Source organism: Sciurus carolinensis, chromosome 5 (genome assembly GCF_902686445.1).
Source record: "Sciurus carolinensis chromosome 5, mSciCar1.2, whole genome shotgun sequence".
In the NCBI taxonomy this organism is placed as follows: domain Eukaryota; kingdom Metazoa; phylum Chordata; class Mammalia; order Rodentia; family Sciuridae; genus Sciurus; species Sciurus carolinensis.
In genome coordinates, this window is record NC_062217.1 from 130,875,545 (window position 1) to 130,936,555 (window position 61,011).

At 41.1% G+C, this 61,011-nt stretch overlaps 2 protein-coding genes across 2 annotated transcripts; one reads left to right on the plus strand and one right to left on the minus strand.

Moving 5' to 3' along the window:
- Window positions 1–7,084: 7,084 nt before the first annotated feature.
- Window positions 7,085–22,432, minus strand: Dydc1 (DPY30 domain containing 1). Its single transcript, XM_047551888.1, has 6 exons — window positions 22,286–22,432; window positions 21,423–21,524; window positions 13,175–13,267; window positions 10,193–10,249; window positions 9,656–9,760; window positions 7,085–7,130 (listed from the first exon to the last, which is right to left on the minus strand). The coding sequence occupies exons 1-6, from the start codon at window positions 22,430–22,432 to the stop codon at window positions 7,101–7,103; spliced, it is 534 nt and encodes a 177-aa protein (XP_047407844.1). The 3' UTR covers window positions 7,085–7,100.
- Window positions 22,433–26,508: 4,076 nt separating this feature from the next.
- Window positions 26,509–36,945, plus strand: Dydc2 (DPY30 domain containing 2). Its single transcript, XM_047553680.1, has 6 exons — window positions 26,509–26,636; window positions 30,349–30,951; window positions 31,258–31,294; window positions 31,414–31,569; window positions 31,879–32,001; window positions 35,650–36,945. Exons 4-6 carry the CDS (start codon window positions 31,423–31,425, stop codon window positions 35,836–35,838), a joined length of 459 nt encoding a protein of 152 aa, XP_047409636.1. The 5' UTR covers window positions 26,509–26,636; window positions 30,349–30,951; window positions 31,258–31,294; window positions 31,414–31,422; the 3' UTR covers window positions 35,839–36,945.
- Window positions 36,946–61,011: the final 24,066 nt, after the last annotated feature.

Genomic DNA, 61,011 nt, shown 5'->3' on the forward strand with positions numbered 1-61,011 from the left:
TTAATTCCTTTCTGTGCGGGCACTGGCCTGGGGTGGGGGGAGGTGGGTGGGACCCTAATGAATGGATTGTTGACTCTCACAGGGCGAGTTGTCACTCTCACCATGAGAGCAGGCTGAGATCAAGCAAGTCTCTCTTCCTTAAACGCCTATTGCCCCTCCTGCTTCTGCCATCAGTTGAAGCAGTAAGAGGCCTAAACCAGAGTCAAGCAGATGCTAGTGCCATGCTCTTGAACTTCCAAGCCACTAGAACCATGAGCCAAGAAAACCTCTCTCCTTTGTAATTTACCCAAGTCTTAGGTATTTGGTGACAGCAACAGAAAATGGATTCAGACAGAAAATGAAGTCAACTCTGCTTAAAACATGCCTACTTTTTAATGCTCTGGGCATATCCAAACACATTTAGTAGTTAGATGTCAAACATACTGGGTAACAAGGCCAGTTTCCACGTTCAGTAGCCATATGACTCTCAACATTCCTTTCTGAGACTTCATTTTCCCTTACTTTCAAACACAAACTCATCCAACAACTCCATGAACTCCCAGTAAGGCCCTTGGAGTTCATAAGAGCTCAATACTTCCTTCTCCTTCACCAAATTCAGCCTGATTCCTTCCCTTCCCACCACAAGCCCTCTCCTATCTCACCCAGTCCTTATATTTTGTGTCTAGGCTGGACAGTGGGCCTTGACCAATTCCTAATTCATATCAAGCTTCCTGGCAGGGCCACAGTCTTTTCTCAACACTGACTGTTTGGCTGGGCCCAATCCTTGCAAAATCTTCTCCCAAGAGCTTTCACTTTATTTGTCTCCTCTCCTACCTGGCCCTCCCCATTGACACATCACTGCTCAGTACCTGGCCAGGAACCTGCTTTGAATCAGGCTACCCACCTTGCCATCAGCCACTGTACAGTCACTCACCATAGAGTGAGCATGGGAGACACACATCCTAGGGCCACTCCCAATGGACTCTAGACTCCCTGGTCTCTGACAGTCACCCAATTCTCTGTTCTAGGGCACCTCCATTTCCTACTGACTCTCTCTACTTCTGTGTTTAGTACAAGCTGTTGGAGAAGAAGAGGTGGTCCCTAAATACCTAGCACATAATTGCATCAGCAACAACTTCGCTATCACTACTTGAGTGCTTACCAGTGCCAGTCCTCCTTATAAAAGCGTTAAAAGAATTAATCCATTTAACTCTCATCACAACCATAGAAGGAACAACTATTAACTTCACTTAGTATACAGATGAGGAAACAGAGGCAGAGAAGGCTTTCATAAAATGGTTTTTTGAATGAATGAGCTTTACATGGATCTACAGAGTAGTAGATCTATTTATCCATTTCCCCAGAAAATATTTGAAAATTCATCCTTACCCAAGTACCTGCCTGCCTCTGCCCTTTTCTTCTTCTTAACCAAGAGGATCAGAAGTACAGACTGTAAACTCTCTGCAATGTACCACACTATCCCCTCCTAAATATTCATCCTTTTCACCTCAAAATGTTTGCGTTTATATTATTCCCCTCCTGGGAGGGCTGAAAAATTGATTTCCAAAGTGTTTTCCTATCTCTGAGTTTGTACCTCCTGCCTCAAATTCTTCTGGAAGCCTGCTCTGCCTCCCCTGAGCTACATCTCCTGCCTCTACTTCTCGTCTTGCCTGCCTTCTTATTACCAGAACACAAACACAACATTTCTCCCCACAAGGAGAATCCCTTCTCACCCTGCTACAGCCTCAAGCCACTCACTCTTCATCACCAAGCTTCTCCGCAGAGCAGATTTGCCACCTCTTTCCCTTCTTTCAGAATTTATGCCCTTAACCACACGATGTGAATTTCACCCCCTTAATGAAAATACTGAAAGTCCCCAACAGACATCAGGGGTCTCCGCACACATCCCTCCCATCTTCTTCCCCTCGATGACATGTGTCACTCTCATCGACATTCACCCTTTGTGGGGAGGATGGGAGTCTTCTTCCGTCCATCCACTTGAGCTTTCTCTTCCACTAACTCCCCGTTAACCTGTTTGTTGCTCCACTGCATCCGCCTTACCCTTCCAAATTCAAATAGGCATCATTCCCTGCAGGGATCTGTGTCAGTTGCTCCTAAACCATTATACTCATTCTCAACTTTCTCCTGAGTTACCTTCTGCCTTTCTAACAGGCTGGTAAATGATATATACATATCAAGATGACTCATTAAACTTAGTAAATCTAAACTGAAACTTTGACCCCAATATCCCATTTTCCCATAACAATTCTAATCCAAAGTGGATTTTTCCAACTGGTCTCTTTCAGTACACTGCTTCATTCCCCTCTACATCTTTGCCAAAAGAAAATTTGATTCCCATACTCCAAGTCACCAGAGTTTCTGTGAGAGTCAGCAGTGATGGCTTTCTCTGGCTGCCTCCGTGAGTCCTCAGTTTCTGACTATTCATCCTGTATAGGACAACTGGCATTGGACACTTCCTCTCCATTTGCACTGCCGCATCAAAAATCATTTATCGAACAAGGGAAGATTCTGTCCTAAGTCTCTCATCCATCTGATTCACTTCCTAAGAATTTGGTTTTCCTATAAAACCAGTTTGATCCCGAGGACTTGCCTTCACTCAAGCCCAGACCTTTGGAGCTTGAGTCCTGATGCACCATGATCTGTCCCTAACAGCCTCTCCGACCCCCCTTTGCCACTCTCCTTCTCATCCCCATAGGTTTCATAGGTAAAGATGCTGAAACCATGTCTAAAGAAATAAAGCAAAGTATATTGCTGATGTGTTATCAGGAGGAAAATGTCAACAAAGGGAATCATAGAAAGGAAACAAATCAAAATCCTAGAACTGAAAAATTTACAAGTGGAACTCAACAGCTGGTCTGAGTTGATGAAGTATCAATCAGTGACTTCAAAGACAGGTCAAATGAGATTATCCTTCTAAGAACAAGCATAAAATAAAATAAAAATTATAAAGAGTTTTTTTAAACGAACAGCATCTCAGAGTGGGACACTATCAATGATAACAACATATGCATAATATAGTTACAGAAGGAGAGAGAAAGGAGCAAAAAGAACATTTGAGAATATCTAAAACATCCTCAATTTGATGAAAAACATTAATCTGCACATACAAGAAACTCAATTAACTATCCCAACTGCATGATGAGGCAGATGTTCAGTCTGCCAGAAGACAAAAACCAAGACTAAATCTGATGAAGTAAAGAAGAGAGAAGACTCAAATTACTAATGAAAGAAATGGACATTACTACTGGCCTTACAGAAATACAAAGGATTATAAAGGAACATTATGAGCATTGCATGCTAATAAATTAGGTATCCTAGATCAAATGGACAAACTGCTAAATACAAACTACCAATTAATTTTTAAAAAACCCTTAAAGTAAAGAAAATTAGTAATCAAATATCTTCCAAAGAAGAAAAACCCAAGCCCATATGGCATCACAAGTGAAATCTACCAAATATTTAAAGAACAACTAGCATTGATCCTTCACAACCTGCTCCAAAAGTAAAAGAAGGAACACCTCCCACTTATTATATAAAACCAGTATTACTACTGTGATACCAAAGCCAGACAAAAGCATCACAAGAAAACAACTCCAACATGTTTTGAATATAGATGCAAAAATTCTCAACGAACCACTATTAAACTGACTTAAACAATATATATAAAAGGATCATATGTGAAGAACAAACAGAACTTACCCCAAGAAATCAAGTTTTGTTCAAGAAATAGAAATCAATGCAATACATCAAGCCAATAGAATAAAGGACAAAAATAAATTATCATCTCAGGGTTGGGGATATGTCTCAGTGGTAGAGTGCTTTCCTGGCAGGTATGAGACCCTGGGGGTGATCTGTAGCACCACATACACCAATAAAAATGATCACCTAAGTAGATACAGAAAACAGATTTTGTCAAAACCCAACATCTAGACTGGAGATGGAGCTCAGTGGTAGAGTGCATGCCTAGCAAGTGTGAAGCCCTGGGTTCCATTCCCAGTGTGTGTGCACACACACCCAAATAAAAATGAATTGTGTATGCAAACCAACTACTTCAATTTGCTTAAGAGCATCTATAAAAATACCCACAGTAACATCACACAAAATGGTCAAAGACTGAAAGTTTTTTTCTGTTAAATCCCTTAAATCAGGAACAAAACAAGGATGTGCACGTTCAATACTTCTATTCAATATCATACTTGAAGTTCTCACCAGATCAATTAGGAAAAACTGTATATAGAGAGGGGAGGCAAGTCATTCACAGTGGAAAAGAATCAGTAATATATAAATATAAAGAATAAAAATAAAATTAATCACATACATTACATATATTTAATATTTATAGATGACATGATCTTCAATATGGAGACTCCTAAGGAATACACACACACACACACACACACACACACAATTAGATCTAATAAATAAATTCAGCAAAGTTGCAGGATACAAAACTAGTTTTATTTCAACACACTAACAATGAATGATCTGAAAAGGAAATTAACAAAACAGTTTCATTTATAAAAGTGTCAAAAAATCTAAACAATTTAGAAATAAATTTAATCAAGGAGGTGCCAAAACTTGTACACTAAAAACTGAAAACATTGCTGACAGAAATGAAAAAAAAAAAAAAAAAAACCTAAATAAATGGAAAAACATCCTATGTTCATGGATTGGAAAACTTACTATTGGGAAACTACCCACTACTCAAAGCAATTTAGAGATTCTAAGCCCCATCAAAATCCCAATCACTTTTTTTAAAGACATGAAACAACAATAAAAAAAAAATTCTAAGATTCATCTGTAATTGCAAGAGAGCCCCAATAACTAAAACAACTTTCTATTGTTGGGAGAACAAAGTTGGAGGACTCCACAGTTCTCAATTTCCAAATTAACTGCAAAGTTACAGTACTTAAATTGTGTGGTGCTGGCATAGGAATAAACATACAGATCAATGAAATGGAACTGAGAGTCCTGAAATAAATTCCTTTGTCTATGGTCAAATGGTTTTCAGTAAGAATGTCAAGTTTATTCAATGGAGGAAGGACAGTCTTTTCCAACAAATGATGCTGGAAAAACTGGATAGTCATTTGATCACCTCACATCATATATACAATTAATTTCTACCATAGATGGAAATTAACTTAAAAGTAGATCCTAGAACTGAATAAAAGAGCTAAGATGTATAAAACACTTAAAAGAAACCATAAGTATGTATCTTCAGGATTTTGGATTTGGCAATACTTTCTGAAAGATAATATCAAAAACATAAGCAGCAAAAGAAAAAAAGTAGATAAATTGGAATTAATCAAAATGAAAAATATTTGTGCATGAAAGATCACTATCCAGAGTTTGAAATGACAGACCATAGAATGGGAAAAAATATTTGTAAATCATATAACTGATGAAGGTCTCATATCAGAATGTATAAGTCAACAACTCTTATAATTCAACAACAAAAAGAGAAACAAATTAAAAAATAAACAATGAACTTACTCTCCAAAGATATACAAATGGCCACAAGGTACATGAAAATATGCTTAGCCAAATGCAAATCAAAACCACAAAGAGATACCACTTAACAGAAAGTCTGTCAGAATAAAATCTATGTCCCTCTGTACCTTTGGGTGAGTTCAAAATGAGTCTTCCTGACATCAGCAATAAATCCTACGATCCTGAAAGACAGCTCAGGGTAGCCAATCTAACTGCGAATCATCTCCTTTTGAGACAGGAGTCTCTTCCACCTTTTGCCTCTTGTGCCCGGGTCTGACCAGGATTGCTTTTTAAATAAGACAATACCCAAACCAATGCTCAGATTCTCTTGCTGCCACATCCCAGACCCTCACCTGTACCCTAAGGACCCCCACCAAGCCTGCCTCCCATCCCAGCCTTCCATGATGGGCCCCTTCTAGGCTGAGACTGAGGTCTGGAAGGAAAAGATGCTCCTGTCCAGTAAGACTCTTGTGCCTGTGCAGCTATGAATGTAGGTCATCCGTGGGCCACAGTGCCTGACAGTCAGCCTGTCATAGAAGTCATCTCTCCAGGGCCCTGGGATTTTTTCTGAAAAATGTACATAGAACTGGTACAGGATAACATTTATTTTTAATGAGAGTAATATTTCTCCTATTTTTCTCTTTTTCTTCCCTTTTCAGCAATTGGGCTGTTTAGTTGTCATTGCCTCAGGAAAAGCAAATTATAAGCAAAAGCATACTTTAAAAAAACAGAGTCTCTGAAATGAGTGTTTTCACATACTCATACCACAGACTTGGATTTGGAAGAATTTTGTAAAGGAAGTAAAGTTTCCCAGAGTCTCAAGCTAGGCCTGAACTTGAAGGAGCTAAAAGCACAGTGCATAGTCTGAGCCCAGTGAGACCTGCCCTTCAGCCATTGTCCCTGTACCTGCGCCCATGGGTGGATCCAGAAGCAATGACACCTTTCAGCACCCCAAGACTTTGCCTGGACCCCACTCAATTCTTTCCATGTGGACCTTCCATATGGAATGTCCCTGGACTTCACAAACCCTAAAGAAGAAGGAGGACTAGTGAAGTAGGAAGGAGAAGTTCCCACACATGTTCTTGAGTGGGACTGAGCAAGCTAAGCTTGAGAAAACTCCCCCAGCAACACAGTAGAGAACACTCCTTCCCCAGACCAGTCACAACATGGAAGTGTGGATTCAGAGTTCCCAAGAAGCATCAGCTCCTGGCAAACTGGAGAATGCCCTGCAGCTCCCTCCCAGGAGGAAAGCCACAGCTAAGGCATGCTGAATGGCGCTGAGCCCTCCGCAGCGGCTTCCTCCTTTATTCCCTGCAGACAGCATTTCCCTCTCAAGCTATCTTGTTCTCATGTAGACCTGTGCCTTCTTTTAGTTCATCTCTTGCCTGCTTTGGGTTGCTTTGGTTGCTTCAGCACACTCCATCCCTCCTGTTCTCTCAAGGGAATCACACAAATAACCAAACAATATTTCAAGGTGCCCCGTGAAGCCCATTTATAAAGTTGTCTTTAGAGGGGGAAAAAAAAAAAAGTAGAGCTCAGAGTGTAAAAAATTACAAGTTGAGAACTCGTAGTTTAGAACTTGAAATTTATTGCTCTTAGATTGGTTGATCCTACAAATCTTGATCAATGTTTAGGGCAACCTAGAAGCAAAAGAAAAGCAGATAGACTTTAATACAATGAGAACTGTGAAAAGGTACAAGACAAGGAAAATGGGGCTTAAGTAATTGCTATGTAAATGAAGCTTCTTGAGAATTTCAGATGATTTAGAAGAGTATCCAAATAGAACATGATAATGAATTATGTTCCCCAGATTGCCATCATCCCATCCTTTCTTCAGTTTCTCTTGCTTCCTTTCTCACTCTTCTTAGGGGTCCTCTTTCTGTGGCCCACCCCTTAGATGCTGGAATTTCCCGTGCTTTTCCCCTGAGCCCACAGGCCTTCACACTCTGCACTCTCTCCCAGCGGCCTTGCTCACTCTCCTTGCTCACTTGGCACCTCTGCCCATGACTGCTGATGCGAGTCTCCTGCCTGGACTCTTCCCTGTTCTCCAGACTCACACCATATATCACAATAAGTGGCCATCTTCACCTGCACATCTCAGAGCTGCCAGAAGGTCAACCTCTCCACACTGAAGCCATTTTGTTCAAAAATCTACCTCCTTTTTTTACATTCCTCAACTCATCAGATGATAACACTCAGCTCAGTTGCCTGAGGACAGAGCTCTTGGGCTTTCTTCTGACTCCCTCTCTCCCTTTTCCACTCAGTCAATCTCAAATTCTCTCAGGCCTCATCTCTACCTAACCCTCGTTGTACCACATCTGGATAACTGTGCTAGCTTCCTAAATGGTCTCCCTTATCCACTCCTGCCCATTCCAAACCTCTCTCCAGCTTATAAAAAGACCAATCTAATCCTTAAATCCTTTTAATAACTCCCACTGCAGAACCCAGGATCATCTGACCTCTGCCACCTCTTCAGCTTTAAATATGCCCATTCTCCTAGCTTCATGCAGCTCAGCCACAGTGCTAGACTGTTTCAGTCTGTTCTCAACATCTTATTCTCTCCTCTCTTTCTCTCTTTCTCCATTCTCTGGGCTCATCCCAGGCTGAGTCCTTGATCTTCACTTCCTCAAGAAGACTCATCCAGCCAGATCTGGTGGCACATGCCTGTAATTCCAGTAACTTGGGGACCCAAGGCAGGAAGACTGCAAGTTTGAGGCCAGCCTCAGCAACTTAGTAAGACCCTATCTCAAAAATAAAAAAATAAATAAATAAAAAGAGCTGGGGATGTATCTCAGTGGCAAAGCGTCCCAGGGTTCAATCCCCAGTACCAAACATTAAAAATTTAAAAAAAATTAAAAACCTCTGCTTTGTCTCTCCAAGTACCTTACTCACTGACCCATGACCCACAAAGGGCAGGTACATTGTTTATTGGTGTTTTCTAGCTCCCTGCATAGTGTCAAATAATAGTGGATATCTAATAAAAACATATCCATGAACTGACAAGCACTGAGTCCTTCTGGCCTCACTTTTTGAACAGCTCTTGAAAACAACATTCACATCAAGCCATGGCTGCCTGTCTCTAGACTACTTGCAAAGTTCCTCACTGCTCTCACATTTCCCAGTTCTCTTCCCCACATGATAGCCAGCCTGGTCTTTCTGAAATGCGGTTCTGGATGTATTAGCCTCTACTTCCTGTAAGATAAATCTGAGTCTCAGGGCAGTTATTATAGCCCTTTCAGGGTCTGGCCCCTGCTTTATCCCTTGCTTCATCCCTCACCCCACACCCCACTTCCACTCCATACTCTCTCTTGCCTGGATCTTCACACTTTCTGTGCTTTCTAGAACACTTCCGCAGCCTCCACCTCACCACTGAGTAACAAGTCTGTGACTTTCTTCTGCCACCTTCCCTGACCAAGGTTCCCAAACTGTGCTGGTGGTTCCATCTCATCAGACTGAAGTTGTCCAATGTGTCCTTCTGCTAGTACCGTCCTGGTCCACACCTGCTGATCTAGCTCATTTATAGAGAGCTGCTCTTTTCATTCTCAAAAGCTTACTGGTTTGAACGATAAATTACCTGGTCATTCCCCCAAATTCTGGCCTATTTCCCCTCTAGACAGTAACCTTGTGGACAAGGTCAAAACTCTGTCTTATTCTCAAGTGCATTTGGCACAGAGCCTGGCACATAGGAGACATAATATGTTTGCTAAATAAACAAATGTATTTATGTACTCTGATTAGGATGCACTCTCATTAGGATGTTTATGTGGTTCCAGGGCTTGTTAAAGAGAAGCAAAATGGTATGCCTCTTCAAATTTAAAGATTATGTATCATTCACGTGCACACACACACACACACACACACACACATACACACACATTTTGAAGAGATTTTGTTATTTTTAAAGTCTAATTCCAAAATAGACAGATATAGATGACATAGATAGATACAGATATAGGCATAGACAGATACAGATATAAATATGGATTTTCCAGTGACACATTTCATTAAATGACAGTGCCAATTATGAATATGGTCAGCAACCTGGGAACTGATTATGAATCAAAAAACTATTTGCCAACCAACTCTGGCCTCATATGCAGTAGGCTTTATCAAAGTAAAGAAAAATGAAATAATCTGTTTTTTAAAAAAATATTTTGATACTTACGTCAGATAATATTGTTTCATCAAGTTCTTCTACTCTGCTCAAGTTAGGCGCTCCATATCTATCACTAATTTCAGCTAGTGTTTTGCTTGTGTCTAGCAATGTTTCCTATAATCAAAAAGTTCATTTTTACTTTTAAATGACTTGAAATCAATATTCCTTTTCTTTCAGTTTTGAAATTTCTCAATTACATCATAAAAGTTCACCATTGTTAATTAGTGGAATTAATATCTGCTGGTGACTAGAAAAACTACATTCAGAAACTTAAAATATATAATTTGCAAATAATTCTATGGTCAATATTTTAAGATATTCTAGCTTTTAAATACATAAACACACCCTGGATGCCCAATTTCTGTTCACTTTGAGATTTTGCTTCAAAGCACATCAAGCTTGTGACCTATCACAAGCACATATATTTGGACGATTAGTTTTGATAATACCCTTATTAAAACTTTAGCTACTGATGCATCAAAATTAAGCTTTACATTCTAGGATAGTCATTCATTTCACATAACATAGATAACTTTTTCTCCTCACCTCTGGATAAAAAGTATCTTCACTCTTAGGTGTACTTTCCACACTTGTTCTCATCTCCTAGAATATATAAAAGTTAATAAAATACAGTCCATTTTGATTTCATGTTTATTTTTCAAGCATTTTTATTTTTACATAATGCTCTAAACAACCTAACAGCAAAACCACTATCACTCTTAAAGGAGTGATCTGTTCATACTTCACACACAACTGCAGGTCACAGTCTCATTGAAATACTAGAGGAAGACAACTATGCTTTATTTATAATTAAGTGAAACATTTTTAAAAATAAATGGCTGAAACATTAAAACTGAAGTCAAATTATTAGCAAATGTGAAGAGTGACAAAATAAAAGTTCTAATAAAATCTTCAGAAATTTCAAAGAGAACTTGCAGGTAAGTAGAGTTTTGCACATAAGAAAGAAAGAAGTGTTTGTGAAGTGTTTGTGTTTTGCTCAAATTCCTATCTGATGCAACGGTCCTCTTCATAGGATGTAGGTCATGCTCTCCATAAGGCTGCAGTAGAAATGTACTGCTCAACACAGGAGGCCTTCTCCTAAATGAGAAAGTGTTCCCCCAACCAAGCCAAACCTTGCTTGTCATCTACTTTTTCATTCTAAAGCAGCAGGGTGATCTGACAGATCATTTGCTATTGGAAGACAATGACCTTGTACTCATACGTATGGTCACCCTAATTATAGGAACATACGTGATACTATTTTCCAAAGACAACTCTATTTTCCTATATTCTTATAGGACCAGGACCCCCAACCACAGGAATAGATATTTGACACAAACTAAGCCAGTCAGGTTCTTTCCCTCAAACTCTTTCCTTAACTAAAACCAAAAGAGAAATCTATTCCTTACCAGTGGCACAAGCCATACATGAAACTCAGGAATCATTAAAGGCCACATTTCTCACTCAAGTGCTGCAAACAAGACCATCATGAGAGAGACTGGAACTAGCAACCAGAGAACAGCAGAGGTGAGAGTCCTGGCAGCATTTGGTTCTCTTGCTCTCAAGAGTCTAAAGGCTCAAATGTACCAGAGTTCTTTACAGCTGGAGAGTTCAACCCTTTCTCCAACTGAGGATCCATCCTAAAAACTTCCTTTTGAGAATGAGAATTCAAATTCTGTGGGTCTGCAGTTACAATAAGGCCAGGATAAAGAACATGAATGGACTGGTCTCTGAGCAATGGGCATGGCAGGGGCACTTTGCAGGGTAGAGATGAAGGATGATATGCCAGAGAGAATATGAATTATTAAATTATGATGACTTTGGTCTCACAGTCTGCTAATACCTGGACACAGTGAAATAACATGGGCAGGACCCTCTGGAATCACAAAATGTTCCCTCCTATAGACTATTAGGCACTCGAACAGAGTCATCAATTCACCTCAATTAAAAAAAAAAAAAAAAAACTTTAAAATCCCTGATTTTGGTTGTTGTCTTCTTGATGTGGTCCTGCTTTTGTCCTTTCATCCTGGGTCACTTACTCCGCTGAAGAGAAAGGGGGCTCTTGCATGTATGTGTACCTATGTGCATATCCAGGTGCTCCTCCTACACAGGCTAACTTAACATTGCATCTGTATTTTATAACACTAGGTAGAGGGGTTTAAATGTACACTTCAAAATCTCATCTTTTTGCTTCAATTCATTCTTGACACTTTTAAAGAGTAATGCTCTCATCTGAGCCATTAATAAACATAGTGGACTCATTCTACAAAATCTGCTTCTGACCTCAGTTTTAATTATGGAATCAACATGGGAGTAATGTGTGAGTAAGAGATAGTAGCCATAAATTCAGTCAGTCAGAAGTTTGGTCCATATGATGCATACTTTTCCGGTACCAGGAAATATTGGTCACACTGGACATTTCACTTTGTATAGATACAAATCAATGAAGACAGGCTTTCAAAAACTAAGTTGTGCTCAATTTATTTTAATAAAAGACATGAAAATCCATATAAACCTATTTTGAAATGCAAATTATTGTTAATTCATTTAACATGAAAAAAACAGACATATTGCTCTCTGAGGATCAGAATATCTTCAATGTTTCAACAAACTTAACTTCCAGTATCAGCTATCACAATCAGAAATGGTTAGTTCTTTTTTTTTTTTTTTCCTACATTTAGTATTGGGGGGGGTTAGGGCATTGTAATTATGCACAGTATTTGGGTTCCTTTTGACAAAATTATACATAGGAGGAATTTGATTTCGATACCCATCCCTCCTTTTCTCCCTTCTTCCTCCTCGTCTTCTCCCTCCTCTACTGATCTTCCTTTCACTCCTTTATTTATTTATTTTCGATTGGTACTTTCTACCTATGTATAAAGGTGAAATTCCCTTTGGTATGTTTATATATGTATATAACATGATTCTGTTAGATTCCTTCCATATTTCTTCCCCTTCCCCTTCCTTCCTCCCTTCCGCTAGTTCTCTGCTTCTACTCCACTGATCTTCCCTGGATCTTCATGATATCCAATCCCCTTCCCCTTCCCCTTATTTTGCTTTAACCTTCACATTTGAGAGAAAACATTTGACCTTTGATTTTTTGAGTCTGACATATTTCACATAGCAAGATTTTCTCCATTTCCATCCATTCAGCAGCAAATGCCATTATTTCTTTCTTCTGTATGACTGAGTAAAACTCCACTGGGAACAGTTAAGTCTTGACAAAAGTGTTGACAATGTCACAGTTAGAGAACTTTACTGCTCACAAAGAAGTTTCACATACATGACTGTACTTGATCCTTACAATAATCCAGTGAGATATTGCTCAAAATATTGTTTCTATCCCTATTTGTTGAAACAGGTAAACTGAGACTGAAAAGGTGATGAGACTTGTTTAAGTCACACAGTTGAAGTGGGTCAGGTCTTCAGACAATGAATCCCATGGTCTTTCTGCTATGACATCTGGAAGAAAGAGTTTGAGTATTTTAAAAGATTTTAAATAAACATATTTATAAAACTTCGAATTACCTTCTCTAATTGTTCTTGAGTTCTCTGAAGTTCTTCTAGTCTCTCTTTCTCTTTTTTTTGCATTTCCAGCTCCATTTGTAATGCCAACTGTTGCTGTATATTCAGAAATATAAACATCAAATTACAGTCTAATTAATCATCACTCTTAAATGCCCCAGGATAATTTCATTTATACCCACCTAAGTTTCAGAAACTTACAGAAATAAATGGTCACAACCACATAATATTTAGTTTCTACAAATATTTTATGGTGCATAAAAAAGGGACACTTTCTTAATTACTTGTTGCAGGAAGCACAACTTGTACAAAAATCAAGTCATTTTCTGTTTATCTTGGAGCTACACATGCAATTGTGATGATTTTTTTCAGATCAAACCTCTTTAATCATCGATGAATCTTCAAATAGTCAAAATTCAGATGCAAAACAATGGGTAAGAAAAATCTCAAGATTATCTGAAGCCATGGATAATAGACAGTATGTCTGGTCCCAACCCAACATATATAGTCACACTAGAATATGGGTCAGCTATAAGGACTGTGGGCCAATCTGATCCCAGTCTTATTTTTGTGTAACTTGGGAGTTAAGAATATTTTTTTTACATTTTTAAGTAGTTGGGAAAGAAATCAAAAGAATAAAATTTCATGACACCTGAAAGTTACATTCAATTCAAATCTCAGCATCTGTAAATAAAATTTTATTGAAACGGAGCTGTGCTCATTCACATGTGTAATGTCTGTGACTGATTTTGCCCTGCAACAGCAGAGCAGAGTAGCTGCCACAGAGACCATGTGTGGGGCTCTCGCAGCTTCACACTGCTGCTTAGAGTGCTACGAATCACAGTGACAAGGTTATAACTCAACAGTGTTTGGAGTGCCATGGTATCGTGATAACATGACATTTTAAAAAATTATTGTGTCTATCATGTCAAAACAAGAGAAGAAATGAACTTCGGATGCCATGATTTTGAAGCACAATGGAGTGTGGACTGTTCTGTTATCAAATTGAATGGCAAATATGGTTTCTATTATACAACAACATTAGGCTACAATACAGAAAGCATCAACATTACCACTCTCACCATGATATCCTTGACTCACATGAGAGCAAAGGTCAGAAAAAATAAAAAAAATTAAAACCGAATCATCACAGCAGAATTTCTTCACCAAAATTATAAATGAAAGTAAGGCTACAATGAATGTAAGTTCCCAGGTGATTCATTTGTTATAAAAGCAAGGAATGACATTAGCCCTTAGCCAGTGGTGAGTTATTAAAACTCATTTCATTTCAGGGACCAAAAAAATGTGTCCAGAAAAAAAAAATTTTGGATTATTAGGTTTTTGGTGAGGACAGTTAAACAAAGAGTTGATGCTGGGAACAACATCAATGGTCAATTAAAAAACAGACGAATGACCTTGTTTTTCCTTGGTGCTTGATGAATAGACACATGTTCCCAACACTGCCCAGTTGTTGTTATTTTGAGTCAGTGCTTAGTTTGGAGCGAATCAGCCTCCATGAGCAGTACTCATGGAACAATTATAGGCAAGAATACTTCCAAAAAAGTTGAGAAACACAAACACATAAACAACCTGAAGTGAAGTCTGATGTGTTGCAACTGATAATGATTAAAATATGTGGTACAGAAAAAGGCTTAGTTGAAAATGTTTGTTAGACACATCGGTATACAAAGCTACTCTATAGAAAATACTTGGATCTCTCATGTGTTATTGATCCAGCACTGTCAACGGTGACTTTCATTTATTCTTGTAAACTTTTTTCTTTTTTTTCACTACTAGGGATTGAACCCAGGGACCCTTTTCACTTAGGTACATCTCCAGCCTTTTTTTTTTTTTGAGACAGGGTCTTGTGAAGTTGCTGAGGTTGGCCTCAAACTTGTGACCCTCCTGCCTCAGCCTCCTGAGTAGCCTGGATTATAGGCATAGGCCACTGTGATGGGCCCACTCTTTTCTACTTAACCATCATTGGTTCTGTAATTTTTATCAGAAATAAAACTAAATATATCTTGACTTGTCCCACAACATAGCAGTTCTGCAACTTAACAGTGGTAACATCTTATTATTAAATTTTTAGCTCGGAGCCAAGATATAAATGTTTTACTATGTAAATTTAAGGTACACAACATGAACTTTTCATATACGTACATATGCAGAAATCATTACTAATGGTAGGAAATTTAATATGTCCATCATCTTACAGCTGGTTGCTGTTTGTGTGTGGAGGTGTATGTGGCGGGGGTAAGAGTAAGTACTTGAAATCTACCATCTTAGAAAATTTTCCATACCCACTATAATATTATTAACTAGAGTCCTCATCCAGGACCTCAGATCTCTAAATTAGTTCATCTTACCTGACTTCAACTTTGTACCCTTTGACATACATCCCCCCTAATTTCCCCCTGCCACTTCACATACCCCACCTCTGGTACCACTGTTTGTTTGTTTGTTTTAATATTTTTTAGTTGTTGATAGACATTTATTTTATTTATTTATATGTGGTGCTGAGAATCGAACCCAGTGCCTCACATATGCTAGGCTAGTGCTCTACCACTGAGTTACGATCCCAGCCCCTGGTACCACTCTTCTGTGTCTATGTATTCAACATTAAAAAAAGAGAAAGAAAGAAAGAGAGAGAGAGAGAGAGATTCCACATATAAGAAAGAGCACCCAATACTTTTCTTTCTGTGTCTGGCTTATTTGACCCATATAATGTCCTCCAGGTTCATCCAAATTGTCACACAAGCAGGATGTACTCTTTTAAAGCTGAATTACATGTATATATATATATACACAAAAATTCACATATATACAAAATATCTATGCATACTCCTATATGTTATATAAATTTCTTTATCCAACCATCTATCTGTAGACATTTGCTTCCACATTCTGCCTATTCTAAATAATGCTGCAATGAACACGGGAGTGCAGGTCAGGTCCTTGAGATGTGATTTCATGTCCTTTGGATATTGACCCAGAAGAGGGATTGCTAGGTTCGTTTTTTAAATTTTTTTGAAGAACGATCATACTCTTTTTCCATGTCGACTCTGCTAATTTATACTCTTGCAGTGTACAAAATCATGCCTTCTTCCCCACACCCTGGCCAGTGCTTGTTCTCTCTTCTCTCTTTGATAACAGCCATCCTAACAGGTGTGAGGTAATATCTCAGAGAGGTTTTGATTTGCATTTCCCTGATGACTAATGATGTTGAACACCTTTTCATGTACCTCTTTGCCATTTTCATGGCTTCCTCAGAGAGATGTTTATTCAGGACCTTTGCACATTTTTTAATTTGGCTACTTATTTTTGTGCTATTGGGTTAAGCTTCCTACATGTTTTGGCTATGAACCCTTGATCAGATACGTAATTCACAAACATTTTCTCCCAGTCCGCAGGCTGCCTGGTCATCTTGACTGTTTCTTTCACCATGCAGAAAGAATTTTAGTTTGATCTGGTCTCACTTGTTTTTGCTTTTGTTACCTGTGCTTTCAGTGTCCTAACCAAAATATCATTGCCAGACCCATTTTAAAGAGATTTTCTCATACTATGCTTTCTTTTAGGAGTTTTATGGTTTTGGGTCTTAAGTTCAGATCTTCAGTCCATTTTCAGTTGACTTCTGTCTATTGTGCAAGAAAAGGAAGGGTCCAGTTTCATTCTTCTGCATGTGGGATTCCAGTCTTCTGACCATCGATTATTGATGTGACTATCCCTCCGCTGAGTGTCTTCCTGCAGGCCTTCTTGACCACATATACTTGGGCTTATCTGGGGCTGTCTATTCCATTCCATTGGTTATTAAGAGTCTGTTTTGACACTATGGCTATACTGTTTTAATTACTGTAACTTTGTAACATAATTTGGAATCAGGGAGTGTAATGTCTGCAACTTGGTTTTCTTTCTCAGGATTACTTAGGCTATTTGGGATCTTTTGTGATTTCACGGGAATTTTAGAATCTTTTTTTTTTCTAGTTCTGTGAATAACTTTTATTGGAATTTTGATAGGTTCCAAAACTGTATTATGTTAAAACTATACATTACTTTAGACAGTATGGACATTTTTAATTATTTTTTGATTTATTCTAATTAGTTATACATGACAGCATTTTGACACATTGTACACAAATGGAGCCCAACTTGTCATTCCCCTGGCTGTACATGGTGCAGAGTCACATCTGTAGCGTAATCATACATGTATGTAGGGAAATAACATCTGTCTCATTCCACAGTCCCTCCCGCCCCCACACCCCTCCCCTCCCCTCTTTCCTCTCTGCATAATCCAAAGTTCCTTCATTCTTCCCTAGCCAACCCTCCCCCATTATATGGATCAGCATCCACTTATCAGAGAAAACATTCAGCCTTTGGTTTTTTGGGTTTGGTTTACTTCACTTAGCATGATATTCTTCAGTTCCATCCATTTACCTGAAAATATCATAATTTCATTCTTCTTTAAGGTTGAGTAATATCACATTGTGTATATGTACCACAATTCCTTTATCAATTCATCTGTTGAAGGGTATCTAGGTTAGTTAGTATGGACATTTTAACAATATTAATTGTCTCAATCCATGCATACAGGATATCTTTCCTTTTATATGTGCCATCTTCATTTTTTTTCATAAGTGTTTTATGATTTTCAGTGTATAATCTTTCACTTCCTTGGTTAAGTTTATTTCTAAGTATTTTATTCTTTTTGATGCATCATAAATGTCATTTCTTTTGCAGATAGGTCATTGGCATATGAGCTGTAAGTTTTTAGAATAAGAAGAATCACTCTCAACCACTACTTCAAATATTAAATGACTGAAATTCTTGATAATGTTTCTTAATTCAACCTAAGAAATATAAAATAAACAACACTCATGTGTGACACTTAGACACTGCAGTAATGTCACTTCAACAACTCATGTTGCTTGAATCACAAGAAGTGCCAACCTGCATCATATACTTCTAGTGCCTCCAGAAACTGAGGGGAGAAATCTCATCTCCATTCCCACTCACGTTGGCTTGGATGTGTTTTCCAACCTCAAACTACAGTTCAGAGTATTCATCAGACCACAGTGTAGGTGCAAAGGAAATTCTCATGTTTCAAAATTCATTTCACCATGCCATTGAGAAGCTTCTATCAGATTTCAGCTGGCAAATATCAGGAGAAAAACCTCATAGGATTCTGTAAATACCTTTCAAGAGATAAATATGCTCAATTTAAACTACAGACACATGGGATTGTATCACTATTGACAGTAGCTATCTGTATGAAAAGACAGTTTGAAAGATGAAAGATCAGCATTAATATTTTCAATTTTCATGATAAAGAACACTAAGTTTGAAATCCAACTAAGTGGGATGTTTCTTTAAAATTTTATTTAATTCTCAATAATAAATTGGTATCACAAAAAAATCTATTCAAGGATTATTATGACTTAAATTTCATCGATAAAATATTGTGGATATTTTTTCTCTATATAACTATGTAAGATACTATAATTTGCTCAGTTTTGCCTCTTGGCCTGTGAAGCATAAAATATCTACCATCTGACCCTTTACAAAATGAGTTTGTCCATTCCTAAGCCAGAAAGTAACTTCTCACCACCAGCCCAGCACCGTCTAGTACAAAGTTAAGTTCCTCACATTCAGAACATTTTACAAATACATTTTAATAATAACATATTTAACAAAATAATGTGTTTACAAAAGTAATAGACAGCAAGTAATATTTTATTTACAAAAGACTTTTAAAGGTAATTTCTTGATATTCCTATATTTTCCCTACTAAAAGAACAGCCCTGGAGTAGGTGACTAAAATGAAGAAACAATACCAGTCAATCACCTTTCAGACACTGGGACAGGAAATGAAATAACTCCAATTTTTCAGTAATAATGCAAAGTACAATTGTTAACTACCCACCAGATAGGTCAAAATAAACAATTTCTTAATGGTCTTTTAGGAAATTTTCAAAACCCAATTCCTTTCTTAACACCTGATCAAAACCCCTAGAAAACCATTCAAACAAAGACAAAATTAATACTTTCACTTTAAAAATAAGCTCTTACGTAGAAAATGGCAATTCAAATATTTCCCTGCTGGCAAGGAACTGGGCTTGCTGGAGCATGCCTAAAATTTCAAGGAATTCCGTGGAAAGTACTGGTTGGTCTTGCAGCCAGAGGTGTTGGGGGAACCAGAGTTCCAATCTCCAAGGCACCTGTTTTGGGGACCCAGAGAGACCTCATGCCTCACTCTCAGGCCTTTTCTGTTGCTTGGTCTCGCCTTCTCCCCTATAAGTCTGCCATCGACCTCTTTCTTTAACTGGCCATAAACTCTTCTACAGAATATTATTTTACTTTCTGTCCCCCCACAACACAGTGCTTAGGGTTTGAAGCATAGCAGATTAGTTCATACTGGTAACAGGATGTGGGGAGAGAATTATTTGATTTCCAGTATTGCCAAATTTCATCTAAGATAAAGTATATGAGTCAAAGATATAATTGACTTGGGAGGAGAATTACTGGGAATCCCTGTCATTCTAATAGAAAGGGGGCAGATACTAGTCATAGGACCAGTCAGAGGAGGATGTATTGCCAAAGTTGTGGTTGCTAGAGGAGATACCCGGTCTGTCTGCATGATAGTGTGACACCAACTCAACACCCTGCCACATCCCCTCAGGAATAAACCAAATGACCGAGGGTGAAGAGTCAGAAGCAGCAAAGTTCTCAATAGCCCTAGCCACAGACACCTTGGTACCTGGACACTTCTATTTCAACATCAAGGGAGATTTGGCAGAGAAGTTGTTAGTCTATGCTTTTCTTTTTCTCCACACATTGAAGTAGTGGGCTTCTTTCCCTTTTTTAGATGTGTAGACCTGAGACTCTAAAGTGAAGTCTTCTGTGGTGGAACTACAGAGGTGGCTTACATTTAGTTCAGAAGTTCTCTATAAATCATTAGTTCTCTATAAACTTTGGAGCTGTCCATCTTAGACTCTTTAACCCCCTCCCTCCACTCATTCCCTTACCAGCATATTCAGCTCCCAGTCCTGCTACCCCAGACCCACCTCAGTCAAGGGGTCTGCCTCCTCTCTCTATGCTTTCACTAAGTAGGGAAATCACATAATCACCCAACCAAACCAAAGGGCACCATTATGAATGTTTGATCACCAACTGCTACTGAGTACCAACTGAGTATTCCTTATTAGAAATGCTTGGGACTAGGAATATATCAAATTTCAGATATTTTTAAAAATTTTTTTGATATATTTGTATATGTATAACAATATATTTTAGGGATAGGACCCAAATCTTAACAAAAAATTCATTTATGTTTCATATACATACCTGCTATACATAGCCTGCAAGTAATTTCATATAATATTTTAAATAATTTTGGACAAGAAATAAAATTTCATGATGTGGTGTCATGTTGCCACTTAAAATTTTTCAAGCTTGGAGCATTTTGGATTTAAGATTTTGGGGGGTTTAGGAATACTTCATCTGTAATGCTAAGTTTCCTTGGTCAACTCTCTCTTTCCTTCCCCAAAGCCACCACTTCAACCCTTCACATTCCCATTTGCCAACTCATTCTTGGCAGGTGGTCATGGTCCCTACTTCATAGAGATGCAAAGAGTCACCCAGAAACTGCTTCCAACACTGTGCCATGGAACCCACATGTGCCTCTCCTCTCCTCTGTTTCCTCAGTTATAATCAAAAAAGTGTCCTCCACCTGCCTCACCATCCTCCAGACCTCATATCCTCTTGTCTCCAGGGGAAGCTGACCCTTTGAATCATTCAATGTCCTAATGTCACCCCCTCCCCTTACTACATTCCTAAATCAAAAACAAAACAAAACAAAACCCATCTCCCCTTCCGCTGAAAATCTCCTTGAAAACATGTTACCCTCTCCATCTCCCCTGCTTCACTCCACCCACACCCAGCACCATGCTGCCCCTGCCATGGTTGGCAGTGCTGCAAATGAACATTCCTCAGTTCAGCAGTGGGCATGGTGGACCATCCAGGTCCTGTTCTCTACCCTGAGTTTCCACCACAGCACTCTCTTTGGGTCTTTCTGGCTGCATTGCTGCTGCTTATGCAGCAAAGAAGATGTGTGGGGGTAGCAAGATGGAGCTGTTAAGAAGCCACATCCAAGTGGCCAGAGCGAGGGAGTTTGCCAGTGTTTGGGCTGTGGCCTACATGAACTGAGGTTGACACCACTAATTCCAGTCACAGCCCAGTTCCCTTCCTTGCTCACCTGCTGCAACAAGAGCTCCTCTGCCTTGAGCCGCTCCATAATTTCCTGCTCCTTCCGAGCCAATTCTCTTTCATACTCCAACTCCACCATTTCCTCTTGCCTCTAGCATGGTTAAAAGCAACAGCACATGACTCATTAGAGACCAAACAATTTGTAAGAAAACGATCTTGAAAACTTCACCAGCAATAGGAAAAGGGGCAAGCAAATTATAGTCCATCCATTTGGAAATCATGTGGTAATTTGGGGAGATGTGTGTTTCATCTGAATAAAGAGCACAAAATTAAAATTATACATTGAGAATGAGCACAGGTATGTAAAAAGAAAACTACAGGCAAACCTGTAGAAACAAGACTACGCAGAGAAGAAAATTCCTAAAAACTGTAAACAGAAGTCTTCTTTGGGTGTTTTTTTCTTCTACTTTTTTACATGTTATTTTTGTGTATAATTTTATACTACATGCTATTTTTTATAATAGAAATAATATGTGTGAAAAATAGAAAGTCTGGGGTCCATTTTCAGAATATAGTATTCAGCCTTCATTGGATCAAACTGTAGTCCTTCCCTTTTGCCCACCCCAATTATAAAATTAGCCAATCACACAGATTGTACCCCTGAGTCCTCCAATCAGGGTGAAGGGCATCACTGCATTAGGTATATAAATCAGCGACTGTCTGCCCAGGTGCACTTGCTAGCCAGGTTCCAGTAGCACACCCTTATGGCAGAAGTAAAGGTTTGTCTTTCCCACCCACTTTTGAGCATGTATTTGATTTCTTATTTATAACACGTGAAACCTTAAAAAAAAATGGACAAATTGAACCAATTATTCTACACTTCTTATTTCCTAACAGGAGATTCATACTTACCCGTTGTTCCATGGCTAAATTTTCCTTATACTTGTAAATCCACAATGCTAAATATTCTATTGGATCTTGGGGGCGAACTCTTGCCACTTCTGCAAGACCTTGAGTTAGACACGTCCCAAGGTACTTTTGAAGATATGACGACTCCATTTCTAACTCCTAAATAAAAATCGCTAAAAAATAAATGTTTTGCATTAGTGCAGGTTTTCAGTTACCATACAATAAGAGTAAAGTCGAGGTCAACAAAGCACTCTACCCTATCACCAGTCATGGGTACTTCCCAGTATGGGTGGCACAAGCAAGCTGCCCCTAGGAAACTTCTAATGGCATCCAAAAGGGATCTTCTGAAGTCATTACAGCCAAAATAGTTAAAATTCCTGAAGGGTTTAAGTCCAGTGTATGAGACAGAAAGGGATACCATCATTATTGACTGCAAGATGACTTTATGTCAAGCAATACATGATTCATTTAATCCTTACAACATACCTAAAAAGTTAGGTACCATGATTCTCCATTATGCAGATGAGGAAGTCCAAAGAGCATGAACAGTTCAGATTGAAGAATTGGTACCCACCTCTCGATTCCAGGGCCCTACTCTAGACTCTACTAAGATGCTCCTCCTAAGCCTTGTATGCCATCTTTACAAAACATCTCAACATTAAAAATCTACGTATTTCCAAGGTTAAGAGTATAAAAATTCAGCCTCTAAAGAATAGACTAGTAGGCTCCATTATGGTTTAGATATGAGATATCCCCCAAAAGCTGGTGTTTGTAAGACAATGCAAGAATGAGCAGAGTTGAAACAATGAGATTACAAGAGATTTCATCTAACCAGTGGATTAATCACTGATAATAATTAAGTGGGTGGTAACCCTAGGCAGGTAGGGTATGACTGGAGGAAGTAGGTCACTGGGAGTGTGTTTATATTTTGTCCATGGTAAGTAGAGCATTCTCTCTACTTCCTGGTTGCCCCAGCTTGAGCTGCTTTCCTCCACCATACCCTTCCACCATGATGTTCTGCCTCACCTCAGAGTGACAGAGTTGACTGACCATGGATTGAACCTCTGAAACCATGAGCCCAAATAAACTTTTTGCTCCTCCACTTAGTTCATGTCAGGTCACAGCAACACAAAGCTAATGAAAACAGACTCCTCACATTCTGATCCCAGATTTCTTTTCAGGTTTGCTTCCAGGCAACATTCCTGCCCCCAGCACAGCCTGGGCCCTCACTCCACTGAACATCCTGCCACTCTGGGGATCACACCCTGTGCCTTTCCATCACTGTGACTCTTGCACATGAGGATGATCCCTTCCTCTCAACTTGAAAAAAAAAAAATCTCCTCACCTGCAGGACACAGATCATTTCTCATTCCCTGAGCTTCCCCATGCAACATAAGGCAGTTCCTCCTTCTCACACAGCCCTTGTCACACTGCCTGAGAGTGATCTCCATGTGTGTGCACACGTCCCTCCCTCTAGAAGACAAGCTATCTCTCCACAGTGGCAAGTGAATTAAGTTTCTCCATTCTCCCAAAAGCTGGTGTTAGTTAGCCCCAGGATTTTCAGGTATAAACACAGCAATAATCTTAGACCTGATTTTAAAAATACGGAAAAGAAAAAAAAAATGTGGCTACTACTACACCTCAGGTTCTTTGGGGAAAAGAAAAATGTGATCACCTTCAAATTACACTTCATATTTTATGATATTTGGGCTCTTCTGAGAATCTCATAAAACTTATTTAATTATTTGACAAATATATACTGAATACCTATTACAAGTCAAGTACCACAACAGGTACTAGGAACATAAAACTCTTATATAAAATTGCCTGAATGTCTGTGCGCCACTGAAACTCATAGGTTGAAATCCTGACCCACAATGTGGTGGTGTCAGGAGGTGGGGCCTTTGGAAGGTGATAATGTCATGAGGGTGGCACCCTCATCCACAGAATTAGTGCCCTAATAGGAAAATACAGGAGCGCTTACTCCACTCTCTGCTTTCTGCCAGGTAAAAATACAATGAGCCACGTGGGACCATGGAAGCAGGCCCTCCCCAGGTGCTAGAAATGCCAGTGACCTGGACTTCCCAGCCTCAAGAACTGTGAGAAGCAAATGTGTGCTGTTTAAGCCACACCGTCTATTGTAACACACTAGAGCAGCCTAAACTGAAACAAACCCAGTCTCTGCCTTCATGGAACTTCCAGATGAGTGCGGAAGACCTATGCTAACCACTTATTCAAATCAGTAAATGCAAAATTAAAATACAAATGAGTGCTGTGAAGAGCAGACAATCAGGGGATCTGACCAAGTCAAAGAAGTCAAGGAGAGCTTCTCTTAGGGGCGACATCTGAGCTAACATCAAATTTACTGAAGGGACAATAAAATTCACAAGGCACAAAGAGAAGGAAAAGCCTTGGAAAAGACAGCAGACAGAATACCAGTGTGCCTGTATCTGTCCCTGGATAATTGCACCTAACACTGACATCCTGAGGTCCATCCATAGGCCCTAGTAATTTTCTTCTGTCATAAGATGCTGGTGCAAGAGCAAAATACCAACCCTATGGAGGGAATTGGCAAAACCTAGAAAATGGTATGTGTTTGACCCATCAATCTCACTTCTTGAATCCTATCTCAATAATACACTTGCAAAAATATAAAAGAGCATATATACATAGTTATTTGCACTATCATTTACCATGGTCAAACTGGAACACCATTCAGATGTTCACAAAATAGGGATCAATGAGATACCACACCCTAGATTCTTGTGCATACATAAAAGGGAAGAAGGATGCTCTCTAAAACAGGAAATGTTCCCTAGGACACAGAATGAAGTGAAAAAGCAAGATGAAGAAATGACACACGCCATCCTTTGCATTAGCAATGGCAATGGGAAAAGGAATGTGAATGTATGCATAAACGTAGTCCTAAAAACTCAAAACTGAAAACAGAGAACTGGCTCAAAAATGAGGGCTGGGATCGTAGCTCAGGGGTAGAGGGTTTGCCTAGCACATAGGAAGCACTGGATTCGAGCCTCAGCACCACATAAAAATAAATTTTAAAAAGGTATTTTGTCCATCTGCAACTAAAAAATTTTATTTTAAATGAATCTAATTGCCTATCAAGTTGGCAGTAGTGTCCTAATTGCAAGGAGAAAAGCACTATTGCTTCTGACTTTGGAACACAGTCTTCACTGTGCTTCTTCAGTGGGATCCACTCAAAAAACAATACTACACAGTATTATATCTGAAGTCATTTAAAGTGAGTAACGTGAAAAAGGGGAGTCCTGCTGCTGCTCCAGAAGAATGGTAAGGGGATGGTGTCATTAAGGAGAAACCTCTGGTCTAAGAGTAGGACAAGTGCAGGGTCTGTCTGGAATTGCTGGGAGTTGCATAGCCTTATCAGTGGGGCCTGAAGGATGCTTGTTGATCCTCTCATTCAACAACTGGACCCATGAACCTATAAATAGTACCCATCTCTCCTGCACTAAGTAATGTTTTTTGTTGTTGTTTTATTTCTGTTTTTGTTTGTTTTTTTTTTTTGTTTTTTTTTTTTATATATGCACCAGAAGGGATCTAGGCTTCTAAACCCCTTTCTACCGAAAGAGATGCCTCTGGCGCGAAGAAGCTGCGGAAGCCATTGAGGGAGTTTCCCTGACTAGCCTAGGAGAAAGCAGGTGAATAAGAAAGACCCAGACAGGAGTACCGAAGTTAAATAAAAACAGAGCAGGTTCACTTAAATTTGAACTTCGGACAAACAATAAATAACTTTTATGCTATTTTCCTACTAAAAAGTAATCCGTTTATCTGAAATTCAAATTTACATAGGCTTGCAGTATTTTATCTGGCAACCATCAACCTGGGGCGTTGAGGTCAGTTTTCCTATCCGGATCTGCAGGAAGGGGTCTTCCCAGCCCCCAGGGGTCCTGCTAGGAAGTGGGGAGGAGGAGGTGGGGAAAAAGGAAGAGGAGGAGGAGAAAAAGAACGAGGTGGGGAAAGGAAGAGGAAGGGAAGAGAAGGGGATCTAGAGGTAGGAGAGAGAAACAGGAGGGAAGGGGAGGGGAAGAAGGACCGGGATGGGAAGGGCCGGCTGATGGCGACCCACGGAGCTCCCAGGAGCGAACCAACTCTCCCTCGGCCTTGAGGGTGAGATCTATGCAGCTCTCCAGATCCAACCGTGAGAACCGCCTCCGCTAGGCTAGAGGAACCGTTCTGGGAAAAGGGCTCCTCCCTCCTTGGTGCGCGCACCCGACGCATGCGTCTTTCCCAATTTGCAAACCGCGTCTCGGTGCTAGGCAACGAGCGCGCCCCTCCAGGGCCCGAGCCCGAGTCCGCCGGCGCAGGGGCGCGCGGAACGGTGAGTGGAGCGTGCGCCGCGGGGGACGCAGCGGGAACGCGCGCCCGAAGGAAGGGGACGCGCGCTCAGGACTTGGGGCGAGCAAAGGGTAGAGGCTAGGAGGCTTGTCACCCAAAAGGTGGGAGCAGGCGCTCGCGGAAAAGAGTCATCGGACCTGGCGGGTGAGCCGGCTCTATGTGAGAGAGGTGAGGGGGCAGCGGACTTTCGGGAAGGAGCCTCGAGGGGCTGCCTGTCCTAGCAGGCAGGAGACCCCAGCCCACGCTGCTTGCTCCTTGGTCTGGCAGTGTCACGACTTGGCACCTTTGTATTTGCTGGTGACCTCCGGCCCCTAGCAATTGCACTCTTCCCAGGCCCAGTCGTGTGTGCAGAATACTCTGCTAGCATTTCCCACGTTGGTTTTGTTTTTTGTTTGTTTTGTGTCGTCCCCCCGCTCCCCGGTACTGAGGATTGAACCGGATTGAACTCAGGAGCACTTTATCACTGAACTACATCCCCAGCTCTTTTTATTTTTCGAGACAGGATCTTGCTAAGTTGCCCAGGCTGGCCTCCAACTTGTGATCCTCCTGCCTCAGCCTCCCTAGAGTCTCAGAGTTTACAGGCATGCACCACCAGGTCAACTTCCCAGTTTTCTGTTTTAATTTATGGCTGTGGGCATTACCTGGTAGGACAGGTGTCAATAAAAGCTGGTTGAGTAGTAAGTGCCAGAGTGGGCACTAATGGATCAAGGAAGCAGGAGCTCTAATCTGTGCCCCATGCATCAGAGCTGTCACTAAGTCAAGACATATTTACTGAGCACCCACTGTGTGCCAAGCACAGGGCATAAGTTCTCCTGGTAGGGTTTGTCACACCTAAGCAGTGTGGCTGCCGCCCAATAACTGTAGAATGGAGTGTCATCCTGGGAATGCACAGTTGATGACTCTTTCTCCTGGGAAGGACAGTTCTGCAGTGACAAGGTGGAACTGTAGGTACAAATCACTTGGGAATTCTGTTAAAATGAAGAGTCTGAATCTGTGGGTCTGGGGTGGGACCTGAGAATCTACATTTTCACAAGCCCTCAGGTGATAGAATCCTGCTAGTCATTTGTCCTCAAACCACACTGAGTGAAAGGGGTGCAGAAGATTGTTTATCCTCATTCGTTAGTTGGGCCACAGATTGGGCAGAAAGAGAGACATCAGCCACCCCCATTCCCATTCTCCACCCCTAGCCCAAACTTAGTAACTTTAAACACAAATTTATTCTTTTATTGAGGTCAGAAGTCCAAAATGAGGGCAAAAAGCAAAGTGTCGGCAGGTTTTTGGAGGCTCTGGGGAAGAATCCATTCCTTGCCTTTCCTGCTTCTAGAGGCTGCCCTTGGCTCCTGGCTCTGATAACATCACCTCTTTTCCCTCTGCTCTCTTACCATGTTGCCCTCCATGTCTGATCTTGCTGGTCTGTCTTATAAAGACCCTTGTGATTATATTATACTGACTTGGATAATCTACTCCTCATCTCAAGATGCTTAATTTAATTTTCCAAAGTCCCTTTTGACATATAAGGTAACATATTCATAGGTTTCAGGTTTTAGGACACAGAGACCTTTGGGAGCCATTATTCACTCAAATTTTAATTATTCATAAGAAAGTTAATAAATTCTGCATAATCTACAGTTTGCATTTAATTTATCTAATTTTCCCAACAGTATCTTTTCCAGAATTCTTTTTTCTGATCTCGACTCAACCGAGAATCATGAGTTTCATGTAGTTTTTATGGCAATTTAGTCCCCTTTGATCTCTATTGGTTCTCTATCTTTATTTTTTCCATGACCTTGACATTTTGAAGAGTACAGCACAGTTTTAGACTCTTTCTCAATTTGCTTTGCTTAATGTTTTTTCAGTTGGATTTGAGTTTACATTTGGATGGACTCCACAGAAATGCATTACGTTCCACAGGAAGGGCATATCCCATCAGGAGGCATGTGATGTCACTTTGTTCCTTCACTGGTAACACTCAGTTTGATCACTTGGTTGAGGTTGCATTGGCCAGATTGCACCACTGTAAAATTTCTCTATGTCCCCTGGAATAAATTAATGCATCATTTGTGGGAAGAAACTTTGGGATGTCGTAAATACGCTGTTCCTTGTCAAATATTCCTTCACCTGACTGGGCACGTTGGCACATGCCTATAATCCCAGCAACTCAGGAGTCTGAGGCAGGAGGAATACAGGTTTGAGGCCAGCCTCAGCAATTTAGTGAGACCCTCAGCAACATAGGGAGACCCTGTCTCAAAATAAAAAATTAAAAGGGATGGGAATGTAGCTCAATGGCAGTGTCCCTGGGTTCAATCCCCAGCAGAAAAAAATTAAAAATAAAATAAACCAATATTCATTCACTCATCCATGATGTTTTAGTGCTCATGGATGATTCCAGCTTGATTCAGTTAAACTATGATGGTTGTAAAACAGCAATTTTGAAAATTCCATTATTCTTCCCACATAGATTGATCAGCATTGTACTCTGAGAAGAACTTCATGTTTTCCCTGTTCATCTACGTTTGTTCTCGTATGGACTCATGGATACTTTTTTGTTCCGAGTTATAATTTGTGAATTTTATCAGAATAAAAATGCAGCCACTTGTGCTAAGTTCAAAGAAACAAACAAACAATAAATCCGGCTCTGAGGCTGTGAGGGACGGGTCTCACTCACGTGTGTCTGATGATGGTAACTGTGGTGAAAGGGAGCCGAACCACAGCCTCGCACAGACACCCGCGTGGCCTGACAGAGAACACTCTGCAGGGACGTCTGCCCAGCAAAGGTCTGACCTGGGACTGAGGCCGCCCTTGCTGTGGAGTCTTCATGGCCAAGGGCTGTTGTTTCAAACACCTGACATATTGCTCCTCGTGGTGCCTTTGTAAACCTCCCCTGGGGTCAGGTGCGGTGGCGCAGGCCTGTAGTCCCAGAGACTTGGGAGGCTGACAGAGGAGGCTGGTAAGTTCAAGGCCAGGTTGGGCAATGCAGAGACCCCCATCTCAAAGTGAAAAGGAAAAGGGGATGCAGCACAGTGACAGAGCACCCGGGATTCAGTCCCCCTTCCACCAACAGCAGCCACCAGCTGCCCGGCTCTCGAACGTGGCTCCAGAGTCCCCACTTTTAGTTCTTCAGAATTCCCCTGCTCTCTGGAATGGTCCAGCGCTTCGGGCTTCTCCTGCGCCAGGCTGGAGCCAGGCGTTTCTCCAGGAGCTCCGACTCCTCTTCCTGCTGAGGGATGGTTGAAAACTTCCCTGGGCTCAGGGCCTCCTCGCTGCTCGAGCACGTGGTTCCAGGCCCTGCAGCCGCGAGAGCTGGGAAGCACTTGCTTTTCCTTTCTAGCTCCTTGTCTATCTGTCTGTCTGTCTGTCTGTCTGTCTACCTATTTTTCCTTCCTTGAACTGAAATATGGAAGGAAAGGGTTACGGGGAGGAACAAACTGAAAAACACCTCCAGAGAACGTGAAGGCTGTCCCTGAGCCTCGGTTATTCCCTGAGTTCTTCTGGAGTTTAAATACATAAGTTTCAGTAATACAGAGTTTGTCAGGGAGCAAGGTGCCGGGCTGTCCCAGGGCACAATCTTCCACTGTTACAGCTGACGTTTAGTAAATCCTAACAGGTGCCAGGCCCAGGGCCTCTCGGGCGTTTGTTATCTCTACTAATCCTCTATGCATTACGAAGTGAATGCTTCAGTTATTTCTGTTTTGCAGATGAGGAAACCAAGACTCAGAGAGATGGAGCAACTTTCTGATGGTCACACAGCTGAAAGCGGCAGCACCAGGACTGGAACTTGGTCCCCCTGAGCCCAGAGTCTTGTTCCTCCTGCTCTGCTTCATGACCACCCCCTGTGGAACCTTCTGGCTTGAGCCACATTCCCTCCTGTTGGTGAAATTGGATTGACAGTAAATACGGGGGCATCGGCCAGCCTGAGGTGGTTTCTGCTTATGAAGCGGAGAGTGGAACAGTGTTGGCAGTGGCTTCAGGGCCTGGCACCTCCCCTTCCGCTCCTCCCCAGGGCGATTCTGTGTCCTTTGTGAAGTAAAGTAGCCCATCTTATCTAGGTCACAGACTGCACTTCTGACCTCACAGTAGCTGCCCTTTCTGGGGACTCAGAGCTCCTCCCAGGGACCTCCTGCCTGCTGGTTGTTCTTTCTCTCCCTACTCGGCAGGAAGTGTGTGTGTGAGCTAAGGGCCTCAGCCCCCTTCACCGCCAGGACATCAAGCTCCTCTCAAGCCTGGTGACCCCAGGACCTATTGTCCCACCTCGTCCAACTGGAGATCTTAGGACGAAAGTCTGTTGAACATAAGGGCTGGCAAGTATACGTTTGTTGGTTCTTTTGAGAAGGGTGGGTCTATGGATTGGATCTTAAGTGTCCCCAAAGGCCAGGTGCTGTAGTCTTGGTCTCCGGGAGGTGGTGCACCCTACAGAGGTTGGTGGAAGCCCTTGAAAGGGGATTGGAGACCCTGACCACTTCCTCTTTCTCTTTGTTTCTGGTCACCATAAGTAGAGCGGCTCTGCTCCACCACATGTTCCTGTCCTGATGGGGCCCAGCACCCATAGACTAAAACCCCTGAAACTACAGACTTATAAATTCCTCTTTTTATGTTGATTATCTCAGGTATTTTGTCACAGCAATGGAAAGCTGAGGAACACAGGTGGGACCAAGCAACATCTTGTATTTATCCTAAAATAAATCTGAGCTGCTTAGAATGAATCTATTTTTTAAAATCTGACTACATGTATACAAGAGTGTGTCTGTTTTGATGTTTCCCAGGTCCCCAGGATGGAGACGGAATATCTGAAGAAATGCTTTGGAAATTCCCTGTCCAAGGCACTGGCAGAAGTGGCAAGTGTTCGGCCCAGTGATCCAATAGAGTACCTGGCTCGCTGGCTTTATCATTACAGGAAAATAGCTATAGCAGATGAAAAGGTGCGTGTGTGTGCAGGTGTGTCCAGGGAGGGGTCAGCTTCCCAGAGGGGCTGGGATCCAAGGCAGGACCCTTCCCAGGATTAATTAGGCCCAAGTAACCTTGACATGTGGAGAGTCTGCAGCTAGAGTGGAAATCCAACTCAGGGGTTGTGGAGTTGGTGGTTTGGAGCTGCCACAGGCTAAAGCTAGTTACAGGAAGAAACCCCATAAGCCTAAAGGGCCTGGGGTCCAGGTCTAACCACAGGGAGGACGGGCCTGTTTATAAACCCCCTGGTGCCGGCCTGACATGAACCTGTGACATCACCCCAGAATAGGCAAGAACAGATCCAGCTGAAGAAGGAAGTTGATAATAGCCTCCAGGAAATGGAAATGGCACAAATGATGAAAGAAGAGGAGCTTCAGATTCAACAGAAGTATGAAGAGTGTCACAAGGTAGGACGGAGGAGCTCGGCACTGGGCCCGTTCCCATCCCAGTGGCGGACACCGTGCTGAGCCCACTGAGGCTCCCGTAGCTGACTTTCCCTCCATCGTCACACATTTATGTAGGAACTAGTTCTTGTCAATGAAAAAAGGAAAGGTTAAGGGGCAAGTTCATGTTAGATTCAGGAAGCACCACTGACGTTACTGGCTTACGATTCTAGATTTCTTAAAACAATCTATGCACCTGGAACAAATTTTTTTTCTTCACGAGATCCTTTGGGCACTTTTTCAAAAACTATTTGATATTTTTCAGAAAGCAAACATAGTTGTTATCAATGCACACTTAATGCATATGATAATATTAACTATTTGGTATTTTATTATTATATTTTCTTTATGTGTCAAGCCTCTGGTGCCTCCTCTTTGATGCTATAATGATGAATATAAATTCTTAGTTCAGAATAGTTGGAAACAACTCTGCATTTATCACTCTGACAAGCAAATCTTTTATCTCCCATAATCTTTTCTACAATTTCCTAAAAAATGTCTCCTGCCATTTTATGCTTTCAACAAATTACCTGACAGCTGAACAGAAAGTTCACTTAATGGGGATGCGGGCTCGGTATCTGAAGTCGTCTTCCACTCTCACTGCATCCTGTGCATCAAAGTCTTTAGTGTGGTCCTGTCAAGTCACTAACGTTTGCTGGTTTCCAAAGCCGACTTTGAAAATGTGAAAGTATTAAGCTTATTTTTGTTTATAATAATATGCTCAGCATCCTCATAAACAATGAATACATTTATTTTTAAGGCTGAACATGTGTAAATAAATTAAAAGGAGGATGGTTTTGTGCTGTTTATTGACGTGGTCTAGAGAGCTCTCCCTCAGGAAAGGCTCGTTTGGAGCAGTTGCTGGGAGGCAGGAAAGCTGAGGCTCATTAAGCAGAAGTCACCATCACCTGACTAACCACCCACCCATTTTCTAACACCACGTTTTGCTGCTAATAGAACTAAAACTCCATGATGGTGAACTCCCAAGTCTCCACCCTAGTTTATGGCGGCTCTATTAAAAGAAAATCTTGCTCACTCCGGTGTTTTGAATTGTCCCTTGTGTTGCACTCGGGGTGTTTTGCACCCCACAGCAATATTCCTCAGCAAGATTTTGAGGAGCAATGCATTTGCCCTTCTTGTGCCAAGTGTAAGGAATTGTAAGGGAAGATGGGAAATGAGAGACAAGGCCTGGGCTGGTGCAAGTTCTCAGTTTTAGGGAAGAGTTCACGAGCAAGTTTTGGTTATAGAAATTGATCCACTTGTTAGAAGGAAATATACAGAGAGAACTCAAGAGGGACCTAAAATAAGGCTGAAAGGACCTCCTACCTGGCAAGGGAAAGCCATGTTGTTCAGGCCTGAGCTCATTTCCAGTAGAAGTTGAGAGGGTGAGATGAAAGGCACAGCAGTAGGAGTGCCCCAAGGAAGAAAGGTGCCAGGCTCGGCTCCCAGTCGGCTGAAGGTGGACCACGAACTACCCCTTGCTACTGGCCACCTGCAAACTTCTCATCTCTAGTGCTGGGAATCTGGCTTCAAACAGGCCCCGGAGGGGTTGTATGAAATTTCAGCAGGCCTGCTGGTTTACCTGAGTGGCTTAAATGCACAAACTCAAAGCTTTGCCTGATTTTTTCCCCTTAACCCTTTAAAAAGATCCATGCTTATGTCTTAGCAAGACCTTGTTATTTGTTGCTTAATTACCCCAGACTGTATTCTAGTCTAGTGGAAGAGTCAAAAGAAGAATAGCAGCAGAGTACCAGGAGTGGTAGCGCTTATTTTCAATGACAGGAGTCAAGAAGAGCTCCGTAGAGCGGGTAGCATGAGAGTCCAGGCAGACAGCCAGGGAGGCTTGCCTCCATTGGTTTCTCTTCACTAAGCAGAGGAGCTTTGAGAATATAAACCATAATTTTTTTCTAAGTCAGAAAGCAATTCCTATTGTTTATAAAGATCTGGACCATATGCATTTTAGGAATACATTTTCATAAAAATCAATGCAGGTATTTTCTGCATAGACTCAACACTTTGAATGTAGAGGGTCTTAGAAGGGTTTTAGAGATCATGTGGCCAAATGCTTCATCCAGAGCGCTCTGCAGTGTCCCTTAGGGGCCACTGTAGAATGAACCTCTGGACTTCTAGGAAGAGGTGGGGAGAGGTGGCCCAAGGGGCTTAGGTTCCAAGGACTCCGACCACAGCCAGAGACTACAATTGAAGGATATTAGACACTTAACATTGTTTCAAAGGTCTCTGGGGGAACTGCTCATTTTTTCAGTCCTTTCCCCTCTCTGCTTCAGTTTGGACAATTTCTGTTGATCTGCCTTCAAGTTTGTTGACACTCTCTTTTGCAATGTCCAATATTCAATGTTAGAATTTCTCTGAATTTTTTTTTAATTTTTAGATATTATACTTTTCAGTACTATGCCCTTTTTTTTTTTTCTTTATTTGTGGTACTGGCTGGGGATTGAACCCAGACCTCACACATTCAAGGCAAGTGCTCTGCCACTGACCTATACCCCATCCCTTTTTGAAATTTTATTTTAAGAGTCTCACTAAGTTGCTCAAGCTGGTCTCAAACTTGCAATCCTCTTGCCTCAGCCTCCTGCGTGGTTGGGATTATACAGATGTGTGCCACCACATGCAGCTTACTTCTGTTTTTAAAATAATTTCCATTCTCTTTGCAGATATATTCTTTCTCACAATATGTCCATTTTTCCCCTTAAATTTTTGAAAATCTTTAATGGTTGTTTTAAGTCCTTGTCTACTAATTCTGTCATTTATGCCTTGGGGTCTCTTTATATTGAATACTTTTCCTCTAGATTATGGTTCATGTTTTCCTGCTTCTTCACATTGTCTAGTAATGCTAAACATTGTAGATGGTATTTTCTAGGGAGCCTAGACAATGTTGTTTTTCCTTCCAAAGGTGTTGAGTTTTGTTCTGGAGGCAGTTAGATCACTAACAAGTCACTTGATCCTAGCAGATTTCATTGTATGCTTTGCTCTGGCAGGTGTATTTCAGTTTTGTTCTTAGCCTTAGGCATGAAAACAGGAGCATTATGTTCCTGCCATTCTTGAGAGTGTTTCCAGAGTGTGGTTAGTCTCTACTAATGTATTAGTCTGCTCTTTGTCACTGTGACCAAAATACCCACCTAACTTAATGGAGGAAAATTTTATTCTGGGCTCATGATTTCAGAAATCTCAGTCCATAGCTGGCTCAGGTCATTGTTTTGGACCTGAGGTGAAGCAGAACGTCATGCAGAAGGAAATGTGGCGTCATGTGGCGGGGGAAAGCTACTGGGCTTATGGCAGCTAGAAAGCAGAGTGAGAGGAGTCAGGGACAAAATGTAAAATCCCCAAGGCATGTCCCCAGTAACCCACCTCCTCCAGATATGCCCCACCTGACCACGGTCACCACCCAGTAAGTAGTCCATTCAGATGATCAATCCGTCAGATTCAGCTGCTGCACTGATGAGGTCACAGCCCTCATGATCCAACTACTTCTTAAAAGTGCCACCTCTGAATCTTGCCACATTGGGGACCATACTTTAACATCAGCTTTGGGGGGACATTCCTAATTCAGACCATAACAACTAATACCTTTTTGCTTTGTTGTCTTCTATTTAGGAAGTGATTTCCCCGACTGTTTCCAAAAAGAAAGTCATATTCATGCAGGAAGACCCAGAAATCGTTGAGGAGGAGGCCTTGGAGGAGGAACCCCTGCCGGATACTGACAGTATGAGTCCGTCAGTGCCTCAGCAGAGTCCTCCTCCAGAGCTAGCTTACTATTCTGACCTGAACTTGGACTCCCCATAAGAAATAAATCACCAGGAGGCTTTTCCCCGAGATGTTACTGATTAAAATGCCTCCTGGCTCCAAATCTTCTTAAATTATCAGAATGGGAAGAATTTGAATGACTTTCCCCCGACACTGCAATCCAAGAAAATAACCCTGCAAGGAGAGGTTGGAGGGACTCTGAAAGGAGAGATCTGCAGGGCCTCTCAAGCCTGGACAGGCAGCTAGCCACGAAAACCCTCATCAGGTGGAAATCAATTCAGAATAAAGATTTAAAAGTAAGGAATGTAATTGTTGAGTCTTTTTCCTCTTGTTTTATCACTTACTTGGAGGCTGCCCAGTGAAAGCACGTCATCTCCTACACACGTCTTAACGTTAGCTGCACTTTGCAGTCGGGTCTCCCAGAATATTTACAATGCCCTGGAGTCTACTTGTTATTAATAACAGGTATTTTCCTTCACTGTATGTACCAATTTTTCTCATGTTTTTGAATTTTTTATTGTGATAAAACACATAACATAAAATTTACTGTGGTGACCCTTCCTGAGTGGACAGTTCAGTGGTATCAAGTACATTCATATTGTTAGGCAAGCAGCACCACCAGTCAGCACTGAGACTCTCTTCATAATGCAAACCTAAGACCCCTTGCCCATTAAATAAAAACGCCCATCTCCCCAGCCCCCAGAAGCCACCATTCCACATTGTGTCTGTATGATTTTGACCATTCTAAATACTCTGAAGCAAGCCAGAGACCCCCACCCAGAAGACCCTTGCCATAATTCAGCTTCTCATCAGAAAGACTTTTACAAAGAGTATCAGCAGGCAAGATGTCTGCAGAGGTCATTGTGGCTTGAAGCTTCCTCTTTCCTATAAATGCCAGGTTTGCACACAAAAGGTACGATAGAGTCTGCAAGCTTGTTGTGCAAAAAGATGTTATCTGTTTTCTTGGTTAAAAACTTGTGAAACCTGTGTCTGGTCTAGGGGATGGAACAGAGAGTACTTGTCATGTGAACCTCGAAGCCCCCTGCACCCCCTGCACTGGGTATAAAGTTCAAAGAATTTCCAAAATCTCTGTCCAGATAATGTTTCTGGCACGAGTCACACTCAACCAGCTTGCTGCAAGCAATAAACCTGCTTTCTGAAAATTCCTTGGGTGTCCAGCCTCTTCTGTCCTACTTTAGCTCTGAGTCACACAGTACTTGTCTTTTTGTGGCAGGCTTGGTTCATTTAACATACTGTCCTCAGGGTTCATCCAAGTATCATGTATCAGAATTTCCCTTTTAAGGCTGAATGTAAGTGAATAGGATCGACCAGGGCCCTTTCAGACACCCTTCCCATCCCATGAAGACTCTCTGCTCCTAATTGTTTCTTATCCACCTACTTTTGGGTGTAGCAGCGAGAAAATACTAAGGGTACTCTGTCCTACATCTTAATGTGGAAGACTGAATGTATTAGTTTTCTATTGCTGAAACAAATGACCACAAACTGGTAGTTTAAAACAAACACCTATCTATCAGGGTTACATAGGTCAGAGGTCCAGGCATGATTCACTGGGTTTTCTGTTCATAGTCTCAAGGTAAAATCAAGATGTTGGCCATAGCATAACATCAGATAAGATGTTATCTGAGGTTCAAGATTCCCTTTCCAACTCATTGGTTATTGGCAGAATTTAGTTCCTTTCAGTTGTAGGACTGAGGACCCCTCTTTCCTGCTGACTTGCAGTGCAAAGTCAATCTCAGCTTGTAGAGGCCATTCCCCATTATGTGACCCTATCCCCAACGTGCTGTTTGTACCTTCAAGGCCAGAAGGAAAACCTCTGCTTTGAATCTCTCTGGCCTCTTTTAAGGACTCACCTACATGGATCTCTTTTGATGAACTTGACCATCTCCCAGCCATGAACATGATATCCCATCCTATTCACCAGTTCTCCACATGTTCAAGACCGGGGGCATTATGCACAGGCTGTATGCCAGGAGGTGAGAGGTTCAAGGGTCTTCTAACAACTATGCCTACAGCACTGAACACACAACTCTTCAGAAAGAAGAGGGTCACATCATAGAAGTAAAGCAAAGTAGCGCATGAGGAATTCAGAGGCATTCAGCTGCCAGAATCAATGAGGATCCAGCAGTGGAGGAAGCCCCCAACCCAGCCAGGATCTGAGGAAACCCCAGTGGTCTAGAACATGAATGGAGAAGAGGGATTGTCATTGGAGGGAAACTGGAAGTTATCCAAATGCCAGGCTGCTTGGCCAGGCAATGGGAAATGGAAATAAGGAGAGCAGAGAAAAGGGGGGAAATTTTTCAGATGAGAAATGGAGGAATATTCTCACTGAGAAACATCCCCATCTTGTGGACTTTTAGAATAAGTACTAGTGTCTCAAACAACACCCTAAATACTTCTTTTACCAAGTGCTCTAATTGAGATATCACCTTTAAGATTCTCGATTTAGTAAAAGTTTAGAAATCCAATCTATTCATCTTGCTAAATCAAAGAAAGCAAAGATCCCTTCTCTGGCATGTGATACCTGTCTTCTGCATGTTTCTGCTCTCTCAGAAGAAAGCCTGAGTTCCTTGAACAGCATAAAAAGCCATTCATGATGGGGGTGGAGTCCTGCCAATCTTGTCTTCTTCTTCTTTTTTAATTGTTCTTTTTAGTTGTACATGACAGTAGAATGTATTTTGACACCTGCCAACCTTTTAGATGCCATTGCCCACCTCATTCCCTGAGGGGCCCTCCAGTCAGCCACACAGAATAACCTGCAAATGCCCAAAGGCACCATACCATGTCTGTACCTGTGCCAATTCCTCTCCCACACTCTGGTCCCTGTTTCCACGCACTGAGGTGCCACTTGCCTGGACATTTGCTAACAGACACTGCAGGCCTTCTGCACACCAGGTTCTCCTTTGGCCTGCCCTGACTCCCTTCCCCTGCCTTGACAAAGGGAAAGGCTGGAGAATGGTGGGGGCATTACAGCAGAGGGAGGATGCCCGTAGAGTTGCTCTGGCTCCTCTGCCACCCTAAGGGACAGCCCCTATTGCAGCATCTGCCCTCTGCTCTAATAGCCTCCTTCCAGCCTTACCTCTGCTCCCTTGGAACCCACATCATGAGACACAGACTCTCATGCTTACACCCTCAACCTCTTTTCTCCTCTTCCCTCTGCTTCCTGCCATCACAGATGCCTGCTACTTTCCCCTTATTTTTACCTTTCCAACAGTATCCCTTCCAGATAGCCAGAATTCTTCCAGCTTCCTTTAACTTATGCTCCCAAAGCGTTACTCCCCACCTCATTTTTACTGCTCCCATTGGAATAAATGTCATCTATCCAAAAACCTCTCTACCTCTGATGATTCTTAATGAAGTTGTATTTGCTTGCATTCCATTGATTTTGTGAATCCTGGATCTATATTGCTGAGAGAGTTATGAATTTGTCCACAGACTTCTAAAACAATGGAGTTTGAAACAAAAACTGTGTATGTCTATGAAAATAAAGGACTAATGTCAGGCTGGGTGTGGTGGCTTGCATCTGTAGTGCCAACTACACAGGAAGTTGAGACAGGAAGACCACTTGAGTCCAGAAGTTTGAGGTCAACTAAGCAACATAGAAAGATCCCATCTCAAAAGAAAAAAAAAAAGTATATTAGGGTGAAATGCAAGAACTTGTGTTTTTCTCCAATTATTCCTTTCATTGCTTTTATTCCTTATTATAGAGGAGCTTGTACTTACATTGAAGGTGTACGTGTGTGTGTGTGTGTGTGTTTATCTGTTTTAGGGAAAGACAGATTTCTTCAACCCTTGTCTAATGTCCCATTTCTCTACCTCAGGTGCTCAGATGTACAACTCCCCATAGCCTGGTTCAGGTATCTCAGTTCTATTCTCCATTAAATGTACCAGGTCTCTGTAGAAAGAAGATTCTTTCTAGGGTACAGGAGAACAAAAGATGACTCTGAGACATTGTGTAGTTATTATCAGAGATCAAGAATGCTCTCAGGGAAGAAGGATCAATCTGGTCCCTGGTGCCACTGTGGTAACACCAACTCTTAATGATAAACCTATATTTATAATTAATTGGAACTATTTAAGACCATGCTGATGCTCAAAGAGAACCAACAGTAATGGCCTAGAAAAGTACTTCCCAAGTTGTAATTTTCATGCAACTCTCCTGGGGAACTTGTTAACTGGCTGGAAAATCCTCATTCACTGGATCTGGGGTAGAGTCAGAGACCCTGCATTTCAATGACTATTCTAGGTGATGCTTAAGCTGCTAATCCAAAAAACACACTTTGAGTACCAAAATACTAGAGCAGAATTTCTGGACCTTGGCACTACCAAAGCTTTAGACATTCTTTGTTGTGTTGGGCTTTTAATAAATGTATATTGTAAGGTGCTCAGTAGCATTCACAGTCTGCACACTGGGTGCCAGTAGCACACACACATACCTGGATATTATGATTTGAATATAACGTGTCCGCCAAAAGCTCATGTGTGAGACAATGCAGGAACGTTATGCTGAGATACACAAATACCATGGTGTTACCTCTGCCTGCAAAATTCAGTACAGTTACATACCATACAGGTCTGCAACCTTGGAGCAATAAACTCTACTGAATGACCTGGGGATATAGGAAATTATGCCTTCTAGGTTTGTGTGCATGCACTCTAAGATGTTTGCACAATGACAAAATTGCCCAGAGATGCCTCATTCAGATCTTATCTCCTTCATCAAGCAGGGCATGACTTGTCTTTCCACTTAAAGCCTCCAGGAGACTGAATGTCACAGTGACTTACTCCCAGCTGGAGGTCAGACACTGAATGTTTACATTCCTTGGTTTCTTATCTAGTATCTCCTTCGGTACTGTGGATCACCTTCTATCATTCTTGTTAGCACCATGTATTGAGCACTTAAGTGTGCTGGACAGGACAGCTACATAATTTGTACAGCACAAGGTAATATGAATATGCAGAGTCCCTGTGTTTAAAAGGTATTAAGAATATCAGGATGATGCCAGACATGGTGCCAGCTGCCTATAATGCTAGCTCCTCAGGAGACCACAGCAGGAAGAGATCACAAGTTGAAGGCCAGCCTGGGCAACTTAGTGAGATCCTGTTTCAAAAAAATAAAAATAAAAAAGGCTGGAGCTGTATGGCTGTGATAGAGCACCCCCGGGCTCAATCGCTACTACTGAAGGAAAAAAGATACCAGGATGTGACAACAGAACTTCTCTGACAGTCAGCCTTACCCAGGGTCGGAAAGTTGTGAAGTAAAATGGCCAAGTTCCCATCACCCTCAGGGCAGTGCTGTGAGACCCCTTCTGATTGACACTTCCTCTCTAAAGGAAGCTAAACACATTCACTCAGGGTACAGTTTTTCTTGCCTCTCTCTGTAAGGTGTCATTACATGTCTCAGCCCTGTCCAAGCTGGTGTTTCTCTATCAGGTAAATTGAAGGCAGACTCTCTTGTTTTCCCCACCTCCTCGTTCTTGTGGCAGCTCTCTTCACCTATCCCATCCACCTTTCAGGGCAGCTGTGATAAGCAGGAGAGGTGAGGGATTCAGTGCTGAGTGCACAGGAAATGTTCAATGACTACAGCAAGATTCCCAGAATAGGGAGAAATGATGCCATAAACAAGGCAAATGAGAGACCACAATAAGCATTTCTGACCCAGGCAGGGCATGTGCAAAGGCACAGGGGCAGGAGTGAGTACTCACTAGAGTGTAAATACTGTGGATATGGAGGAATTGCCACAGAGGATAAGGATGCAGGGGAAGGGCTGGATCTTAGGGATGTTAGGGAGGAAGAAGCCACAGTGAAGCCACAGTCTAGGAAGGCTCTCAGTTTTCATTTGTTTAGGATCCGATTAAAGGTCCAATTAAAAGTAAATTTTCCCCCAAAATAATGCCTGCATTTGAAGAGACTTTAAAAGAGTAAGGGTCAAGGATGGAAGAATGTATCTTCCCCCAAAAGGGCACAAGTTCATCACACATTCCAAAAGGAATATGTGGATCCCCCTCTTATTGCTCAAGTTTATTCCGCCACATGTGTTTAAGGAAAGAAACAGACATTGTTTAAAAGCACTGTCTTAGTTTCCCATAATAATATCTGATTTATGTGGGATGTGTACCATGAGCCTAACACTGGGCTAAATGCCTAGTTTCATTGTCTTAGTTACTCCTGACAACAGCCCATAAGCTGGGGACTTTTACAATCCTCATCTTATGGGTGAGGAAACAGCTAAGGTTCAGAGGGGTCAGTGGCTGGGCTGGGTCAAGGTCAGATGTCCGGATGGCAGCACTCAGGTCTGTCAGGAACCCATGCACTTGATTGCTGAGCTGTGCTGAGTAACACATCCTACTAAAGGAAGTCTAATTTCCCTGTTCACAGACATTTTGAGCTAAGTTGGTTACAGTCCTTTTCTTACGTTTTAGATGAAATGAAATTTTCACATAGCTTTCAAATGACTGTAGTTGTTCAGAAGCATTTGAGCTAATTCATGCATATTTTATTTGTCTTGATTTTCAGCCAAAATTAACTCACCCTCTAAGCGTGTATAATCTCAAACTTCAAAAATTCTAAGGAGACTTCGAAAATTCATATTATAGACACTGTTATAACAGTATAAATAATAAAGTTCATAAATCAAAGTTCTTCTCAGTGAGAGAATATTATCTTCTAGTGAAAACATCCTTTTGAATAATTAATGAGTAATAATCATTCTTATATTGTTATGGATATTATATTTTTTCAAAAGATTGAATTAATATCAATGGGGAGATAAATCCCCCTTCTCTACCTGTAGAAAGGAAATAAAAAAGAATGACTACTGGGAAACAAATATTAAAGCTGTGATATCACAACCAGATATTTTCAGAATATGAGAATGCAATGACTTTAATCAACTAAAAATGCAACTATCAGAAGATGCTTGTCAGCAAAGAAAAGCTAATGAGTGATTTCTCCAGGCAAGATTAAAATGTATGACTGAGATGAAGATAGCTAAACACCTGAGCCATCAGTTCCCCCAGGCTGGCTTGCCACTGAGTCACACTGCATGCCTAACATGAGTGAAGGAAAGGCCCTGTCTTCCTGCTTTGGGGTTTGAGCTCCATCTGTCAATAAGAAACTTTCTCTGATGTCCATCAATGAAAAGCCAGTCCCAGTGTCACAGAGGGAGGCAAGTCCCCAGAACTGTCCCCAGAAAGCAGTCCCTTGGGAGCCATGGTGAGAAATCAAGCTGGCACTAGATAGTATTTCTTGGGTCATGGTCAAAAGATACTGATTCTAAAAGAATTATTAGAAAACTTTTAAAATCCTAAGTTATGATCATCAAAAAGATAATTTCCAGGAACATAATGACAGGATCCAAAACTATCATTGTCTGATAAATTACCCCTTGTTTAGCCAAAGTGAGGTGGAATGGAACAATAAAAAATCTCAGAGTGCTGGGGATGTGGCTCAGTGGTAGGGCACTTGCCTAACATGCACAAGGCCCTGGGTTCCATCCCCAACGATGAAAAAAAAAAAAAAAAAAAAAAAAGATTGGGTACATTTTCCCAAGTGACAGATGTGCAGATGTCATCAGCATACAGATGTAACAAGAATAACTCTCTAAGCAGCTCTTTCAGGGGGGTTACCAAGTAGAAAGAAGTCCAGAAGGAATTTCCCCTCCCTCTCAAAAAGTACTGTTCAGAAAAAGCATTCCCAGTGCCATTTTTAAAACATAAGTACTAAGAAAATAGTATGAGAAAGAGGATGTTCCACCAATGGGATTGACCAGAACAGAAGATGTTCAGAAATTTATATAGAAACATAATGCCCAAAGATTGAGATGGTCAGAACAAAACCTCTAATGAAGAAAATTCTAAATGATGATTCAGTCTACAGCTATCCCTCCCTGAACATGCCCCATCTCATCTAAAGTATGATTCATTGACTCAGTGAGAAACAATAAAACTAAGCCAATCCTGAAATCAGAAGGAATTAAGCTAGTGTACAAGGGCAAGCCCTAGGGCACAGTTTCTTAAGACTATTCTTCAGGAGTAGCCACATCTACTGAAGAGATTCCAGAGGGTAATCAGTCACATTAGTACACATCACCAGATCCCTCAAAACAAGGTATCAAAAGAATGATGTTGTGTAAGTCTTCCAAATAAAGAACAACTTTCTCGGTGAATATCACCCAAAGTAACTGTGTGAGTGTGTGTGAGTGTGTGTGTGTGTTGCCATTTGGAGATCTTTTTTTTTAAATGTTCAAGTAGAAGATTAGTCAGGAGCTGGGTGTGGTGACACACTCCATAATCCCAGCAGCTTAGGAGGCTGAGTCAGGAGGATCATCACAAGTTCAAAGCCAGACTCAGCAACTTAGCAAGGCCCTAAGCAACTTAGTAAGACCCTATAGCAAAATAAAAAATAAAAGGGACTGAGGATGTACCTCAGAGTTAAGTGCCCCTGGATTCCATCCCTGGTACAAAAAAAAAAAAAAAAACTAAGATGAAAATCTTATAAGCAATTCTTCAGGAGAAAAAGTAATGAATACTTTGATACTTTGAGCCAGGGCAATTCAGAGCAATTCTCCCCCAAAAATACTGTCAGAAAGTCTATGGAGGAGTTCAACTCAGTGAAGTTCCCTGGTAAATATTATCCAAAGGGAAACAAAAAAGTTTCAGAGATAGATAGCCAGGTGCAAATGTCTCCGAAATCAGGAGCAGTTTGGAGAAAGGCTGAGCTGAGACTGAGCTCACAGTACCACATGCCTGTGGCCTTTCAAGAAGTGCTCTATGCTTTTTTCCTGAGGTAAGTTCCTTTGTCTCAACTAATCTTTTTTCAGGAAAGAAAAAAAAAAAAAAAAAAAAAAAAAAAAAAAAAAAAAAACCAGATAAACAAGATAAACTAAATCCAGGCCAAGTATTCCTACAGATGTCATCTGAGAGTTCAGACTCTGTGGTCAGTGCTACCTCAGCTAAAGCTTTTGAAAGTAGTTTTCCTTCAGTAGCCTATGCTACATTGTTAGATAGTCATGAAGATTTCTCCATTTCAGGTTTACTTTGTGTTATGGTTTGGATTTTAAGTATTCCCCGTCCATATGTTGAAGGCTTGGTCACCAGCCTGTGGCACTTTTGGAAGATGGCTGAACCTTTAAGAGGTGGAGCCTAGTGGAAGGAAATTAGGTCATTGGCGTCATGCCCTTGAAGGGGATATTGAGACCCTAGTCCCTTTCTTTACTTTTCACTTCCTTGCTGCTGAACTTCCTTGTTCTCCCATGTGCTCACCACCAAGATGTTCTATCACATCACAAGCCTACAAGCAGAAGAGATGGTTGACCATGGACTGATATCTCTGATATTTTGTAAACCAAAATAAACCTTTCCTCCTTACAAATTGTTTATCTCAGGTATTTTTTCATAGCAGTGGAAAGTTCACTAGCACAATTTTCTTACCTTAACTTTTTTCAGAATTTTTCGCAAAACACAACCCCAGACTAAGATGAACAAAGATGATAGCTCTCAGAAACAAAACTGGAAATTATAGCATCAAAGTATGGGGTCATTCAGGGTGACCCACAGAATGATTCTCAAAGTCTTTCCTTTAAAAAGTGATAAAGCCTCCATGCCTTTGGAGATAAGATGACAACTGATATGGGATGTTTACCAAACTATGTCTCCAGGAAAGGCAGAATTCTAGAGGTGACCCATGAACAGATACCACTGAGAAGGGACAAAGAATCTGGCCACACTTTCCAAGGAAATTTCATTATAAAAGACAAGTTCTCTGGAGGCTAATCGTCAAAACTGAACTGTTCTGTCCCAATCTGAGCCAAATCTCTTCCTTTAATGTGGTTCTTTTATGGGTACCTATGGTATTTCCACAGTGGGGAAGTGACATTCTTTAGACATGAAGAATGAGGGTTAAAGGATCAAAGAACTACATCTCAACAGATTATTAACCAAAATTTAGCAAAATAGCAGGCCTAAAGAAGTATCAAATACTTCAGAAATTTCAAAAGAAACAGAAGATGACTATGTGGCTGTATGATGGATAAACGACATGGATGTAACCATTAGCTTAATGAAGAATGGAGACAACATAAGAATAAAGACCTGAATATAAGATTTCTAATTGATTTGCCCCTCACATTCATTGTTATGTAACTGACAGGTGTTAGGACGTAATGTTTAAAAGCAAGGACATTGATTGCATCGAGAGCTGGGTACAAATCCAGGCCCTGTAGTTACCAGTTGGACAGCCATGGACAAGCTGCTTAGCCTCTCCATGACGCAGTCCTCTCCCTTCCCTACAGTGGGGATGCTCGTGGACTTGGTCATTGCTCTGAGGTTTGTGTGAGGCAATATGTTACAGTTTGGATCTGGAGTGTCCCCCAAGGTACACATGTTGAAGGCTTGGTCCCCATTGCAACAGTGGTCAGAGGTGGGGCTTTGGGGAAGTGACTGGATCATGAGGGCTCTGACTTCATCAATGGATTAAGCCACTGGTGGCTTCCTAATCTGATGGCTTATCCAGAGGTGGTAGAAACTGTAGGAGATGAGTCCTCTTTAGAAGAATAGGTCACCAGAGGTATGCAAGCCCTAAAAGAATATGTCTTGTCCTCTCTCATCCTCTGTCTCTCTCCTTCCTGGCCACCATGATGTAAGCAGCTCTGCTCCACCACACCCTCTGGACCATGAGGCTCCTCCTCACCCAGGTCTATAGAGGTGGAGCAGGCAGAGCATGAACTGAGACCTCTGAAAATATGAACCGAAATAAATCTTTCCTTCCAAAGGTGATTTCCTCAGGTATTTTGGTCATAGTGACAAAAAGCTGACTAACACACAGTAGTATATACAAATGCTCAATAAACAGTAGCTACTTTCCGTGTTTCCAGAGCTTGACCCTGGCTGCTAGAGATGATCACACTGAGGGACTGTCCAGATTTCATCTGTAAGTTCAGATTTTTCTCTGGATTGTTTTTGTCATCCCTAGTGACTATTTCATGGACACTCCCATATGACACCATGCAGCACCTCTCCCACTCAGTGAATGTGCTCCCCAGACCTCTGCTCTCTGAGGAACAATGAAAGAGCCCACCATCAAAAAGTTGCTTCAGCTGCTGCTGCTGTATTGCTTGCTCCCCAGGAATCAAATAGCACTGTGCTCCAAAGAGGCAGAGCCTGGAAGCTCTGGGCATTGTGGTAGACGTAGGAAACAGAGCCTCTCACCATGTTGTACCACCCATTCTCACCTGGCCATGAAATAGTCACCGTTGCCCTGGTATCACAGAATTCTCTTTGGGAGAGCTCTTCCAGCCCATCTGCAGCCACCTTCTCCTGGAATGTATGGATGGGAGGTTGGGATGCTGCTGAGGAAGTAAGGGAAGAGGACAGGCTTGTTTATTAATTTATTAATTAATTTTGGTTCTGGGGATTGAACTCAGCAGTGCTTTACCACTAATCATCCCCAGACCTTCTTCTTTTTTTTTGTTTGAGCTGAGGTTCATTAAACTACTTAGGGTCTTCCTAAGTTGCTGAAGCTGGTCTAAAACAGGTTATCCTGCCTTAGTCTCCCAAGATGCTGGTATTACAGGCATGTGCTACTTAGCCCAGCTCAAAAACAGGTTTTTTGATGCAACAAGATGTATAAAGATGTATAGGGGCTGGGACTGTAGCTCAGTGTTAGAGCACTTGCCTGGCACGTGTAAGACGCTGGGTTGGATCCTCAACACCACATTAAAATAAATAAATAAAATAAAGGTATTGTGTCCAACTATAACTAAAAATTTTTTTAAAATATGTATATACAAAGCTGTTCACCAAAATATGTTTATAATAATGGAACATATGAAATAAGCAGAATGCCCAACAACAAGTAAAATGTGTTTAAGTGATCAGATGATTTTTGTGTGCACAAGTGTATGAATGTGTGTGTGCGTGCACACAGACAGACGCGAGTACGCGCACGTGTGTGTGTGTGTGTGTGTGTGTGTGAGAGAGAGAGAGAGTGAGAGAGACAGAGGTAGTAGGAGAAAGAAGAGGGATTGGGTTTTCCTACATTATCCAAAACTATTTTCTTAGAGTCAACCTCTACATTACTAGAAAGAAACTTTCTCTCCCTTTTGGTACTTTGTCCTCTTTGCTTAAGTAATACTTGCCCTTCAAATACCCAAGGGAAACAGACAGACACCAGGGGGCAGTATGGGAGAGAGGAAAGGCAGGCAAGCAGGGGAGGAGCTCCCTGCCTTCTGACCCTTCTCCCTAAGTGGTTCCCTTTATATAACTGGCAGAATGAACTCCAGAATCTTGTATTACATCCCCACCTTTTCTTAAAACAAAGATCTGAATATTCCCAGAACAACCTCACAGAAGAAAAGCAAAACACACAGACATGGACTGACAAAAACTTGAGAGCTAATTTACAAAGAGTACTTTGATTTGGGGCTGAATTTCTTATACATTTTAGATATAGAGGTAGATAGAACCACAGTAATTACTGGTATTCATCATGGAAGCATGTCACTACAGTTATACATAGCTATTAGAAGTGATAATGTAGGAAGTTATGTGTTGACATAGCAAATGTCTTATCACAAGGTGAATGTGTGTGTGTGTGCACGTGTGTTCTCATGCGTGAGCATGTGCACTTGGTGTCTATGCTTAGAGAACTATTTGGAAAGATGGCTATTTGAGTGATAAGATTACTATTAATTTGTATTTTGGGTTTTTTCTCTCACTTCAAGTTCTTCATTATTATCCTGAGTCCTCAATGAAATTTTTAATGTATTTTTTCTTTTTTTTTCCAAAGTAAAATTTAGCATCATGAGTATGAGCAGCTCAATTTCTTCATTTTTGAAAGTATAACTTTAGCTTTCATTGTGACCGTTAAATGGGGACTAAGTGCTTCAACGGGATTCTACATGAACCTCCAGTGTTAGACGGTCATGGAGTAAATGCCTCTGATTACTTTCCTAACCTGTGCTCCCTGTGGGAGGAAACTGACCCTTCTGGTTATTGGGATTGGTCGGTGCCTGCTAATCCTCGGGTCATATTCCTCTACTGGGCAGAGGAACTCTGTTAAATGTCACACTGAGCAGTTTTTCCCCTTTGGTCTCTTGAACCTGCCAAGTACTTGTCAGAGGCTCAGCAGTGCTTCATCTTCTCTCTTCTGCAGCTTTTCTGTCTACAGTTTGGTGGGAAAGCCATTTTCTTGGAGAAAGATGAGAGACCATACTTTTCAGTTCAGTGGATTATCTCTCCATCAGAAAATAATCTTAAACTATTACTCTGTTGAAATACAAGAAGAACCCACTGAAACTGCTCTTTTGTCATGAAATCATTCTCCAGATTATTATTATTATTACTATTATTGCCTTTGCAATTACATTTCCATAGCTTTTCACTGGCATTACGATCACTAAGGTAATGGTCATTGGCTAAATATTTTTGATGTGTTTTAGGAGACACAGTCCTTCAGGCATCTCAAGCTCCGGAAGTCAGTCTGTGGTTATCCCATTCATGAACATCCACCCCACTTCCACCACTCCCTGTGACAAATGAGTGAATTCATACAGAACACAGAGAAGAAATTACTGGAGACCCAGGGACTCCCCAGCCACATCAGCTGCTCTGGTGCTGCTATAATTATCGCTCTTGTGCTGGACCCTCTTGATTTTAAACCAGAACTAGTTGCTACTGCGGGTCAACCCAGTACCCCATGTCTCCCTCTAGTTTTCTCTCTACATGAACAAAAGTCACAGCTGTTTTTCCTTCCATAGCCATGGGGTGGCAGCATTGTGTCACAAACTTTCATCTGAAATGGCTAGGTTGTGTAATTGACAGACAAGAATTAGATATTTATAGTGCACAGCATAATGTTTTGAAATATGTATACATTTGGTAAAATTCACAATGAAACTATCGGGTCCTGATAAATAGACCTAATTAGCATATCCATTACCTCATATTCTTGGCATTTTTGGGGAGTGGGCACGCTCAAAATCTATTTTCAGTGATTTTCATAACTTTGCATTAACTGTAGTCACCGTGTTGTATGATAAATCTTTTGAAATTATTCTTCTATTTAATAGAAATTTTTCATTCTTTGACTAACATCTTCCCAAGCCCTGAGCCCCTGGTAACCACCATTTGAAATGACTACTTCTTAACTTCCAGAGGCCTTTCAGCAGGGACTCTGAGACCAAATCCATCTGTTAACACAAAGAGTCAACATAGTATCAAAAAACCAAAGTCTGAATGTTTTCTCTGATATGCAAATGCTAATTTACAACAAGGCGGGGGCGCTGCTAGGGAAGAACAGAGTTACTTTCGATTAGGTAGAGGGTAGTGATGGGAGGGGAGGAGATATGGGGATAGGAAGGATAGTAGAATGAATCAGACATTATTACCTTGTACACATGTATGACCACAAGACTGATGTGATCCTACAATATGTACAATCAGAAAAATGAGAAATTATACCCCATTTATGTATGATATATCAAAGTGCATAAATGCATTCTACTGTCATGTGTAATTAATTAGAATAAATTTTTAAAAATTTTTTTAGAAAAAGAGTCAACCTAGACAATCAAATCTCCCATGAGCTTCAGAAATGTGTCTTTTGTGTTTATTTACATGGAGGCTTATTTAGACGGAATTTTGTGTAAAAAACACCCCTCTTTTGGCCTTCAAATTCCTCAATAACCATGCTCAGTAAGTAGACCAAAGAACAACTTACAATAAAGGTTATTTATTAAGCACCTGCCACATATAGCCAAACCCCTGGAGCTTACAGAGTAGCTGGAAAGAGAGATAATAGGCAAATGAACAAGGAAAACTAAAATGTAACTAAGCACAGTGTCACACACCAGCAATCCCATCTATTCTAGAGGCTGAGGCAGGAGAAGCCCAAGTTAAAGGTCAACCTGACCCTGTCTCAAAATGAAATGAAAAGGGCTGTTGTGTGGCTCAATGGTGGAGAACTTGCTTATCACATACAAACCCTGGGTTCAATCCCCAGTACTGGAAAGAAAAAAAAACTAAACTAAAATGTAAAAATAAGTCCAGAGTGTGGTAAGTATTATTCATAGGGGACAGACAAATATGAGTAGTGGGAACACCAGGTTAAGGGAATAATTCTATAAAATAGACCCACTGTGCTGAACCCCATATGCTTTCTTTCCCAAAAGGAATTTACCTGTAGTCCTTCCTGGCTTAAGTGAACAGAATATGTCACATGCCTCAGCAAACTACCTGTTATCTGCAGGAGAAATGCAGACCCGAAATAATGTCGGTAAGAGAAACTGACGTTACCCTGAAGAAGGATACTTTTGTGACCCTTTTAGCAGACAAAAGCCCAGAACTCAGGGAAATAAGAATAATTCCTCCCTACCATAACATCTGTAAAAAATTATGGCTAAGAATTCCAGCATGGGCCAAAGTGACCTAGAGTTGTCAAGGCAGGGGAGACTTGAAAGTCTAATGTCACCTGGTGTCAATCAAAATTCAAGAGGTGGAACTGAACGGGATTCTTCAGAAACTTCTCTGGAGTGCAGGATAGGTACGATGTCCCTCTCCTCTCTGAAAGGATTCACTCTCTCCCTTGAGTGTCTCCTTTCCCCCTTTCCCATCCCTTCTAATAAACTGTTACTCTGAGCAACATGTCTGAAATCTTCCTGACTTGATCACAAGAATTGGGGTTAGAAGGAGGAGTCTTCGTGCTGCCTCAATTTCCTGGAAGGTCCCAGCCCTATAACACTATAAAGAAAATAGAGGGCCACACGGGAAGTCACATTATTTTATGTCAAGCCTGTCTTGTCCGTTTTTTTTTTTTTTTTTTTCCTGTAAGAAAATGCTAAGCCTAGGTAATTTATAAAGAAAAGCGGTTTATTTTGATTCATGATTTTGGGATCAGGGGAGGAAGTTCAAGAGCATGGTGCAGGAATCTGCTTAGCTTCTGATGGGGTCCAGGCCACAACACAACAGAAGCAGAAGGCAAAGATGCATGTGAACAAGGGAGACATGTACTAGAGAGATTGGGCGAAGGACATTGACTCACTTCGCAACAACCAGGTCTCTCTGTAACTAATCCAGTCATGAGAGCTGGCCATTCCTTCGAGGTAGACCTCAATCCCTTAGGATAGTGGTGCCCCCATGACCTAATCACCCCCCAGGCCCTACCTCTTAAAGTCCTACCACCTCTCAATATTGTTATACTAAGGACCAAGTCTAAAGCGCATGAACTTTGTGGGGCAAACCACATCCAGCACCACAGCAAGGTCTATGAATCATTTTCAGTTGATTTTGATGAAAGGCGTAAGGTGTGTATCTAGATTCATTTTTTAACATACTTTCATCCCATTATTCCAGCACCATTTGTTGAAAAAGTGGTTCTTTCTCCAGCAAATGGCCTTTGTGCATTTGTCAAAGTTCAGTTGACTGTGTTTGTGTGCATCTATTTCTATATTCTCTCTTCTCCTCTTTTAGTCTATAGATTTGTGTGCCAATATCATGCTGTTGTAATCATTGTAGCTTTACAATAAGTTTTGACATTGGGAAGTGAGAGTACATCAACTTTATTCTTCTTTGGCATTGTATTATATTATTCTAAATCTTTTGCCTTTTCAATAAACATTAGAATTGATTTGTTGATATCTAAAAAAATAGCTTGCTGGGATTTTTATTAGGATTGCATTGGATCTATAGCTCTAGCTGCAAAGAACTAACATTTGAACAATATTGAGTCTTTTATTCCCTGAGCATGGAATAGCACGCCATTTATTTAAATTGTCTTTGACTTAGTTCATCAGTTTAGTTGTTGTTGTTGTAATTTTTCACATCCAGATTCTGCACATCTGTTGCTATATATTGTATAAGTACTTTTCTTTTGCTATTATTATAAATGGCAATTTTAAAGTTTCAAATTCCATTTTTAAATGGCTATATATAGAAAAGCACTTGAGTTTTGTATATTCATCTTGCTGGACCCATTTGTCTATCACAGAATGTTTTTGAGGATGCTTTGAGTTTTTTCATGAACAATCATAACCTGTGAAAAAAGACACTTTTTGTATTTTGTTTCTTTTATAATTACACTGGCTAAGACTTCCAGAATATTGTTGAATAGCAATGGTAAGAAAGACATCCTTTCCTTGTTCCAGATCTTAGATGGAAAGCGTTCCTTCTATCTGCTGATTTGTTGTTTGCTACTTAGGACTTTTGTGTCGATGCTCTTGAGAGATACTGGTCTCTAGTTTTCCTTTCTTGTAATATCTTTAATTGGTTTGGGTGTTAAGATAATGCTTGTCATATAGAATGATTTAGGAAATCTTCCCTCTGCTTCTATTCCTGAGAAGAAATTGTGGATAATTGTTAGTATTTCTTTGGTAAAATTCACAATGTTTGGTAAAATTCACAATGAAACTATCGGGTCCTGAAGCCATTTTTTAAAGTTTGTTAATTATTGATTCAATTTCTATAGATACGTGGTTATTCAGGTTATCTATTGTCCCTTGTATAAACTTTGGTAGTTATATCTTTCTAGTTATCAGTTCATGTCATGCATCACATTTTTTATCACAGAGTTGATCATTGTATTCCTTTATTTTCCTTTGAATCCACTGATGGTTCATTTATGGTGCTCTCCTGAATTTCCAATAGGAGTAATTTGTATCTTCACTCTTTTTTCTTAGCCTGACTCTAGATTTATGATTGCCTTGTTCTTTTCAAAAAGCAAGCTGATAGATAAATGTATTTTTCTATAGTATTTCTGTCTTAAATTTCATTGATTTTTTTCTCTAATTTTATTCATTTCTTTTCTTCTGCTTCTTTTCAGGCTTAAATTGCTCTTCTTTTTCTGGCTTCCAAAGGTAGAAACTTAGATTTTTGACTTCTTATGAATATAAGCATTTTAACACTATAAATTGTCCTCTAAAACCTAATTTGATTGCCTCTCACAAATTTTGGTAAATTATGGTTTCATATTCCTTTAATTCAAAATATTTTAGTTCTTTGGCTTATGGGTTATTTAGAAATGTGCTGTAACTTTCCAAATATCTGGAGATAACCTGTTATCTTTCTGATGTTGACTTCTTGTTTAATTCTGTTTTCATCTAAGAACACATTTGGAATGATTTCTATTGTTTTTCAGCTTGGTAAGATATGTTTTATGGCCCAGAATATGGTCTATCTTGATGAATTTTCTACATAAGTTTTGTTAAAAACTTTAAACAAGTTAAATTTAGTAGAGTTTCTTTGAGCAAAGAAATGATGTATGCTTTGGGAAGCTCCCTGAACCTGAAGGTTCAGATAGCCCTACCCAGAAACAAGAATAGGAAGTTGCATATAGGTTGGTCTACAGTTCACTACAAATGGAAACAGCTTTAGGTTAGATTAATTTAACAGTTTGAAAAGGATATGTATTTTGCCATTGTTGAGTAGAGGATTCCATAAACTCAATAAAATCCAATTGATTGAGGGTGTGCTTAGGCTTTTGCAACTTAAGCTATACATTACTGATGAAGATATTCAGTGCCCCCCTCCAACAGATTTTGCTATTTCTCTTTTCAATTCTATCAGCTAGTATATTATTTCATTCTTGTGGTGCTGTAATAAAATACCTGAGACTGGGTAACTAACAAAAGCAGAGATTTATTTCTGACAGTTCTGGAGGCTAAGGAGTTTGAGGTCAAGGGGCCTATATCTGATGAGGTCTTCTTGCTGTATCATCCCATGGTGGAAACCAGAAGGGCAAAAGAACATCCATGTGTCTGGGCATTTGTCTGTGCATGAGTTTGGAAAAGAATCAAACTCATTAATTAATCAGGAACCTTCTCTAATAATGTGGCCAACTCATGATAACAGCATTAATCTATTCATGAGAGCAGAACCCTCATGATTTCATTATCCCTTAAAGGTCCCACCTCTGAACACTATTACATTGGACTTAATTTTCTAACATATGAACTTTGGGGTACACATTCAAGCCATAGCATTCTACATCTAGGCCCCCAAATTTACATCTCTCCTTTTGACCCTGGGTTTCCCTACCTGCTCCTGCTCAGAGAGAGCCTGTGCCTTTCAGCTATCACCCACTGTTACACAGGAGACCTGCTGATGCAGTGGTAAAGTAGGAGAGGGGAGCACTTAAAAATCTTTCTACTAAACCTCAGCCTTTAGGGGGCTTGTGTCTTGGGGCTGTGAGTTTCACAAGTATTTCTCCAGTGACATGGATGCTTGCCTTGTCATCTGTACTCTCCTCCCTGGCTGCCATATCCCTAGTTCATTTTCCCGAAGATCTGATGCCTATTTATCACACTCTCCCCCAAGTCCTTAAGTAACACAGAAAGGCTAGAGAAAACTGGAGTGAGAAGAATGTACTTCCCAGCTGAGATAAGTCTCTGGCAAAGTCTTTCCCCCTAGATTGCAGGCCTTTGAAATTTCTCTGGACATAGTTCATGGGGATTAATCTTCCACTTCCCAAAAGAACCCGTAAGCCATGAGGGGAGTTTTACCATATCTTCACCAGGAGAACCCACTGCGGCACAGCCCTTGGGAGTTCTTCCCTCTCAAGCTAGTCCACACTCTACCAGGAGCAGTCCTTTAAAATGACTCCTGAAGCATCCAGAGAAGCAGATCTTAGCTGCTCCTCTCTGGATGAGCTTTTCTCTTTAGGTGGGACTTGTCCCACAAACTCCATTTGCTGGTGGGTCTATGGAAACAAGGACTTTCGGTTTTTCCACACTTGTTGTTAGAGTGGGAGCTTCTAAGATGTATGTCAGAACTGAAACTGGTATCCTCCAGGGAGGCTGCTTTGAATAGTGGGCCAAGAATGACAAAGTGACATCACAGTGAGATCCAAAATAGCAGGGACACAGTAACCCTGCCAGGAAGGTTATGCTGCCATTATATAGGTGACACTCCCAGGGTTAAAAGGGCCCCAGGCTGCTAAGTCACCCACGCTTGATTCCATCAAACAGTCTCAAACTCACAACAAAGGAGAGACTCAAAAAGTTATTTTGTCTTTGGAACTGCTCAAATATTTTTCAGAGATTTTGAGATTGTGTCTTCTTTCTAATAGGCTTGCCCTAAACAAGCAAAACATGACTGATTTTAAAACTAAGCAACTGGGTATAGTGGTTAGAGCTCTGATCATGAAGCCAGATTTGATCAGTAGCCTGGTTCTAACAGAAATTTGTTGGTGACATTGGGGAAGTCACTTGTTATCCCTGAATCTCACTTTCTCATCTATAGAATGAGAAATCATAGACACATTACAGAAATTTCTAAGTAGCATGAAAATATTTTCCAATGAATGCCAATCCCCCTGAGCTGCCTAGAGTACAAAGAGATCTCATCCTGACACAAGGAAGAAATCCGTTAGGTGAAACTCAGCTCTGGTTCAAGCGTTAATGACGGGTTTAGAGCAAGTCAGGAAGCCATAGGGTACAAACAAAGACGTGTTTCCACTCAGATGATACATCAAAGATACTCCTGGATAGAACCTGGTGCTGGTCCTGACCAAAGCCCCAGCAGAGACTGTACTGATGAAGTTATTATTCATGTGCCCATGCCCTGGTCCAGTTCTTCCAGCACTGATCTCACTGAGGTCAACTACAATAATGAAGCTAGAGTAAGGATGTATAGTAAATGTGACATCCCTAGACCTAAGTTTGGATCTGGACCTAAGGCAGCCCCAAATATGCAGCCCATATCCACTTAATGATGCCAGACCAAGTTGTTTGGGGGAGTCCTTGTACGACTGGCTTTGGATATGAGGTGAAAATTTTCCAAGTGCAATGATGTTCTACCTTTGTGTTTCTCTTGGCAATTCATGCATCTATCTATTCATGTAGAGAAGGAATTAAAATCACAGCTTTACTCTTTCCTTTTTCTGTGACCTTGACCAATTCACTTAAATTCTCAAAACCTCCTCCAGTCCTCACCATTAAGAAAATAGTGATGTTTTCCTTACAAAACTGATGTGAGAATTAACTGAGATAGTATATGTAAAATATTTAGCACTGTGCCAGTCAGATCACAAGCATATGATAATTGGTGGTTATTATCTTCACTGTTATAACAATTAGATTGACACAGAACCATCAAGTACCTAACTACTGAGTACCAAGTGTGAGCCAAGTACCATACTGATTCTGCACATGAGAAAGACATTGACCCAATAGAATCCCTACCCTAAAGAAGTTTCTAACCTGACAGAGGAGCAGAGAATGCACTGAATAATTATCACGTGAGGTGTGCTAGAGTTATATCTCAAGAGAGGAGCCATAATTCCTAAAAATTTATGGCAAGAGCATTGGTGGTGGGTGTAGGAAAGAATTGACTTAGACCTTGGGATCTTACACAGGCCAGAGATGGAGGACAGAGATCAAGCTGATGACCAGGATGGCACAGAGGGAAGCCAGCCCTAACACCCAGAATTCCACTTACTGGGTACATGGGAGCACAGCCCACTAGGAAGACCCTTACAATATCCTCAAGAACCTTCTATAAATAGCAAGGCTTGTAGGGGGCCCATAAATCCACTGGGTCTCACAGACTTCATGTGCAGACAAAAACTATGGAATCTACTCAGGGTACTTTCCAATAGAGGAACCCAAGCGCTTACCCAGATTCTGGAACCTCCTGCATTCCATGACCAGCCCTGAGAGCACGTTCAGCACAATTCATCTGTAGCTGTTTCCCTAAGGATATATTAAAGCCCAGAGATACAATCACTCACTAGAGGCTATAAACCTTCTACTCACACAGATATCTCCTGCAAGGAAGTCAAGGAAGCCTTCAGAAACAGGGTGACATGGATCTGGGCCTTGGTGGGATTTGGGAAAGATGGTTAAGGAAGGGGAGGGGGCAGAGGAGGGCAGAGGTAGAGGTTGAAATGGCAGACCATGTCCAGATTGGGTAAATGAGACCATTGTGCTGGAGCAGAGAGCAGTTCTTCCATAGACAATGGCTCTGATTTCCAAGTACTTTAAAGAGTGCTTATAATGTACCAGTTTCTGGGGCTAGGATCTGGAATGCATTGTTTCATCAAACCCTCACACACTGGATACGGTTATCTTATTTTTCTTATGATAAAGCTGAGGCTAAGTGAGATAAATGACTATCTACGGTTACAGAGATAAAGCCTGTTAAATGTGGAATTCAACCCTCACCCCAAGTACAAAATTTAACTTCCAATGATGCAATGTTAGCTTCCAGTGAGATGTGATTGGAAAAGTAGATTAGGGTCAGGGCAGAAAGGACCTGAATGCTTCACAGAGTTTTGCATTCAGTGACATTGAAGTTCAGCAGTAAGAGCATTTTAGAGGCATCTAAGTTTATAGTCGAGCCTCCTTTACCCTGAGTGGAAAGTTGCATGCAGACCCAGGTCAACTAACAACCCAACTGGGAGGCCAGAAAAAAATCTGACCTGAGAGGACTGTTGGGAGTGTGACTCCAGGTCCAGGGGCTGAAAATTCCACTATGTGCTAGGTCTGCTCAGTCTGCCATTCTCTGGTAACACTCTAGGCTTCTGTCACTGAAAGGACCCAAGGTGGTGCTTAACTTACACAGATTTGCATCTAGCAACCCAGAGGCTGTCCAGAGCCTCGAGGCCTTGGGCTCCTCTTGTGCCCCATGGAGGAGGAGGGAGAGCCCATTAGAGCTGCTGAAGGGGCATCTGCTGGAGCTGGATGAGCATCCAGCTATGAGTCAAGTCCCCTTGAATAAATAGATAATGGCATGTGACAAGTCTCTGTGCTGTCAGTGAAATAACAGGAGGAACCAGGTGATCCTGAAGACCCTTCAGAGTTTTGTTTGTTTCTTTAAGTTTTTATTGTGGTTAAAAAACATAAAATAGTTTAGTCATATTAAGTATGCTTACATTGATTTACAACAGACATCCAGAAGTTGTTCATCTTATAAAATTGAAATTCATTCCTCATTAAACAACTCCTCATGTCCCCTGCCCCAGTTCCTGGAAACCAGCACTTTACTTTTTGTGTCTGAGACTTTGACTATCATAAGGACTTCATACAGTGTTTATGTAGCTGGCTGTGTCACTTGGCGTACTGTCCTCATGGTTCATAGAATTTGTACCATGTGTCAAAATTCCCTTCCTGTTGAGGAATATTCCACTGGAAGGATATTACACACACATACACTTGCATACACACACACTGAAATTTCACACATTGGAATTTGCCCATCCAGCACAGTGACTCAGTGGGGCAGTGGGGACTGTTAGATAATTCATATTCGAGCATAAGTGTGCCTGCTTGATGGAGTACAGAAATAACTAATTACTAATCACAGAATCCACTTTAGAGACAACTGTAGCAAAAACTTGGACTGATCCATTAGAACTTTCTGGATTCATTTCCACAATCTGAATGTGAGATAGATAGATACTGCATGTTTATATTGTCTTATCTAATTAGATAGATGCCTCACATTTTGTTTGTTCATTTGCTGAGGATATTTGGGTTCTTTCTATCTCTTGGCTGCTGTGAACATGAGTGTGCTACTATCTCTTCAAGATCTGGCTTGGCCCTTCAGGTTTAAGAAGCAATGAGTTAATTGTATGCTTTATTACTCCTTTGTTAAAAACAACAACCACGATCCTTTCAAGGAGTCACCAAATTGAAATGAATACTTCCAATGCCACAAGGAGACATTCATTTTAGGAAGTTTGGACACTCAAAGCTAAGATTTTGTATTCAACAATTCCTAAAGCACTGTCACCAAAAGGAACTAGAACAGGGTCTTGCAGAGGAAGTCCTGGCTTTGTGCAGTATAATTATAACTTCAGACACAACAGTATCTAGGAAACACTTTCAGTGGAGATAATGGGAGTCTGTTAATATAAATGATTTGCTGAATAAGCCATGCATTGACTTGTTGGAAATATGAGAGAATACATGTCAGGTATGCAGAATAACATCGGCCAAACTCAGTCATGCATATTGACCCCCCAGGGGAAAACATTCGGAATCTCTACATACTCGTTTAAAAGAAAGGTGGTGTTCTCTCCTAGGTAGCATGGTTGAAAGGTCTGGCAGAGGTTCAGGCTTGACAGTATGTTCCTAAACTCTGGAACCTGCCCCTCCAGTGAAGTGACTCAGTGGAGTGTTGGGTGACTGTTAGATGATTAATATTTCAGCATAGGTGTGACTACTAGTAAGGGTGCTGAAGTAACAAATCACTCATCGCAGAATCCCCTTTAGAGGAAACTATAACAAAAACCAAGTTGATCCAACGAACTTTCTGGGTTCACTTCTACAATCTGAATGCCTATCCCATTCAGGGTGGTATGAGAAGAGCCAAACAATTCCTTTTCATAGGAGTCATCAAGCCCTTGTCTGGGAGTGTGAACAGGATGATCAAAGTGTCTACCCTTGAGATCTTGGTGCAGTGGAGAAGGCAGGGAGAGGCAGGGAGTGTGTTAATAGAAGTAGGCACTAACCATGGGAGCCCGGAAGACAACTAACTCAGGCAGAGTGTGAAGGAAAGCCTTAGTCAGCTGACATTTCACCTGGACACTGAAGGAGAAGTTTTACAGAAAAGTCATAAGAAACATCAGTGTATGCTGCGGGGGATACCTGCAATCTCTCCAAACTGAAGTTCACTAGCATCCCTGAGGTGCAGAAACAGCATCTACAGGATCCACATGATCTCCTTAGATGTCTTAACGATGTGTCAACAGGGGCTGCTGCTGGTAATTGATCTGAAAGAAAACATGAGAATATTCACCAAGGTGTCAGAAGGCAGGTAGGAGCCTTCCATCTGTCCTCAGCTGGTTGGATGGTATTGTCCAAAGAAGGTTACCCATGGTTTGGGAGACAATGGTTTTTATTGTTACAACTAAGACTCTTCTGTCTGGAACACATGCTATACTGAATGGACACTGGAAAAAGACAAAAATCTGGACTGCATTAGGCAAACCTAGACTCTCCCTGGGGTGCTCTTTTCTCTATTTTTAGAATGAAACTAAGAATCTCTTGGGAGACTCTCGTGAATGGAGCACATGTCTTTTCTGGACAGGTTTCTTTTTGTCTGGGAGTTCTGAGTGCCTCTCCAGCTTCAATGAAAGTGTGGATGGTTTTTAAGGTAATAGTTAATAATTAAATGAGAGACAGAGTTAGGAAGAGCTACAGAATTCTTCCACAGTGGGGGCATCCAAGATATGGAAGGTGAGGACATTGTTAATTTTAAA

What these genes read in the sequence shown, in the direction of transcription:
- Dydc1 (XM_047551888.1), bottom strand. Translation starts at nt 22,432, where the DNA reads ATGGAGTCGTCATATCTTCAAAAGTACCTTGGGACGTGTCTAACTCAA. An exon ending in AAGATACTTTTTATCCAGAG is followed by an intron (nt 9,761 to 10,192) that starts GTGAGGAGAAAA and finishes TTTTGATTATAG; the next exon opens with GAAACATTGCTAGACACAAG. An exon ending in ATGAAACAATATTATCTGAC is followed by an intron (nt 7,131 to 9,655) that starts GTAAGTATCAAA and finishes TTTTGCTTCTAG; the next exon opens with GTTGCCCTAAACATTGATCA.
- Dydc2 (XM_047553680.1), top strand. Translation starts at nt 31,423, where the DNA reads ATGGAGACGGAATATCTGAAGAAATGCTTTGGAAATTCCCTGTCCAAG. An exon ending in TAGCTATAGCAGATGAAAAG is followed by an intron (nt 31,570 to 31,878) that starts GTGCGTGTGTGT and finishes ACATCACCCCAG; the next exon opens with AATAGGCAAGAACAGATCCA. An exon ending in AGTATGAAGAGTGTCACAAG is followed by an intron (nt 32,002 to 35,649) that starts GTAGGACGGAGG and finishes TCTTCTATTTAG; the next exon opens with GAAGTGATTTCCCCGACTGT.